Source organism: Bidens hawaiensis, unplaced genomic scaffold, assembly GCF_021521415.1.
Source record: "Bidens hawaiensis isolate Kalapana, Puna unplaced genomic scaffold, B.hawaiensis_p1.1 tig00035085_1, whole genome shotgun sequence".
Taxonomy (NCBI): Eukaryota; Viridiplantae; Streptophyta; class Magnoliopsida; order Asterales; family Asteraceae; genus Bidens; species Bidens hawaiensis.
Genome location: NW_027505348.1, coordinates 35,670 through 107,758, shown reverse-complemented (window position 1 = coordinate 107,758; position 72,089 = coordinate 35,670). Strand labels below are relative to the sequence as shown.

At 35.2% G+C, this 72,089-nt stretch overlaps 3 protein-coding genes and 1 pseudogene across 4 annotated transcripts; 2 read left to right on the top strand and 2 right to left on the bottom strand.

Annotated features, from left to right (window-relative positions):
* Positions 1-2,492: 2,492 nt before the first annotated feature.
* Positions 2,493-7,667, top strand: LOC143612623 (uncharacterized). Its single transcript, XM_077086563.1, has 5 exons — positions 2,493-2,606; positions 4,033-4,284; positions 4,968-5,111; positions 5,553-6,263; positions 7,193-7,667. The coding sequence occupies exons 1-5, from the start codon at positions 2,505-2,507 to the stop codon at positions 7,529-7,531; spliced, it is 1,548 nt and encodes a 515-aa protein (XP_076942678.1). The 5' UTR covers positions 2,493-2,504; the 3' UTR covers positions 7,532-7,667.
* Positions 7,668-33,089: 25,422 nt separating this feature from the next.
* Positions 33,090-36,241, bottom strand: LOC143612629 (rop guanine nucleotide exchange factor 1-like). Its single transcript, XM_077086567.1, has 5 exons — positions 35,962-36,241; positions 35,245-35,361; positions 34,612-35,150; positions 33,939-34,295; positions 33,090-33,577 (listed from the first exon to the last, which is right to left on the bottom strand). The coding sequence occupies exons 1-5, from the start codon at positions 36,239-36,241 to the stop codon at positions 33,173-33,175; spliced, it is 1,698 nt and encodes a 565-aa protein (XP_076942682.1). The 3' UTR covers positions 33,090-33,172.
* Positions 36,242-48,064: 11,823 nt separating this feature from the next.
* On the bottom strand, positions 48,065-50,890 carry LOC143612632 (GDSL esterase/lipase At5g55050-like). Its single transcript, XM_077086569.1, has 4 exons — positions 50,485-50,890; positions 49,809-50,047; positions 48,435-48,906; positions 48,065-48,285 (listed from the first exon to the last, which is right to left on the bottom strand). Exons 1-4 carry the CDS (start codon positions 50,726-50,728, stop codon positions 48,065-48,067), a joined length of 1,176 nt encoding a protein of 391 aa, XP_076942684.1. The 5' UTR covers positions 50,729-50,890.
* A 5,705-nt stretch (positions 50,891-56,595) lies between these two features.
* On the top strand, positions 56,596-58,569 carry LOC143612625 (GDSL esterase/lipase 6-like; annotated as a pseudogene). The gene is made up of 5 exons (XR_013149972.1): positions 56,596-56,845; positions 56,960-57,096; positions 57,417-57,637; positions 57,729-57,976; positions 58,236-58,569. The product of XR_013149972.1 is annotated as a GDSL esterase/lipase 6-like (transcript).
* The last annotated feature ends 13,520 nt before the right edge of the window (positions 58,570-72,089 follow it).

Genomic DNA, 72,089 nt, shown 5'->3' with positions numbered 1-72,089 from the left:
ATATTAATTTTTAGTATATTCCTATTTTATAGGATTTTCATATCAAATATTTGATGAGATTATTTTTTAATATAATGAGATGTTATAACCCGTTTAAGAGCTATCTGGGTTTGGTGAGACCTTTGCCCGTGAATTCGGGTCAAATGCGTGAGAAACATTCATTTACAAATAAAGTAATCTGATGACTTGAGAGAATGGTTGTTTTACATTTTTCGTTTTTAATATTTATTTTTTGGATTTTAATTTTTTTTATTGTAAGAAAGTTAATAATATACTTAGGGTTTGATGATGAAAGACTTTCATAAATAAATAGTATGTTATAACCTGTTTAAAAGCTATCTGGATTTGGTGACCCATGACCCGCTTATGTTTTTACTATAAAATTGTTTATTAATTATAAATAATATCTTTTTCTTTTTAAATTGGATATTAAATTTAGTATATTCCTATTTTGTAAGATTTTCATATCAAATAATTGGTAAGATTAATTTTTAATTTAATGAGATGTCATAACCCGTTTAAGAGCTATCTGGTTTTGGTAAGACCCATACCCATGAATTTGGGTTAAATCAATGAGAGGCCTTCATTTAAAAATTAAGAAATCTGGTGGCTTTCATAAAAGGGTGGAGCGACCACATCGCGACACATAAGATTTTTGGGTTTTCGTTTATATATATATATTATAGATATAGATTTATGAGGGAGCAGGCTAAAGATTTAAAGATATGTAGGGAGCAGACCAAATATGGGAAAATATTGATGGAAAAATCCAAATTATTTTAAAAACATTGATGGAAAATTTTATATTTTTTCTTAACTTTTCTTCTCAAAATACAGTCTCCCAAGACTGTTTTCTTATATTTTCTACCTGGGCCGTACATATTTTCAAATTCTAGAAAAAAAGGCTTTTTAAAATTCGTCTTAGGAGATGAGATTATTGTATTTCTTCAAAATAATCTTCTACTTCTATCCTTCATGTTACACACACACACACACTTATACATACATACGTATGTATATACGTATATGTATATATGTATGTATAAATTTCTTATATATATATATATGCATGTGTGTATGTATAAGTTTCTTATATATACATATATATGCATGTGTGTATGTATAAGTTATATGTAAGTATATGTATGTATAAGTGTGTGTGTGTAACATGAAGGACGTGAGAAGAAGATTATTTTGAAGAAATACAATAATCTCGTCTCTTAAAAACAAATTTATCTGATATGCGTCTCTTAAGATGAATTTTAAAAATCCTATTTTTCTAAAATTTGAAAATATGTATGACCCAGGTAGGAAACATAAAACAGTTTTGGTAGACTGTATTTTTTAAGAAGAAAAGTTAAGAAAAAATATGAACTTTTCCATAAATATTTTAAAATAATTTGGACTTTCCCATTAATATTTTTCCATATTTGGTATGCTCCTTACATATCTTTAAATCTTTGACCTGCTTCCTAGTCTTAAATATATATAAACAAAACCTTTAAAAGCTCTCTGGTTGCTCTCTACTTTTTCTCAAGCCAACTGATTGCTGCATTTGTAAATAAAGGTTTCTCATTCATTTGACTCGAATTCAATGGTATGGGTCTCACCAAACCCATATAGCCCTTAAACGGATTATAACATCTCATTATTAAATAAAAATTAATCTTACCAAATATTTGATATGAAAATCCTATAAAATAGAGATATACTAAAAATTAATATCTGATTTTAAAAAATGATATTATTTATAAGTAAGACTTAATTGTATAGTAAATAAATAAGCGGGTCATGGTATCACCAAGCCCATATATCTTTTAAACCGGGTTATAACATCTGATTTATTTGTGAAACTCTTTAATCATCAAACCCATAAGTATATTATTAACTTCTTTACAATAAATAAAACAAAAATCCAAAAAACTGTATAAATATTAGAAATGAATAACGTAAAATAACCCCTGTAATACGGGGGACAAAAGTTTTTCCCAGTAATATATATTTTTCCCCAATGTGTCTCTTAAGTATAAATTCTTAAAAATAATCAACAAAAAGAGCTATTTTAAGACTTCTCTTTAAAAAGGGTCTATTTTAAGAATTTTCTTTTTTAATTAATATAATAGTAATAATAATAATAATAATAATAATAAAATTGTATGAAAATAACCTTGTGGTCATATAAACAAAATATGCTATTTTAGTGAGTGACTTCCTTCCTGAATTAGAAAGTGAAATTAGAATATTATTCTTATTCTTATTATTCTGGTCCTTGACGCACAACGAAAGGCCAACCCAAATAAATTCAATAACTCCTCTCCTGCAAACAAACGAGGGTTTCATGATTCTTCCATCTACTTCTTCTAGGTACGTATTGTATTTTCTTCCATTCATTCATTCTGCAAACAGACACATTCGAATTGAATTAATCCGATTGATTCGTTAGGGTTCATGTACATTTAATTGATCCGTATTGAATAACGATTGTTTTGTTTTGTTCGAGCAGGATGACGAAAAAGAGGGACCGGACGCCGGTTGCCGATATTTGCCGCCGTGAAGTCGGCCGGATTTCAACTCGCAAGTTTGCCAACCGCCTTGCTGCTTCCGAGGTATGGATTATTATTCGTTATATACAGATACATAAATGCTTTATTCTCCTTAGGTATATATATATATATATATATAGGTGAGATTTCAAATGAGAACCCTTTTGAGTTTAAGTGTAACGATTTTTTTTTCGAAATTTTTTTTACACATGCGTAATATGTGTAGGTTACATACACGTAAAAAAATTACAGAATTTTTTACGCACCGAGTCGACTTTTTACACACATGGACGTAAAAGTTAGTGTAACTGCTTACATCTTTATTCTCTCTCCTACTTTGACTTTTTTGCCAGATTTAATCTCAACCACATATTTCAATCCAATTAATTAAATGTGTGGCCTAGAATTGAGTTTTTAAGTTCTTAAAACTCATCATGGTTCTCAAAATATCCTCCCCTATATATATATATATGTTAGGGTAATTTGAAGAATGCAATAAGATGGACTATTATCTCATTATTTGCTTAAGATGATAATATAGGCGTTCTAGTTAACCTAATAAACAATCTGTTATGTGCTTTTAATCTCACTATAGTCTTTTTCTTATTACATTTCTAATTCATTTGTATCATAACAATACTCTTGCTTCATTTTCTTTAGGAAAAAGATCTCATGATCAATCATATAAATTCAAATTGGCACTCTAATTCCTGATGCTGTTCGTTTCACTTTCGGCAATGTCACCGTGTGATACCACTTTTGTGCTTTCAATCTCAACAGGATCCACTATTTTATCATCACTGTTCTTCAGAAGTGTTCCCTTAGGATCTTTATTCTTGTATACATTGAGCTATTATTCAGCAGATCAATAGTTGGGTCTGACTCAGGCATCTTATCAAACACTTGGTGGGCATACTCAATTAGGAGAACAGGGTGATTTAAGACTCTATTATCTTTAGAGATAATAGAACTAATTTTGTGTTGTAAAGCAAATGTGCTCACCTTAGAACCTAATGGCCATCTTTTGATTTGCTGAACTTAAACCATTCAACATTTGCTCCTGTTGTATGTATCATTGTTCATTGATTCAAATTTTGTTAGGGCTTTTTTTGTGTAACTGATGCAGCTTTAAAACATTTTCTTAAGAGTCACCAGTATCTCATCATCTTGTAGTGTATCTTCAATTTCTTGATCAGTGGTAGTGGATGGAATTAGTTGTGGTGTACAATTGTTAGGTTATTGAACTACTTTTTTAGGAAACAGTTTATTTTTAAAGCTATTGACAGGAAATTATGGGTTTTTTCTTACATTGTTCTTATGTGTTACTTTAATTGTTTTTGGAATAAGAATTGGGAATTTTACATTGTTACAAACAAAAGATTGAGACAGGACAGATAGTGGAAAACTGTTATTTGACTTATTTCCTTGCATTACAATGTCTGCTTTTATTATTGACAATTCCTGAAATGTTTTGTTTTTGTGTTAGTAGGATCTAGTGCTGAGATTTGAACTTTTGAAGAAGCTAAATAAACACAAAGGATGTGTGAACACTATCAGCTTCAATCCAGCCGGAGACATTTTAGTGTCGGGTTCAGATGACAGAAAAGTTATACTTTGGGATTGGGAAACTGGAAATATTAAACTCTCCTTTCATTCAGGCCACAGTAACAATATCTTTCAAGCAAAGATCATGCCTGACACTGATGATAGAAGCATTGTTACTTGTGCTGCTGATGGACAGGTATTGCTTTGGTTTCTTGGTTAAAAGTTAATACTAAATAAAAATTTATACCAGATGCAAACTATAAGTCAGCTTAAATGCTTACATAATGAATTTAAGACCAATCTGGGTTTAATTAGAGGCGGGAAGCAATCTGGAAAACGCCTCATCACATGTGGGTCAAAATTGGTCAAAATTAGGGTTTGTAGAAGACTGATATGCAGAAACAACTAAAGGGCTAGAGAAGTTATTAATGCTTTACTTGGTTTTAGAAAGTGATGCGATTCAATGCGTTTTTTTATCCCAAAAGCCAATGTGCAATGCATGAAGAGACTAAAATAAATAAATTTGAGAAAAGGTATGCTTCAACTTGTTAGCTTTTAACCACCAAAGAAGTTTTATGTATAACCAAAAGTATATATTTAAGTATGTGTGCACAAGTAACATATGCAGTAACTCACTTTAACTCAGAAAATGGTCGCATCAGACCGCATCACGCATCATTCTTGCATCATGGAATTGCAGCGCATCACTCCACTTGATGGGATCTGATCAGCTCATCATGCATTATGCATTATGTGCTCCTGATGCACACATTTTAAAACCAAGACTGTAATGTACAAAAGATGAGGGACATGTAGCTTCAGTTTGTACATAAAGCTTATTTGGCTGTACATATGTTTTAAAGTTATTTTTCATTTTAGGTAAGACATGCTATAATCTCAGAATGTGGACAAGTGGAGACAAAACTACTTGCAAAACATCAAGGAAGAGCTCATAAACTAGCAAGTCAACCTGGCAGTCAACACATCTTTTTTACCTGTGGTGAAGATGGTTTAGTCCAGCATGTAAGTTATCATCCATTTTTGTACATAGTTACATGGTATGGGTTAGGATCACATACAAATTTCATAATTACTTTGAAATGAGTCATTACGCTACAACAAAATACAAGTAGAGTAATAATAATTACGCTACACTTTACAAGTAGCGCAATTATTATTAGTTTAGTTCATTTTGATGTAGAGTAATTATTATTACTCCACAACAAAATAGTTACTCTACAACAACATGAACTAGGGTAATAATAATTACGCACTTGCAAACAATTATTATTACTCTACTTGAATTTTGTTGTAGTGTAATTACTCTAATTAGAGTGGTTATGAAATCGCCACCGCCTGGCTTTACCTTCACTTTTTGCATGTTAAAAGTGATTTGTTTTTTTTAATCCTAACACCACATGATATATTGTGTTTAATGCCCTATCTTTCATAAATCTTTCACAGTTTGATCTAAGGACCGGAACGGCTACAGAACTATTTAGTTGCCAACCCCTTCCCGATAGAACTTTTGTAGGAGTCGTTAACCTAAACTCCATAGCTATCGATCCAAACAACCCTAATTTGTTTGTAATTGCTGGCTCAGACGAGTTCACTAGACTATACGACATTCGTCAATATAAACCGAACAGTTCATCTTCATTTGGTAAACCAGCCGATTATTATTGTCCCAAGCATCTAATAGCTGACGATAATTTAGGGATAACCGGATTGGCATTCTCAGATCAAAGCGAACTTGCAGTATCTTATTGTGAAGAATCCATTTATCTCTTCTCAAAAGGCACGGGTTTGGGGAGTGATGTGAATGCAATATTGGATAATCCTTTAACGAGGTCGGATACCGAGATGGAAGTTGATAATGAAGGTGGGGTTAAAGTGTATAAGGGACATAGAAACTGTATGACAGTGAAGGGGGTTAATTTTTTCGGACCAAAGTGTGAGTATGTTCTGAGCGGGTCCGATTGTGGGCGGATGTTTATTTGGAGGAAAAGTGCTTCCGAGCTTATTCGTGTAATGGAAGCGGATAAGAAAGTGGTTAATTGTATTGAATCGCACCCTCATATGACTACGCTTGCGAGTAGTGGGATTGAAAACGATATAAAGATTTGGACGCCCACTGCGGTGCAGAAAGCAACTCTGCCTGTAAAGATTGATAAGGTATGGCTCCTAATTTTCTATATTATTTAAAGCCATAGTGTATAGGAAGTATAAATCTAATTTGTTTTTTTTTTTTGGTAAATGTGAATTGATTTATAAAAATTAATTTAGGGGGTTGGTTTGTTTAAATGCTTTGGCTGGCTTGCCCCGTTTCACTTTTAGCCAAGTTTTTGAATTTGACTTCTTTGACCTGTTGGTGGGGGTGTAAATGAGTCGAGCCGTTCGTGTGCTACTCAAAATTGGCTCGCTAAAAGTTTTAATCGAGTCAAGCTTAAACGAAACAGAGCTTGAGCATATGCCTGAGTTTTAGTCCATGCCTGAGCTTCATGTATGAAACTTGGCTATGCTCACAAACTAAACGAGCCCATTATATCTATAAATATGATATTTTTTATGTATTTAATTTATATTACATTATTATTACACAATGAAAATGTTATATATAACTTTGATAAAATTACCAAAAAGTATATAGGGTTAAGTTCGCATTTCGTCCTTTTGCTTTGGCCGTTTTAGCGTACAAATTATATTTGAAAACCTCAATACTGAGGCAATGATCTTCCTTTTTAATCTTCATCGTCACCGTTGTTTCCATTCTTGTGATTTCAGTTCAAATGGCTAACACCATCTGCTTTTTCTGTTAACTTATTTATGAATTGAACAAAATACCCCTGTATATGAAAAATAAAATTATAATTATGAATATATATAAAAGTAATTTAATATGTATATAATAAAAATAGTGAAATGAACCAAGATCAAGCTTAAAATTTTTTCACGAGCTTTGAATGTAAGGTTCGAAACGAACCGAGGTTGAGCTTAAGATATGCTAAGATAAAATATTAATTCAAATCAATTATTTCCTAATAAACCACCAGTGTTGAATCATCATTTTGTTTAATCTTTTGCTATTATTTTTTCTGTGCAAGGTTTTCGAGCCTCGTCGTTTTCGTTTCTTTCCTTACTTTGATTCCGACTCCGATGATGAGTATTACTCCAACGAGTACAATAATGATACTTCCAGCAACCAAAGTGACGACAGCATGGATGATGAATTTGATGAAGATGAGTATGATGATGATGAGGATGATGATGACGACGACGATGATGATGATGAGGAATTGGATGAAGATGATAATTCTGATTTTATCAACGAGGATGAAGTTATTGAAGATCCGCCACGTGAGGATAATTCTGATCTTTTTGACAGTGCCAGCAACGAGGAATATGGTGATTCACTTGATGATTTTCGTGATGATGAGCAATGACAAAGGTGGTTCGGTTTGAGATCATTGTGAAAATATGTTGGGTGATGGTGTTTTTGCAATTTGTGTTTCTTTGACATCGTGCCACAGCTTCTTGCTACTCGAATGAGTTGCGACTCACTGTTACAAAGATGGTGCGATGATGAAGAAGAAGAAAAGCTTTTGAAGGAATGCGTAATAACAATGCATGCCTCAGATGTATATAGCAAGTGAAGAGACTTATAGAGCTTAAATAACAGTGATTGTGTTTCTCGTAATTTTTAGGGTTTTGCTTCGGTTTGATACACTTTTAGTTATGTTATTTTGCATCTCATTTTTATTTTTTGGGTGGTTAAAACTGGTGGTGATGGGTGATAGAATTTGGATGGGTGCTATAGGTACTGCCGTAGCGAGGATGATGAAATAAATATTAAAACTGAGATTTATTTTAAAATTATACTTGTTAGGTGACCTATTATTTGAAAAACAATACATTCATGCTTTCTATATCATATTTATTTTCTGAATAACTAACTATAAATTCCAAATTTGAAAAAAAAAGCTCAAAATATATATATCTGGTCTTTGACCAAGCACTTTGTACATAAGAAACCAATCTAGAAAACCCTAAAACTAATCATTAGGGACCTGGTTTTGTTTATTGGAGGTGAAGAGACAGTGGAGACAATTGGCGAGAGTAGAATATACTTGGGGATTTTGGGGTTGTTTGTTTCATCTATGGCTGGGGCTAGGTTTAATCGGTGCGGCTGGAGCAGGGCAAATGAGGATGAAGAAAGTTTAAGAGATAGTTCAAGATATTCATTTCGGCTGACGACTGCACGCTGAAGTGGGTTCGGTTGGTTGGTCGTCGCTAATTGTCTAGCGTTTGAGAAAAAGCTACGAGCTTTTACAATTGAATTTACAATTTTGATACCTGAACTTTCATCAACTTTTGTTAATTTATATAATAGTTACATATTTTACCCTTATTCAAAACTAACTACCCCCGTGACTCTTTAAAAGTCCACAACTTTTTCACACGTCAATATTTTTTTAAACACATTACATCATAAAAAAGAGCATTTTATTCTCTTTAATTTGAGTATGATATTGATATACTTCTTTACCGGTTTTGATTGGCAACAAGTCGAGTCAGACGAGCTCGGGTCATGTGTAAGACCAAATTAGGGTCGGAACGAGTCGATAAAAAATGGTTAATTTAGTTCGGTACGGTTTTGGGTTGAAAGGGGCCAGGTCATAACATGTTTCAGATTAAAACGCTGTCGGGTCGGAAAGGGTTTCAAATCAAAAGATGTTTGTTTAAAAAACTATCTATTTGAAATTAATGTATATTTTAGCTTTGTTTCTTGATTTTCGCCACGATTACATGCTTGCTGCCTTTGCACGAAATACACGTCTGCATTCGGGTTATGCGTGCACTAATATCAAGTGAATCACGTACCGGCACTGATTATGCGGTCGATCTCAGGTTGTGCGCGCACTCCGCCGCACCATGCTGGCACCCAATTAGTTTTATTAAAAGCTCCAGCTACTCTGCCAAATATCTAAAAAGATACAGCTAACAGCTACCACTACAGCTACCAGCTTCCAACTTCTAGCTACCAGTAGAGATGGTCAAAAAAACCGGTCCGGGAACCGGTTTGCCGGTTTAAACCAGAAACCGGTTTTTTACGAAAACCGGTTTTTTAAAAACCGGTTTGACCGGTTTACAAACCGCCGGTTCGTATTTCGGTTACAAGTTTTAGAGCCAAAACCGGTTAACAAACCGGTTAATGGAAAAAACCGGTTTAAAAAACCGGTTATTATGAAAAAAACCGGTTATTAACCGGTTATTTAAAAAAAAAACCGGTTAACCCGGTTATTAACCGGTTCTAACCGGTTTCTAAACCAGTCCTAACCGGTTAGACCGGTTAGGGTTTTGACATACAAAAACCGGTTATTAACCGAACCGGTTTTTTTTCGGGCCAAAAAAACCGGTCCGGTTAATAACCGAACCGGTTTTTTTAAAAAAAACCGATTTGTGCACCTCTAGCTACCAGCTTCCAGCTTTCAGCTAGTTTTGCCAAACATACCCTAAATATGGCCATAAGGAACTAGCTAGAGTGATAGGGCTAATAGCTCAAAAACATCGTGCCTTTCCACTTTGTATGAAAAAAATCACTCAAACCTAATTTTGGAATGTTTAAAGAAAACTTTGTTTAAAATACATAATTTTCTAAATGTAATTTAAAAATCAATTTAAAAAATAGGTAACGTAATCAGTTTCTTGATGTGGGTCATGCACCCTTTAAACGACATTGAACACCACTTATGATTCTTAACCACTTTAGACAATCATGTCATATAATCAAAAGCATATTCATATCGACTTTTTCTTTTAATACTTTGAAACATTCACTTCACTAAAGTATATAATTAATTTTTAAATTTTCACAAGAATAGGTATTTTAAACAAGTTAAGGGACTTCTATGAGTTTAACATACATATCAACGCTTTTTGTGTTTAGTGGCAGACTTACGAAAATTTCTCACAGGAATCGAAAAATTTTTGGTTGGTACAATAAATATCGCTGTATAACATCTATCTGATTCCGGTTCGGCAACTTGGGTCAAGTAATCAGTATATAATTAATTACCTTTGGTCTGTTTGGGCCGTTCCAGTCAGGTCGAATCAGGTCGGATCATATAGAAAAAAGGATAATAAAACAAAATAGTATATAACAAAAAAAAGTACGTGAAACTTCGTTAAAAATGTATAATTAAAATACCATATATCTAAAGTTCTCTAGCGGTTTTCGTTTTCTGAAATCTAACCAAAACATTATTTAGTCTGGCATTCATAGACAAGTCTTTCTCACTGAAATAAGTATAAATATCATTTAAATTATCATCACCCATATGATTACGTAAATCGGACTTTACGTACTTCATTGCCGAAAAGCAGTTTCAACACTTGCGGCTGCGACGAGTAATGCGAGAGCTAAGTACAACAAAGGATACACCAATGCAAATAAATTTGGTGAGCAAAACAATGTACGTATAAAGTCAAAACATTTTCTTTTAAGATTAAAGTTCTTAATCTGTTGAACTCGCTCGCCTTATTACTTGCGTTATCATAACCTTTTTTTAATAGTTAAATGTGATGTTCGGTTTATTTGTGCATATTTAATTTTTTTACGTGTTTAGTTTAGGAACTTTGGTACTTCATACGTGTTTGTTGTGTTTCAGGTCACAAGTACTTAACGCGTTTAATTTGGACCTGTACGAGCATGGAATGAAGACCCGGGATGTCCAGCACGCTTACCGAGGCAATCATGTGAAGTTGCTAAGAAAGGAGACCCATCGTGTAGCGCGATGGGTGTTGAAGGTGGGGCATCGTGCTACGCGATGCCCTGTAAATGACTGCGTTGACTTTCGATGGACCAGGAGAGGAGGCCATCGCGCTACGTGATGGTCCCCATAATCGTGAAAGTTACGGTTTTGTTTTATATTACGTTTTGACGACCCGAGACGCCATTCTTCACCTTCCAGGCGATTTCTAGAGCAGAAGAACAAGTCCCGATCATCCCCAATCATCTCTAAGTGTCCTACATGGCCTACCAGATCATAACCAAGTCCCGAGAGATGCCGATGCGCGGCTAGTTTCTTCGAGTCATACCCGGGATGTAGAGTATTGTATCTTTCAGTTTCTCTCATGTATTTAGAACGAATTGATTGTAATGATCTTTGATTAATCTATGAGTATTGATGTCTAGTATTATTGTGCACTCAGTCAGTTTAGGTTTATTTCGATCAGAACGATATTGTGCTAGTTGCTATGATAATTGCTTATAGGATTGTTTTAACTAGTTGAATGTGATGAAGCATACGCTTTCCCTTAGTTGAGTCACACTGGCAGGGACTGTTTGATAACCAGTGCCGTGTGTTAGTAAGTGTTGATGCCTAAGGTTTATCTAGTTAGTCAATCGGTATTGATCAGTGATTGTTAATCTGTTAAGTTGCATGAGTTTACTGTTAGGTTAATTACTTGGATTCCCGGGTGTGATTTGTCTTTGTTAATTGATTGAATACGTGATTACTTGGTTGCTTGTTATAACATATAAACCGTTTGCTAGTGTGATCAGCACTTTAATTGAATTACTTCATAAGTTTAGGAATTGATTTCACTTCACACTGACCACATACTCCTGGTGGATACGATACCTGACTTACCATAGCCGCTTAGGTTAATTAGGTTTTTGCATGACTCAAACGACTGCCATCAAAATGTAGATTGAGTTGATAATTAGGGCTTGGGCTTAAAAACTATGTATAGATTGATTGGGCATCTAGGCTTCAATTTGTATTAAATTCTTTCCTATTAAACTCAAATTTAGTTGAATAAATTATTTAAATACATTTATATAATTATAATTGTAAATATGTAAATTTATTATGGCCAATTTCGAAATTTCGGGGGGGGGGGGGGGGGGGGGCTTTTAGAAATTTCACAGGGTCGTTTTGTCGTTCTCAAAATTCCACAGGGACAGCGTCAAAATTTCACGGGGTCGGTCGAAATTTTAACGCATATACCTATAAATTTTTTTTTTCATAGGGGTCGGCCGACCCCCTACTCAAAGAGCAGGTCTGGCATTGTTTGTGTTGTGTCGTCGAACACGTATCACAATATTTCTGACATCGGATAACTCAAGCCGTTGGTGGACCGCTTGTGGCGTTGCCATTAGTCCCCTGCGGTGCCTCGTCATCAACACGTGTTACTCATTATCTATTTTTCAACTCCCTACGTCATATTCTGGTTGCTTGCTTCGGGGCTAAGCTACGGAGTGTTGACATGTAGCTAGCGTACGATGCCCTTACTATTCCCTAGCAGACCGTTGGGGAAATCGAAGGCACTCCGCCAAGACAAGTTTATCAAAATTTACTTTTTAGTCCCCAGACTTTTAATATTGACATATATGGTATGAAATTTCTAAGATGTCACATTTTGAGTCTTAGGGTCTAATACCAAATATAGGACGTGCGAGATCCTGTTTCAACCCATCCAATCTAGAAAAAAATAAAGAACAATAAGTAAGAGATGTAACCGTAAAAAATCTAAATTCAAATATTGATTTTATCATCTTGTTTACTGACTCGATGACTTCCATATTTACAATCGGTGTGACTTGAAACATCACAAAGCTTCACCATGTTAACCAGTTTCTAACTTCGGTTTCTAAGATACACACCCCCATAGATTTTACATATTCATAATACACTCTAAACTAGACCTATGAATAATTACAAATCTGGCTCATAACTCTGTGTCAAACTTTGATCACGCAATTAAGGCCAACACCCTATTTAATTGAAAGATATTCACAATAAAATTTTAATCAATAATATTGACTTTTATATTTTTGTAACTTATTAATGTAATTATGATATTAATTATTCTAATTATTGTTAGAATTAAAAACTTATTAAATTTACTAGTTTTAAATTGTTCATCGTTTCTTTTTTAAAAGGCACATGCTTCGTTCAAAAATCATAACGCTCTCCATCGTTTGTAATCAAATTCTTCGCCTCATCTATAACCGGTTCTTTATGATTTGTCGGTTTCATAATCCAAACAACATCAAATATGTTCATCGTTTGCAATTATCATGTATGATTTATATTTTAGTGTTTAATCGATTTTTGTAAAGAACAACATCTAATCTAATCTAACAAATATATTAAAGCAACACAATTTTGTCCACATGTCATTCACCTAAGTTGTCCACATAGGCTTCCATGTCATCAACCTTCCATAAATCTATTTTCCACGTATTCAGAATAAAATTTTAATCAATGGTATTGACTTTTATATTTTTGTAACTTATTAATGTGATTATGATATTAATTATTCTAATTATTATTAGAATTATAAAACTTATTAAATTTACTAGGTTTAAAATGTTCATCGTTTCTTCTATAAAAGGCACATGCTTCGTTCAAAAATCATAACGCTCCCCATCGTTCGTAACCAGATTCTTCGCCTCATCTATAACCGGTTCTTCATGATTTGTCGGTTTCATAATCCAAACAACATCAAATATGTTCATTGTTTGCAATTATCATGTATGATTTATATTTTAGTGTTTAATCAATTTTTGTGAAGAACAACATCAACTTGATTCACTGTTATTGGATTTAGGGTTTAACTGCATGATTTTTTATATTAACGATTAATAGATTTGATATTTCATCTATTCCTATTAATCGATTTATGTTTTAATCTATTTAGGGTTTAAAGGTATCATTTTTTTTAAATTATCGGTTAATCGATATGATTTTTAATATGTTTGTTACTTAAAATTATGTTTATATATTGTGATTTTTTGTTCCTAATACGCCTTTTTCCAAGCTTCACTAATATTAATTTATTTTTATGACCTATCAATTTAAATTTGAAAATCTTATTATATATGAATAGGAACTTAACTGTTATAATAATTAAAATATTAGTTTATTATATTTAACACATTCCTTTATTTGGTATAATATTAGTCAAACAATATTAATTGATTTAACGAGCATCTAATCTAACTAATATATTAAAGCAACATAATTTTGTTCACATGTCCTTCACCTAGGTTGTCTACATAGGCTTCAATGTCATCAGCGTTCCATAAATCTAATTTCCACATATTCACAATAAAATTTTAGTCAATAATATTGACTTTTATATTTTTGTAACTTATTAATGTAATTATGATATTAATTATTCTAATTATTGTTAGAGTTAAAAACTTATTAAATTTACTAGGTTTAAATTGTTCATCGTTTCTTTTTTAAAAGGCACATGCTTCGTTCAAAAATCATAATCAAATTTTTCGCCTTATCTATAACCGGTTCTTCACGATTTGTCGGTTTCATAATCCAAACAACATCAAATATGTTCATCGTTTGCAATTATCAGGTATGATTTATATTTTAGTGTTTAATCTATTTTTGTGAAGAACAACATCTAATCCAATCTAACTAATATATTAAAGCAACACAATTTTGTCCACATGTCCTTCACCTAAGTTGTCCACATAGGCTTCCATGTCATCAATCTTCCATAAATCTATTTTTCACGTATTCAGAATAAAATTTTAATTAATGGTATTGACTTTTATATTTTTGTAACAAAATACCCATCAGCTAGAGCATATTAACCTTTTAAACACCTGAACTTTGTTAGTGGTTTCTTGGAACACCTCTTCGTCAACTTTTTTTGACCAAACAAAAGCATTATCAATTCAAGTTTTAAGTGTATTGGGTTGGTAGTTTAATAATTAATTTGAAACATCCCATATGTTTATCAACTTATAGAAAGGTGAAGAGGTAAGTCCCAGCAGAGACCAGTTGGTCCCGCAAGACTCACCTTGAACAGGGACGTCTGCGCAAAGGCCATCTGCTCCCGCAGGACCCACCATGCTCATAGAATCTTACGCGCAGTACGCAAGCTGTACACGCAGGGAAAGCCTCCCAATGGTGAAGTACCCCGCCTGTTCCCCCAGTTGCGGATACAAGCCATCAGGGAAGGCTACCCGCAGACAGCAGGGCTACACGCACAAGGCAATAGCTACTTCAGTAGTCACATGAAGGAATGAGCAAGGCGGGAACAATCCCGCCCAAATGAGCCAGTCCGTATGATTCTGAAAGATCTTTTGTACTATACCTACCAAGGTATGGGTAGGACAGACGATCTGACCAGAACAACCCATGAGCCAATCACAGGGTGACAGCTCACCGACAACAGTACGAGGAGGAGCACCCTCTAGTACTGTTTGTCACTATTAGCCGCTGCCTACTCACCAACTCTTACTGAGGAGCGTGCGTAGCCTACAGTTGGTAGAATAGTGTTATTGTTGGCCGTAACCTACTCACCAACCAGCATGGCCTGCGTATAATCCACAGTAGGTGGGACGTGCATAATCTACAGTTGGTGGAATAGTGCAGCCGACTTTGTTACTGTTGGCCGTAACCTACCCACCAACTAGTATGGCTTGTGCATAATCCACTGTTGGTAGAACAGGAATACTATTCAGCTGGCTGTACCTTCTAGGAAACCTACCTTCGGCTATAAATACTCCAACATCTTGGAATGGTAAGATGATCTGCTATCCTGTTATCTAGCAATCTCTTAATATATACTTATATTCAGAGCAATCTAGTCTGATTCTCACGCCGGAGGGTGGTCACAAGGAGGAACCCCCCCTTCTCAGTGACGAGCTTACGGTGTTTGTTTTGCAGGTCTCCTGAAGAACAGCCTTCTCAGCTAGATCTCATCCGTGGGAAACATTACTTAACCCCCAGATTATCTATAATCTGTCCAGGGTTCACTTAGTGTTTCTTCACTGGCATTCTCCAGAATTTGGTGAGCGATAACGGCACCAACTTTGCTGACAAGAAGCTACAACAGTGGCTAAAAGAACTTCAAATCACCCACACCTTTACCTCAGTGGCACACCCGCAAGGTAATGGTGAGGTGGAAAGAGCAAATAAGAGCATTGTCGAAGGCATCAAGAAGAGACTATCGGAACACAGATCCGGCTGGGTGGACGAGCTTCCGCACGTCCTTTGGGCAAACAGAACGCTGAAGAAGGCCAGTACGGGAGAAACCCCGTTCAGCCTCACTTATGGCACTGAAGCCATGGTCCCGGTTGAAATTGGTCTACCCTCACCAAGGGTCTTGAGTCAGCCAGAAGACAATGATGCGGAAAGACGGTTGGATCTTATGCTAACCGAGGAACGCAGAGACTTAGCCGCAGTGCGTGAAGAGAACTACAAACGACAAATGCAAAAGTACTACAACACGCGGGTAAAACTCTGCAACTTCAATATAGGAGACTACATACTGCGTAACAACGAGGCTTCAAACCAAGAGCGCCCGGGAAAGCTGGCCCCGGTCTGGGAAGGGCCATACATTATCAAAGAAATCCTGGGAAAGGGCGCATACCGGCTCGAAAGGCTCGATGGCACTCCCATCCCAAGAACATGGAATGGAGCTCAATTACGCAAATGTTATATGTAGATCAATTCCAAAACTTGTAAAGAAAAGGCCTAGAGCCACTTCTAATGGAAATGATTCTCCTTTCATAATGTGTTTACCTTTATACTTATGAACTTCCCACTGATACCGGTATTCACCGCGTAAACGGGAAGAAGTAAGTCGTTACGTGTGGAAGGCGGAAAAAACCCGCATAAACACAACGTTAAGGGAAACCTACACGCAGGTATGATGTAAGTAAAGTTTAGCCATCCTTGTAAGTGCAAGTGACGGTCTTACCCGCACAATCACGAACAAGGAAGCAAAACTTCAACCTATCATCTACCACGTTCAAAGGTTATCCTAAAAAAAAAAAAAAAAAAAAAAACCTACACGCAGGTTAGATATGGGTAAAGTTTAGTCATCCTACTAAGTGCAAGTGACGGTCATACCCGCACAATCACGAAAGAGGAAGCAAAACTTCACACCTATTATCTACCACGTTCAAAGGTTAACTTATCCTCAAATAAGGTAAACCTACACGCAGGTCAGATGGTAAAGTTTAGCCATCCTACTACGTGCAAGTGACGGTCCTACCCGCACAATCACGGAAGAGGAAGCAAAACTTCACACCTATCTACCACGTTCAAAGGTTAACTTATTCTAAACACTTGGAAAATTGCTAATTTAAACTTAAGTATGTAAGTCATATAACGTTTATAAAGAAAGGAATCCAATGAATCAAGCGATCTTAGCCGCACAAAGATTTACATTTCATAAATATTCGTTACAAGAATGGCCGGGTAACTACCCGCCTACAAGAAAGTAAATCTATACAAACTAAATCTATCCTAGTAGTGGGAAGGGATCTTCAGGATCAGGCTTCAGGGCCACTTCCACTTGGACCAGCGCCGTCAGTAGAGCGTGGCTGTTCAAGGTAAGCCTTAAGGATAGGTAGCCCATCATCAGCAGCAGCAATTTCATTCACCTTCTCCACCACCGGATGCGGGAAGGCGGCGTATTGATTTACTGCTTGGTCATATATGGCTTCGGTATCTACATTGTACAAAGGGAAGTTGGATGGCGGGACGCCTTTCTCAACAAACCCTAGACCAAGCAGGAAGCCGACCCGTTCCCCATCCTCGTGAGAAGCGTTGAGGGCTGCGCTCATTGCATCGTCGTAGGATGTCTCTGAGAAGACCCGATGCACAACCTACATAAGAAAATATACAAGTGTCAGCACCCTATCTACAAAGAAAAGCGTGAAGACATGAAGATAGACTTACCTGAGACAACGCTTCTCGAAGAAGCCATTCCTTGGCAACCAGAGCTTCTTTAAGGGCGGCTTGAGCTTGGGTGCAGGCGCGTTCGGCTTCGCTTTTGTTAAGGTTGGCAAGTAGCACTTCCTTTGCGGCAGCCTCTTCGACGCCCTTAAGCTTCCTCTCGGTATGGTAAAGCACGCCCCTCTGGTCCAAGATCTCCTGGAGCTTCTTGGCATCTTCCATCGCCAAGGCATCATGAGCGCGTTGGAGAGCCTCTAATTTGGCCTTGAGCTCCTCGTTCTCCACGCGTAAAGGCTCAGCAACGGCTTCAGCCTTGGTGGCCCTCTCGGTCGCGTTCCTCGCAGTCTCCTTAGCTAGCCGAAGCTGTTCGTTAACAGCTTGGGCAGCCTTGGAGCGGGCCTCGAGTCGCGCTTGAACCTCAACCTCGAGGGCCTTGAAGGCCTTCTCCTTCTCCGCAGCAGCTGCGGACAGCTTTTGGTTCTCCTCCCGAAGAGCCCGCGCTTGGGATACTTCCTTGGCGCGAGCTGCTTTCAACTTGTCATTTTCACGACAAAGCAGCTCAACGCGCGGCTGCATCCGGGCTTGGAGAACTCGAAGCTCGTTGGTTAGCCTACCCTCCTGGTAGCTAGCCATGGCTTCCCCCAACGCACCATGGGGAGCAGCGTGGCGAGCCCATTCCACGCACTCCACAGGGGTACGAAGGGTTGTTCCTCGGCGTATGTTCCATCGCGGAACATACACTTCATTGGAATCCGAAACTGCAGAAAACAAAAAGCAGTTAGGAAAAGATGATAAAATATATAAGTGAAAAAGGGCCAAAGGAACCCTACGCACCTGTAGGATCAATTACAGGCCGATAGCCGCCGAACCCATCACCTGAACCCAATGGAAATCCATCCAAGAGGTCAGGCAGATGGGAAGGTGGCGGAAAGATACGAGAAGCCCCACGCGTACCTGAGGGACCAGCCGTCGTTGCCGGGGGCATGGTAGCAGTCGCCGTGGTCGCCGCCGCGGTCGCTGCCGCGGAATCCGCGGCAAAAGTAACCGCCGGCTCTGTGAAGGATGCTGTAAAAATCGCACTCACAGCCGGCGGTGACGTCATCTCGGATGGAACAGTCGGCTCAGTATGAGCAACTGAACCAGCGGAAGCAGGAGCAGGCGCCTGGGTCGACGCCTCAGGTAGGCTGACCAAGCCTACCGTCATTGGCGGAGAGGTTGTACTCGGCCCCTCACCCTGGAATGCGCCAACATCCACACCTGCGTAAAGAAGAAAAGTGTTAAAAAGACTTGAAGATTAAACTACGAAGATAAAAGCTAAGAGAGTTGTACTTACAAGTTTTCTTCAGCTTGAACGTACGAACGGGCGGGGACGAACCCGATGGAGCCGGTCTCTTGATGCCGGTCACCGTCGTCGTCAATGGTTCTCCAGAGGTAACAGTCGTAGCCTCCGGAACAGTGGTCTTCTCACCACCGGGCTTCCCCGCCGCCTCTTCACTATCAGACTCAGTGTCAGATAGGAGCACTGGATCGGCTGTGGAGGCCGCCTTCTCCTTCCCTTTCCCGCCGGCAGCCCGCTTCTTCCGCACTAACGGAGGACCATCCGGATTCCTCAGAAGAAGACAGGGTGTAAGGAATTCCAGCAGCGGGTACAGCACTGAGGGGTGGAGGAGAGAATAACGCCTTACCTGGCCGCCGGTGGCTCAGGATCTCGTGGCCCAGCGGATAGACCTCCACAAACCGATCCGCTGTTTGCTCCAGGATGGGCAACTCGTTCTCGTCAAGAGCACGAGTACCCATCCGCACAGGATCGTCAGCTTCCCGCGGGTACAGGAGCGACTCCAAATTGTTCCCCTCTGAAAGAAAAGAAACAGTTAGAAGACAAACTCATATCAGCAAGAAAGACAAGACATACCATAAGGAGTAGAGTTCAAACCGTATTCGAGAAGGATGGGAACCTGAGACGCCTCCTTCCATACCCGGCTCATCCCCAGCATCACCATCCCGGACTCCGCAAAACGGTAAACCGGAGATTGGACCCGGTATATCTTGGCAAACCATTCCGCCTCCTGGTAGTTGGTGGCGTGGTGGCTCGGAATTGCTTGGCCATTTTTAAACTTCATGGCAATGGGGATGGCGCGGGCAGAAATGTAGAAGAACTCCCGCTTCCACGATCGGAGACTGCGCTCGGTCGCGCAAATCTTCAAACCCTTGATCCGGGTTGTCAGGGTGTACCACCCCTGGATGCACCTCCAAGTATAGAAGGTCATCAGGCGGTCCACATAGGGCTCAATGCCCAGAATCCGGCACACCCACTCGAAATGGCGAATCTTGGCGATCGCCATGGGGTGCAACTCGGTCAGATGAACACCGTGCCTCTCAAGGACACGGTAAACAAACTTTGTCAATGGGAACCTAAGATTCCCATAGACAAAGAATGCTGCATAAACCCCGATCTTGCCTCTGGGGGCATCGTACACGGTCTGATGGGGTTCAGGAAACTCAGGCTCGAAAGGATCGAGCATGAACTTCCTAACAACATACCGGTACTGATCGCCGGGCAGAGCACACTGGCACTCACCAGCAGTACTCCTGTCATCGGTGGTAGACTCGAGATCATGTGAAGACATCTTGCAGAAAGCGATTTCGGGAAAATGCTTGCCTGAAAAGGGGAGTATTTGCCGGAAATCGCTAAGAAGAAGAAGAGAAGGGTGAAGGTGTGAATTAAAAAGGACACTCTCCCCCTTTATATACTAATCGCAATTAATGCGTATAATTTAATGCGGAGGAGAGAGAAATCGAGGGTGCAATGAAACTATGACGCGTGGCAAAAAGCAAGCTGGCAACAGCTGTAAAAAGTACGCGTGCCAGAAATTTCGCGGCCACGCGCCCGAAAAATCCCGCCCACGCGCCTGAAAAAGCGTCTGGAATGACCATGTACTGTCACGTCACCATAACTTCCTGCACGTCCTGACACAGTCAGAAGAAACTGTCGCACGACGTTTCAGATGTTTGGACTGTTCTTATCCTCACCAACCTTTCGAATTTCAAAATTCAAAATTCAAAAAGATTCAAAAGTAAGCCGGAAAATACCCCTTACCTTGGCAACCAAGTAACCATAAGACGGATGCGGGTACAGTGTTAAGGCAAAACCCTTCACATACCTAGCACCCGCAGGGAATTGAAGCCAAGAATACCCCGGCAACAAAGTAACTATAAGACGGGTGCGGGTACAGTGTCAAGGCAAAACCCTTCACATACCTAACACCCGCAGGTAATTGACGCCAGGGGTACCTTGAAAGTAAAGTAACCGTAAGACGAGCGCGGGTACAGTGTTAAGGCAAAACCCTTCACATACTTAGCGCTCCGCAGGGAATTGAAACCAAGAAGGATCTTCTGGGCAATGCTTGCGGAAACGGAAATAACATCCCCGCATAGCGGGAACGTCGAGAACTACATTGTTTGAGGCTCCAGGATGGAATTGGTGGTTTAAACATAATTGATCACTATGTTCAAAACCACTAAAACCTCAAGGAGAATCCACACAAGTGAGACTCAACGCTCCTGACTTGCGAGAAGGTTACATACCTACCCGCATCATACCCAAAGATCAAGCAAAAAATTCGGGAATTTTTGCAAGTGACATTAGGAAACCCGCGGGAAGAATCCCCACGGAGAACCTTAAAACTAAAAACCCTTTTCAAAACCCCTTGCTTAAAGTCCAAAAGTTCACCTCACTTCATTAAACATTCATGAGAAGAACATTGGACTGGGGGGGACTTGAAGAGGTAGGTCCCAGCAGAGACCAGTTGGTCCCGCAAGACTCACCTTGAACAGGGACGTCTGCGCAAAGGCCATCTGCTCCCGCAGGACCCACCATGCTCATAGAATCTTACGCGCAGTACGCAAGCTGTACACGCAGGGAAAGCCTCCCAATGGTGAAGTACCCCGCCTGTTCCCGCAGTTGCGGATACAAGCCATCAGGGAAGGCTACCCGCAGACAGCAGGGCTACACGCACAAGGCAATAGCTACTTCAGTAGTCACATGAAGGAATGAGCAAGGCGGGAACAATCCCGCCAAAATGAGCCAGTCCGTATGATTCTGAAAGATCTTTTGTACTATACCTACCAAGGTATGGGTAGGACAGACGATCTGACCAGAACAACCCATGAGCCAATCACAGGGTGACAGCTCACCGACAACAGTACGAGGAGGAGCACCCTCTAGTACTGTTTGTCACTATTAGCCGCTGCCTACTCACCAACTCTTACTGAGGAGCGTGCGTAGCCTACAGTTGGTAGAATAGTGTTACTGTTGGCCGTAACCTACTCACCAACCAGCATGGCCTGCGTATAATCCACAGTAGGTGGGACGTGCATAATCTACAGTTGGTGGAATAGTGCAGCCGACTTTGTTACTGTTGGCCGTAACCTACCCACCAACTAGTATGGCTTGTGCATAATCCACTGTTGGTAGAACAGGAATACTATTCAGCTGGCTGTACCTTCTAGGAAACCTACCTTCGGCTATAAATACTCCAACATCTTGGAATGGTAAGATGATCTGCTATCCTGTTATCTAGCAATCTCTTAATATATACTTATATTCAGAGCAATCTAGTCTGATTCTCACGCCGGAGGGTGGTCACAAGGAGGAACCCCCCCTTCTCAGTGACGAGCTTACGGTGTTTGTTTTGCAGGTCTCCTGAAGAACAGCCTTCTCAGCTAGATCTCATCCGTGGGAAACATTACTTAACCCCCAGATTATCTATAATCTGTCCAGGGTTCACTTAGTTTTTCTTCAAAAGGAAAAAAATAATATATTTTAAAATAATATAAAAACATATGCTCTTATTATCTGTTCTTATTTGAAATCAATTAAATCGGTCTCGGTTTGATTTTATGATTAGTTTTTTCATTTTTCGGTGTGCTTATTTTTAAAATTTTATTACACACAAATAAATTTTTATTACATATCGTATATTACACAATTTTTTTTTATACATTTGCTTTGCTGGCCTCGAAAGCTATGAATTTTCTAACCAGATGTAATTATGATATTAATTATTCTAATTATTGTTAGAATTATAAAACTTATTAAATTTACTAGGTTTAAAATGTTCATCGTTTCTTCTATAAAAGGCACATGCTTCGTTCAAAAATCATAACGCTCCCCATCGTTTGTAACCAGATTCTTCGTCTCATCTATAACCGGTTCTTCATGATTTGTCGGTTTTATAATCCAAACAACATCAAATATGGTAATTGTTTGCAATTATCATGTATGATTTATATTTTAGTGTTTAATCAATTTTTGTGAAGAACAACATCAACTTGATTCATTGTTATTGGATTTAGGGTTTAACTGCATGAATTTTTTATACTACCGATTAATAGATTTGATATTTCATCTTTTCCTATTAATCGATTTATGTTTTAATCTATTTAGGGTTTAAAGGTATGACTTTTTTTAAATTATCAGTTAATCGATATGATTTTTAATATGTTTGTTACTTAAAATTATGTTTATATATTGTGATTTTTTGTTCCTAATACGTCTTTTTCCAAGTTTCATTAATTTTAATTTATTTTTATGACCTATCAATTTAAAATTTGGAAATCTTATTATATATGAATATGAACCTAACTGTTATAATAATTAAAATATTAGTTTATTATATTTAACACATACCTTTATTTGGTATATTATTAGTCAAACAATAGTAATTGATTTAACTAGCATCTAATCTAACTAATATATTAAAGGAACATAATTTTATACACATGTCCTTCCTTAGGTTGTTTACATAGGCTTCAATGTCATCAACGTTCCATAAATCTAATTTCCATATATTCACAATAAAATTTTAATAAATGATATTGACTTTTATATTTTTGTAACTTATTAATGTAATTATGATATTAATTATTCTAATTATTGTTAGAGTTAAAAACTTAATAAATTTACTAGGTTTAAATTGTTTATCGTTTCTTCTTTAAAAGGCACATGCTTCGTTCAAAAATCATAACGCCCCCATCGTTTGTAACAAGATTTTTCTCCTCATCTATAACCGACATATTTTGTTTCCAAAGATTTTTGAACGAAACTCTACACGGGTGAAAATATAAGTTTAAACCTTGTAAGCTTAGTTTTCAAAAAATATTACAAAATCTGTTACTAATGTGCTTTTTTATTTTTTTCAGGCATAATGGTTCATTTATGTTATATTATTCCTTATTTACTGAATTATTTATTTATAAAGTATTTCCTTTTTATGTTATAGACATAGTTTAACATCTTTTGTAATATCTGTTGATAAAAAACTTATGTCAAATATTTGTGTTGATTGAATATGTTTTTTACATTTTATATTGTTTCTTGATATGTTTTCCATCCGTGTGTAACACGGGTTATTATCCTAGTTCTCAATAATTCAGCTTAAACATAATGAAACGTTTTGCATCAAACAAAATACAAATATATTCACATCTTGTGAAAAAAAAATCAGCAATAAGCTAAGATAGATGTGAGGTACCACCTAGAAAAAGAGGTCAGATGCTTCCCAACAACTTATTCAACCATCACTAACTTCCGAATTGCTACAACGTAACTCATTGCAATGCATAAACAAATTCCACCTTACTTCATAAAGATGGTGTTTCCCCGATTAATTTTACAAGATTCAAGATAACTTTGCTTACCAAAGATGGGAAAATATGTTGAACGGATCAAGTCTACGAGTAGGGGGAGCTTTATAGTAACAATAACTGAAATTGGCAAGCAAGCAAGTGCGCATATTGGTGCCAGCATCCATGGTCTTTGATCACAAAATACAAGGAGCAAGATAGCACAAAAGGCTACAATCATGGCAGTTGTAGAGAGGAATAACATCAAAAGACCAAAAACCAACCTTCTTGGTAAACTGACCAGAAAATCTCTTTCAGAAAAGCGTGTAGTGAGGATTGATAAAAACAACAATAAGGCGGTGGTTGCTGTAAATAATGAGAATGCATTGAAAGCGGCAAAGACAGTGAAAGCAATTTCTTTTTTTAACACAGGGATGCCATGATCTTGATTGCGTCCACCTGGTACAGTGATTGCTGCTGCAAATACGATTGTGACAATTAATGCAGCAGTAATACTACATGATTCAGCAGTTGTTTTCATCCAGGTCTCTCCTTGCTTCAACAACTCTTGATGTTCCCTAGTGAACAACATTTCTGGTGTCTCTTTGTAGATATTTTCGTTCATAAGGTCTTGAGGTAGCATGAGCTTCTTCACTTCCTGTATATATAATTCAACTGAGTTATAACTTACGCAACTAGAGAGCAAAGTGAATAGCATGAGGACTATATACTTTAATTGTGGCATACCTTATGCCATATAAGCTCTCGTTGTAGTTGCAGTGCTGCACCAGTAGTACGACCATGTACAGATGTAGGTGCTAATCTTCCGGTTAAGTGTACAAGATTATTCCCAGAATAATCCTTAATTCCTCTATAGGACTCAATTATGTGGTAGATAAGGTTGTATACTTTTTCTGAACGGTTTGTTACTGCTAACTGGACAATGTTATACCCTTCTTCATCCTTGCAGTTGATGGTAGAAGGTGACATGAAGAGAATTTCATCAACAACCTCGTAAGTATCTTGGCGTACAGCTTCAATAATTGATCTACCGTAACGCTCATTTGATCTGCCCATCTGAGTACATATCAAGCTCAGAAGCTTCTTAGCTTCTTTATACTCTTTTTTCTTCTTCTCTATATTCTTAATTGGAGGCACTGCAATATAATTAAGGTAAACACGATGATTGATTCAATTTCCTTCTTTAGACTAATGTGTAATCGCTTACCGACAAGTACAAAAACCTTCCACCAAAGGAAATACAACATAGAGAAGGGTAAGCGGAGCATCATAATAAGGAGACAAATCAACTCATATGTTAGATAAAGCGTGGCTAACGGGACTGCACAAAAAACAACCAAATTGGTTGGATACAAAATTAATTAGCATCAAGTGTATAGCTAATAGTTGTAGTTGATTACTCACCAAGTAATATCGCGGAATTTCTCCCTAACCAGCCACAACACGTGCCCTTACAAATTCTCATTATATGTGAAATGTCATCGGCACATTTATAGAAAAATTTTAAGTGATATAAGACCGAACTTCTCATAACTATTTTCTTAAGGACATTGTGGATGGCTGCAAGATAGACGTGGTAGTATTGGTGGAATGAATGAGTTCAAATTAATTAGTGTATCCATTGGGTTAGTAGAGTTTTTTTTTTAAGTTAAGAAATATACATGGATAGATAAGAGACTCCATGAAGCCAAGATCTATTGGGAAGCTGATAGTTAGTGCTTTCAATATGTCACCATCATTCATAGCAAATTCGAGGAATTTATTGAGCATTTTTCCTGCTAAATCTGCAACAATTAATATGAGAATATTTTAAAGTGTTCCAGCTTCTAATCACATAAATAACTAGGAGTGGTGTTTCTGTATATAACACAAACCCGGCATTAAACTAATCAGATTTTCATTTAACCCATTAATTGCAACCGGCCAGTTTATTACTTGATTGCAACCTGTTTAACCCATTAAACAAACTGTTTAGAGCCCATCAATCCCGTGGCTCGTGTGTGCATGCTAGGATTGATGTCTTCGACATAACTAAATACATTATGGGTCATGTTCAGGTTTATCAATTCAATCACTCATCCCGACACAATCGACACCCCTAGTATCACCTACTCACCATATTGTTTATTGTATATAGTAGGATAGATAGCATATTGTTGATAGTCCTCTGGATAACCGCTTAAATCAGAAGATAGTAGAGATTTATGCAAATATGTAGATACATTGATCTTCGAATTGACAAAAGCACAACCCGCAGGTGACCATCCGTAATGGTCTAGAATCACCAACAGTACGTTGTTTCCTCTTGTTAACCAAAAGTTGGGCTGCGTATTCATTACCAACCATTCCAGCAATGTGTAGGGCTGTTGGACCGGTACTATTTTTCTTTTCAATATCTTCTCCGTCTTTTAAAAGTTCCAGCAACTTTTCAACAAAGTAGTTGTGGCCCATTTGAACTGCTAAGTGAAGGATTGTGTTGCCATTTGCGGTAATAGCTTCTGTGGCTGCACTTTTATGGACTTTCAAGATGGATTTTGCTTTCAACCAACACCCTTCTACAGCAGCTTCATACAACTCTTTCTTAAAGTCTGATGTTGTCTGTGCTTTCCATTTCTGGGACGTCACTAACAGATTCTATCCCAAATGTAAATCCTACTGAATCTGTTGAAGCATTTCATTTGAGACACGAAGTCAAAAAAAATAAAAAATAAAAAAAATGGCGTACTAGCATTTCCACTATGGGAAATCAAATACGTGGCATACATACATACATACATACACACATACATACATACATACATACATACCTTCTGTTGATGATCCTGTATTGGTTTTTGGTGAATTAAAATTTGATTCTAGTTGACTCCATAAACGTTGAACCGAAATGTAATATGTGAAGGTCTCGAGCAGTTGGTCGTTCATAGTACCTAAAATCCAACCTAAGACAAGTTTGTCATATTTTTTAGTCATATGCCCACCTTTCCATGGAACACGAGGTGTAACCTCTAGGATGTGAGCCAGCTCCTGACTGTCTAAGAGGCACGTCATCTGAGTCTTCCAGATACCATAGTTGTTGCGGCCGGAAAGCTTGACTGAAACAAAGTTGGACACGTTAACATTTGATACCTGAATATATTTCAGGTCTTCTCTTAGTGCAGAAACAGGAACTGAATCACCTGCACTTCATTTCAGTATTTCAGAAAAGATATAAATTCAAAAGCTGAGTTACTGTTCACTCACATATCTACTACGGGAAATCAAATCAAATCAAATAAAATGCGGGTTAGTTGATGTAGAGCATACCTTCTCTATAGCTTATTTTTCGATTAAAGATGGATTCTAGTTTCCTCCATATAGATTGTGCCGAAGGGTATTCTACGAAATGCTTGACCAGTTTTTCGTCCATTGTAGTGCAAATCCAACCTTTGACAAGTATGTCATACTGTGAAATCATGTGGACTCCCTTATCCTCCGGAAAAGGATACTCGGCATTAATGATGTGAAGCAACTCCTCACTCTCTATGAGGCTAAGCATCCAAGCCTTCCAGATAGTATAGTTGCTGTGGCCAGAAAGCTTCAATGAAACAAACTTGGAGACGATAACACTTAATGCCGATATATATCCGCTGAAAATATTCGATGAATCACCTGCATTTCATTTCAATATTTAGAAAAGGAAATTAATTCAAAAGTCGACCCTGCCTGCCAAAGTTAGTATTGGTACCTTCTTCTGTATGGCTTATTGGCCGATTAAAGGTTGATTCTATTTTCATCCATACCTCTTGGGTCGTACCCAAGTCTCGGACATCCTTGAGCACGGATTCCTCAAGAGTATACGAAATCCAACCTTTGACAAGTTCGTCATATTTAGAAATCATGTGGACGCCCTTATCCTCTGGAAAAGGATTTTCAGCATCAATGATGTGAAGCAACTCCTGACTCTTTATAAGGCAAAGCATCTGTGCCTTCCAGATTTTATAGTTTCTGTGTCCAGCAAGCTTCACTGAAACAAAGTTGGAGACGTTAACCGCTAACGGCTAATCCCACCATATACTTAAACTCTGTGATTTTCACAGAAACCTCCGATGAATCAGCCATCTCCATTGGATTGTTTAACCTATGCAAACGAATGCAATGAATAACTTCAACTCTAATTCAAGCTGATAAACAAACGACTATGACGAAAAGATTACAGTAAATCTCACACAAGAAGATTAAGGAATTAGCACTTCACTGCATATAGATGGATAGAAAACTAAAGAGGTAATGTGTTATATATTCGTAAGAAAGTTGCTGCTCTGTCCTCCACTCGTAAGCACTCCAAGTATTTTGTTTTGTTAGCTCACTTCAAGTCCTTGCACTCAGTTAAAGTAGAATATGATACTTTGGTTGTATGGTTGAAATTAAAAGACAAAAGTAGCCAACTTTAATCAGTTTTCTTCATCAAGAGTTACATCAAATGGTACTGATATTGATAAAAATTAAAGGAAAAAAAATAATTTGGTATTTTATTTCTTGTTAAGTGTATATTATTTTTACTGTATAAGTTATTTAATTAATCCAGTTTAAAAAGATAGGTGTCCATTTTAGTTGATTATTTAAAACTTTAACATGCACATATATATGCCATTACTAAAAATCGTATTTGTTGTCACCAAAATCATATTTGTAATTGTGACCATTCTATTACTTTATTCGATAAGTTATACACAACATATTAGGCTAACAAGTTGAACCCAGGAACATATGCTCTCTCTCATCAACTATCTGTCTATCTATGGCAGCAGGCAGAAGGTAACTAGGATGATCCTTGATCTAACACACAAACACGAGAACAGAGTCGTTCAACTTTTTTATTATCAATCAACGAAAGCACACAAATAAAGTAAGCCTAACCATCTATTTATATTAAGTTCATTCTAAACCTACCCCAACTCAAACTCTATTTTAATAAATAAATAAATAAATAAACAAACTCCTAGAGAAACCTTATTAGTTCAAACTAATAATTATCCCTAGTGTATATATTAAAGACTCAATTAATAATTCACCAATAATTATTTATAGCCCTTTTGATCTTTATCTTCTAATTCAAAATTATCGTCTTCATTTCATGTTATTCTATAAAGTAAACCCGAAATTTTTAATCTTCATAAATATACTTATTTTGTTTCTTACAGAACCGGTTACAACTGAAATAAAGTAAAAGAAAAACGCAATAACAAATGAAACTGAATGCTGGTGGCTAAATTTCTTGTTTAACACGGGTTTTTAAAAATAGATTGCGAGTCTCCTATGGTTTGGGCCGGGTAAGGTTGGTCACATAAATATACGATGGTCTTAACAAATTAAAAAAAAAACTAGGATGATCATAGATACATGGACCTCTAAGTAGATAGGCTCGTCTAATTTTCATTTTTTTTACTAGGGTATGAAATTGTTTTCTTTAGGAAGGATAAAGTATAAAAGTCAAAGAAATTAGAAGTTCTAAGTTCACCTGCTAAGAAATGAAGAAATCCGAGTAGGTGCACGGAGCAGCAGGCAGCAGACGGTAGTGGGCGACGGACCTAGACATTAGAAGTTATGATCTCGTTCTATTTTACGTACTGCTATCATCTTGGTTGTAAGAAACGATTCATTAACGTTGGTACGTGATTGTTGTATTAGTGTCTAGTAGTTAGAAATTAGACTCTTAATCATACCTTACTGGCCATGTTTACTTGGTAAATACTTCCTCACAAAGTGTATCCACTATTAATTCATACGTACGCATCGGACTAGAGGTCTCAAAACTTTCTTGATCCATTTTAAATAAAGTTTATGCAGTTTCTTAAACTAACAAGAACAAAATACAATTAAAGAAAGAAGTCAAACTGGATTTTAATAATTGCACATTTTTACCGTTGACATTAATAATTTCATCTAAAAAATTATTCCCACTTGTCCCACCTTGCGCCCTTTTTTTACATTGAACTTCCGTTAAAAAAAAACTTAACTCCGTTAAATTTTTCCCAAATTTCAAACAGATTTTTTAGAATTTTTGATCGAATATGGAATGCAAGTTGAGTGATGTAAAACTTATCTTTGAACATTTTTATCAATTTAAGTTTCAACCCTGGTAACATTCAAAATCGGGGTTAACCATTATAAACATATTTGAATTGAATCCCAACAATAATTCTAAATTCTTTCGTTGTCTTAATGCACTATCAAACATTTTTCATATTGACTTCCACCTAGTAGGCATGTTGCAGCCCGGGCCTGAAAGGATGGAATTTGTATCATGTCACAATTTAATATATTGTATATCTTTGTTTACTACTTCTAAAAACATCGCTTAGCATATTTTTAAAGCAGTCATTTAATTTCTTTGTGTTCAACTTTGAGACCGTCTTGCACAACCAAGTTAGTGATATATGCAAAACATTGAGTATGAAAAAACACTCTCACATATCGGTTGATATTATTATTTTAATTTTTGAACCGAGGCGATGTTATTTTTGAACCGAGGTGGTGTTATTTGACGCTCTTTCAAAAGATATGGGAAAAAAGTTTGTATTGTAAGTTATAAGTTTGTATAACACTATCTAAAATATAAATTACTTTTCCATGGTATGAGGAAATCCAAATAATTCAAACCTAATCGCACGCTTCAACATTTTCCACGTGTTATGATTAACGTGGTTACACAAAGATATGATTTCGGTAAACCATCTGGTGTCGACCAAACATCGGTAGTTAAGTTAATATTGGTTTTTAAATTTTCATAACCTAAAATACATAAATATTTTTTAGCCTTTTTCCAAATTTTTAAACAACCGTCTTTTAAAGTAGTGGGACTTACGTGATGACAGCATGGTTGGAGCATTTCTTGATTCAACTTTGTCAAGCGCGGGTTGCCAAAGTGATCAAATGGCAAGCCTACTTGAATGGCAGATTGTTTCATCCTCTTCGAACCATCTCTGCGTCAAAATTCCAAATGCCTTCCCCGGCTTTAATTTGGCTCGATCACAAGCCGGATTGGTTTTCACCACCTTGCAATGCTTTTGCAAGTGACTTTTCAAAGTGAAGTTCGCTTCGGGTTTGAAAAAAAATTCTACAATTCTTGCAGTGAGTCTTATACACCCTGTTCGACATTTCGCACTTATTAAAAAAAACCCAAACTTTATGACTTCGGTTTGTTTGATGAATCTTTACCACAATTGGTTCACTTGAGGAAGCACCAACACCAACGTTACTTTAAGCACTTGAGGATGCCGTTTTTGCGTTTTTGAGAGCAGAGAAGTTGTGAGCTGATTTTACATTTTTGTTTTGCATTTTGAAATAGCTCGGGGAGTGGTGTAATCAACCCAACACACCCAATATTTATTTATGCTAGTAGAGGGGGGTAAAATGGGCTAAAAGAAATTGAGTTAACGGCTCAAGAACAATCTTATAACCGTTTTCTGACAAACAAAAATTATTTTAATTTTAAAAAATTTAAACGTTCAAAACCAAAGCTAGTAATCGGAATAAATAACCGGTTAGTGCCTCAGAATCAAAACCGATTAGGAACTGACAGTTTGAGTTAGGTTGGGATCGGTTTTTTTGGTATCAGTTAGTAAATTAACCCGTTTTCAGTTAAAAACTGATTTAGGTTCGAGAGCACGATTTTTCTGTGCATATCAAACAGTTGGATATTAGTTAAGTTGTAAAAAAATTGAATTGACTGGTTGTTAGAAATAAGTTAAACAAGTAGAGCATATAGGCTAATTAGCTAACCCAAACATAATTCTTTTGATAAATGAGTTAAATATGATAACCCAAAACCTAATTAACTATGTCTTTTTTTCATTACTCGTTTTGTGTTATATAATATCATAAATTGATATTTTATTGAAATCTTTTGGCATTTAATGATGAGCAAATGGCACTGGGTATTGGTAATGAGCAAATGGCGCTGTGTCAGTATTTACCAACTTTTTCCCTATAGTACCGGTAGAGCTGGCATATCGTGTATAACCCGTACACGTTAAGACACGAACACGATAAGACACAAACACGAAATGTGTATATCTGTACACGACAAGAAAACTTATCATGTACCTATTTCCCAAACACGAACCTGAACCTGCTAATACCTGGTATACACAATAATACACGATAAGAGCTGAAATCGATCCTACGACAGTCAAATTATTCGTATTAACCTAATTGGGAATGTCGTGAAATGTGACGGCTGAAACAAAGTGAGAATGTTTTAGAAATTTAGGGTTTAGGATAACTTATAATTATATATATTTAATTATAAAAATCTAATCAGGTGCTTAACATGTACTTAACAAATAGACAGGTATTTACCTGTTTAAACACGAAAATTAACAAGTAGATTCGTGTCTACCTGTTAAGGCTTTACCTGTTAAAGTCGTGTAGGTACGTGTCGTGTATTCGTGTATTGGGTATAAATTGCCAGCCTTAGGTACCGGTACCGGTACCGAACCGAGGCTTTTCGGTAACGATACCGATAACCATATTATTGCGAAATTCAGGATCGGTACCGGTTTGGTACCAAACTCATCTCTACAGACATTCATAAAATGATGTTGACAAATCATAACCTCACCCAAAATAAAACTTGAAGTGCTCATATGATCATGTGACCCCAACTACTTACCATAACAAGGAACCCAAACAGGGTCACCAACAAACTACCTACATATACAACCACCACTCAAACTAATCTCTCTCTATCACATTACCACTTCCAGCAAACTTCCATAGCTTGTCCAGGTCAGCAGGCTTGGGGACATCTAACACCTTATCATTAAAACAACTTTCACCAACAATATCAACAGGCGTGGGAGGCACTCTAGCGGGGCTTCGGATCAAAATAGGGGATGTAGAAAATGTTGGGGTGGCAAATGGTGACGAATAAGGCGTGTGTTGGATTGAGAATGGACTCGGGGCCATTCGTTTTTGTATTGGTCGGCCTCCTAAACCGCCTTGGTTAAAAGTAGATAATGACTCGGAACATTTTGTAGCATCGTCTACAAATATGACATCATCGATTCTTGCGGTTATGTTAAACGCCAAGCTTTCTAGTACCCTTGAATAACTTTCTAGTATCGACTGCCCGACATCCTGTAATGAAAAATAAAACAAAAGATTTGCTTAAAAGAAACCAAAAGTTAAATTTAACACAAAATTAAAAGTGGTCTTTTTTTTTTTCTTCCAGAAATAGAGATAAACATTAAAACATAACTTTTGTATTCCTATTTAAGAATGTAATTATCTTTAAGAAAACTCTAAATGTGTAAAGTTAAAAAAAACATTAAACAAAAAAAAAAAGAAACAGGAAAGCTCAAGCTTCGACGAGCTCTCAGCTCGTCTACACTCCTAATTTGAGGTCATTTTAGCACCTCCAAGTGTTAGAAAACATTTAAATAAAAAGATATCTCCTATAAAAATGAAATTTTTCAGCACGAAAATTTGATACGCATACCTTATTATACTGAATTTTGGTCATATCCAATGAGGTTTGTGGAAGACCAGGAAACCGAATTCTTAAACTATGCAACAAGGTTTCAGCCCTTTGTGCTAAATAACTGTTTCTGTCACCATCAAGAACCAAACCCTTAACTTTCCCACTCCATGATGAAGGTTTGATTTTGGAATGATTATTTGTATGTTTTTTAGAATCTTTCAATTTCCATGCATAAATTGCTCCCTCAACCCGATTTACCACTTCCAAAATGTGGTGTTCTGATGACAAATCTAAACAATCAAGCAGATGATCAGCAGACAACTTTTCTGCAGTAATGTAGCGGTAGATGATGTCACCTAAACATGCTTTTCCATTCTGTTATGTTATACAATAACCAATGAGTTAATGAATACAATAAGCAAACACTTATAAGTTATAACTGTAAAAAACTTATCCATTGCTGAAAAAACTGAACTCGAACAAAAAGCTGGCGGTTTGGCTTTATATTTTTGGTAAAACAAATGTTTTGGCTCAGTTTTGGTTTTGCATGTGATTAAAACCGAAAAAATCAAACCTTAACAAAAACTGACGATTTAGTTTTATGTTTTAGGTAAAGCTGAACCTTTGGTTCGGTTTTGGTAAAACAATTTTTTTCAGCCTACAAATTTCAAACCACAAACCAAAAGCATACCTTAGGTAAAGATTCCAAGTATGCACTAGGAATCTCCATTTCAGCAAGAACATTACTGTTAATAGCTAAAGCCGCTTTAAGAATCTGGCTTGTGCAGTCTCTGCACTGCTGTAACCTCTTTCGTGCATCTTCAGATAACCCATTTGACGGCAATTTAGGATAAGGCAACCACCATTTTTCTTCTTGTCTAATTGAAGGCTGTCCATTACAAGCACGGGTTTGAAATGCTTCACAGCCGTCACCTTCTGCTAGAACAATTCCACGATCAACATACCAAAACTCTGTATTACAAAACCCGTCTAGCATAGCGATCAACATTTGATCAAGCTTCTTTAAAGCTGGAAGATTTAAAGACAAATCTGCCCTTGATTGTGTTGCCATTATTTCATAACTGCCACCATCTGGAGATTGTTGTAATGAAGGTACAAAGTCCACAATGGAGTCACTCACAGATAGCAGCCAGTCCATCTCTCTCTGCCACATTGTTTTCTTTCCGGATGCTAACGGTTCTAACCTCCATAGCTCTCCAAATACAGACGCTGCAATTGCTCAGTCATAAACAAGTTCATAAAGACATGAAAGATAAATGTAATTGTGAAAATGTTTGTATAGTGATTTAATATTTTAGCTAACCAGAGAGATTTGTTATGGCATTTGAAATTGCTAAAGCGGTGCAGACACCTTTGCCCCCTCCAGACATGTCTTCTCCAAGCAGAAGCTTTGCAAACTTCTCCTTAATCATGCCAATTTCTGCAGATTTAAACAAATTGTTAAAGTAAATCAGAAAAATAATTAAAAAAAAAAACTTTGCAACTCTGTGTAACAAAATTTGAATAAGCAGAAATTTGTCGTCAAAATGAAGTGACTAGTTCGCGACGAATCTATAGTCAGTGAGCTGCTGATTAAATTTTTGATAACTGGTGACTCTAATCGGTGGTCGGTCAAAGTCCATCAAATATGTCAAAAACTGATCAAATCGGTCAAAAATATGCACAAATCAGTCAAAAATTGAACCTTTTTATTTTTTCAAAAGGCAATCAGGCCTTGGTTTTGTCATCAATATTATGTTCACAATTATTAGTTTATGTTTGAACTATTTATATGAACATTTATTTGTAATTTTTCAAATTATATAAAAAAACCAAAAATATTTTTTATATAAAAACTTCCAATCCTACTAATTCCGGGCGACTAACGAATTCTACAACACAGATCAATAGTTAAACAAATGCATACATAATATACATATATACAGGTTTAAACTAAATGAAGCCCTAATTTTACATCTAACAATTCAAACCAAATTCAACTAACAAATTAAGATTAATACAATTAACTAAAAACACTAACCCGATAAATCGGAATCGGGCAACTTCTTCTTCGTCTTCTTCTCATTCTCATCATCCCAACCCTCATTCCCGCCTATAATCGGAAACGTAAACGCCGGCACCGGAAACCTCAACTCATTACCGAAAACAGCAGGCGACGCGCCGCCGGAGAAACACCCGCTCGAACTCTCCGACTCGCTGACGTCAGTACTGATACTGTAACTCTCATCCTCACAACACCGTCCACTGCTGCCGGAAACAATGCGGCTGTATTCCTCCGATGAACACACGCTTCCCGCCATCTGAATTGATTTCAACTTGAATAACTCCTAACCCAGAAACCCTAGGTCAAAACCCATATAACAGTATGCCTGAAATGTGAAATAGTGGTTACTACGGTGACGGTGTACGGCCGCCGGTGACGGTGGTGAGAAAAAGGTGAAAGAAAGAAAGAAAGCTGTGAAAGTGAGAACACAAACAACAGAGGTTTCCTTTTCCACTATTAATATATAATAATAATTAATAATATAATAATAATATTAGGGGATTTTTTTTTTATTATTTTAAACCTTTTGAGTTATTGGTAACTTTGATAATGGTCCCTATGGTTTTCTAGTTGTTACAATTTACTACTACCTTTCTTTTATTACCTTGAAACAAAATTTAGTTGGAAGTGAAAGATCATGCACCTACTTTTATTTGTACACATTTAAGTAAATTAAATTGTTACTTGATAAAAAGGTGTAACATGTAATCTTTAAAGATTTCTTTTGATTTTACTTATTTTCCAACTATAAATGTTTGAAAAAGATATTGGTTGATTTAGATTTAAACAGTTTATATTTTGTTTAGACTGAATTAATTTTTTTTACAATTTGAATCTTATCGGGTTTATAATTTTTATAGTTGATTGATTGTATGTGTATTCATATCTGAATCAGATCAATGATTAAAATGAGTAGAAAACATTGACTTGCGAGATCCATGAAGGCTAAGTGGATATATCTCACCCTTGGACTTATTATAAAAGAAAAACAAAAAAAATTGCATTTATAATAACAACAAATAAGAAATTTAACACAAGAGTGGAATTTGGTTTAAATGGAGGGATCTACTTATGAAATGGTATTGAAGTTCATGTGGTGGGTCATGTGCTTGTAAGGGAAGGTAGACAAGCTGACAAGGGATTAATTATGTATATTTACGTTTTCAACCATTTATTTGTTGTGCTTATTAATTCTCAAGCTAACCTTCACGGCTTCGTCCATGAAAAGTAAACCAAAAGATGTAGTATATCATTTGTTGAAAAATAAATTCGTTGAGAAGTCTATACTCACATTATAATAATATTATTAAAATATTTTTGAAGATTACTTGGTTTTATTTATATTGATTAGGAAACACTTATTAAAATTTATTATTATTATTATTATTATCTGAGCGGCATTAAAATTTATTAATTGATAAGATATCCCAGGTTCAAAGATTTTCTAGTAATTGAAGTTGTAAAAAAAAATAAAAATTATCTCTTGATCTAATAACATCTCCCTTTGTTAGGACATAAAATAAATAAATAATCAGTTATAAGGATTTGTGTACTCCAAGATTTTTTTAATTTATTTTTTATTTTTTATATCGAAATAGAAGGCAAGTGGACAACAAGTTGCGCTGCTATAAGGATCTCTTTGATTGTTTTGCTTTACGGGATAATGTTGGAACACATGTGCAAACACTCCAAACAAACATCAAATACTTGTATTGTTACAAATTAGGGTCAAACTACCCCTTTTAGATTTCACTTCATTGATGTTTTTATTTTTATTTTTCCTTTTGAATGGCTGGTAAATTGTTGTAACATTAGTTTGTTAATCTTGTCTAGCCGTGAACTACTACTATACTAAACAAACATCAAATACTTGTATTGTTACAAATTAAGTTCATGATACCCCTTTTAGATTAGGTTAATTGATGTAACTTTAATTTTATTGTCGTGCCGTGAACTATACTAAATTATACGTAGTTTTATTATGATTTCTTGCTAATATAGTTTGCATTTTTGATAAAATAATAATAATAATAATAATAATAATAATAATAATAATAATAAAATAATAAATTATTTTATCATTTTTAGTTATTGTTTATGATTTATTTTACCATTTATAGATTATAAAACTATAAGTTGTCCTATTTAGTTATATACTATAAAATGTAATGTGGCCTGAATATTAAATTCTGTGCTCCTAAAACCTCCTTTTTTCAAATGGTATGCCTTTCCAAACACACACATAAATAAAAGTAATCAATTTCTTTAAGAAGTTTGAACAGCATTGACTCTTAAACCTGAAAATGGGTTCAACAATTTAAATAAAAAAAACCTGTTGATTATACATATATTTTTATATAAGAATGCAAAAATTTATTTAAAACGTATATGAGACAACATACGAGAAATAGTTTTCTTTAAGAATTAAATTACTATTGTTTGATTTAAGATGTTTGTAACAAAATATATATTTTGAACAATATAGCAATAAATAGAAAAATAAAAGCTTACCTATTGTCATTCTAACAAAATTATTGCTTCAATTAGAAAAGAGCAATTGTTTTGGTCAAAGACTTGCATACTTTGAATTCAATTTCCAATAATACGAATGATAATAATTTTTTAGTATTTAATGCATATTCAACACAAATATTTACAAGATTTTATTTACTAATTTTACATGTGTTAAGTGGGAAAATAGCCAAATACTTGTTTTACCACCCGTATAGAAAAGTTGTGCCTTGTACATTAGTGATGGTACCGGTATAAAGCTTTGAGCTTTCATGATGGCGTTATATGCCAAATTGCACATTCAAAATGGTCATTGGTCAAAGCAAGTTGTTTCACAATTTGTAATTATTTTAAGTCAATTATTGGGTTACAACTTATAAGTTTATCCACTTAATTTTTGTTAGTTTCATTACTTGAAGAGGGTGGCAATAAGTTAAAAGATAATATTTTACCATAGATTGTTAGGGTTACATCATGTCCTAATTTCTAAATTTTAAAGAAAAGTTGAGTTAATTTATCTTATAGTAAAATTAAAAATGATTAAAAATTTTTAAAACTTAGTAACTTAACTGGGGCTTTACCATTCACAACTAACGTTTGTCGTCATTTTCACTGCTTACATATTATCACCAAAACCATTGATCCACTGCTGCCACCACCAATACTATAGTCATCACCTTTTCTACCACCACCCCAGCCCAACCACCGCCTCCACCGCTGACATTGCAACCAATTAAGTACCCCAGTCAATTATCTCGTGACAAAATGTCTATGATATCTAACAAGAATTGAGATTATATGAGCACGTATCAAGAGCCTAATGCTCTGTTACCATGTCACAATTTTGAATTTAAACTCTAATTCCCATATAAAAAATTGTTTATCACTCAAGAACAATACAGGATACAAAAATACGAACTCGAACAAACGAACACCAAAAACAAAACAAAATACAAATAGCACGTATATAGCTAGTAAGTCTAATCAAAGCTAATAACGCAATCGCCAAGAGTCCCCGGCAACGGCGTCAAAAACTTAATGTGCTAAAAGTAGTTATATAAAAACACGCTAATCTAGACACTAAGTAATAAATTCTAGACTCTTAACTTAACTAAAACTACTAACCGGCAAGTGAACCGGTCGACTCTAGTACAACTAAGTAAGTCCGGATATCGAACACACAGGACTCTTTAAATTACGTTAACTAGCTAAATTTAGACTTAACTACAGACACGACTATTTATTATTAATATTGGGGGGTTTTACTAAAAACTAACATTAAATTAATCACTAAGACTTAAAGATAACCTAGACTTAATTTAAATGATGACAAGCAACCACCTAGGCTAGAATCCATAATGTATCAATTGTCAAATAGTTGGAAAATGCATGTTATGGAATTGGGATCGTAAAATAGACGCTTAAAACAAAACCCAAACAGGACCCCTGACCCTTCTCAAGAAGACACATATGGATTTCTATTAAGTTCTTAAAAACATCAGTTTAATTAGTCGCTTACGGTCGCTAATTTATTTTATGACAAGTACCTCTATAAGAAATCCTACCTTACAGCGCGGAAATTAAAGGTAGTTAAAGTGTTCACTCGACTAGATAAACAAAGCTGAAAAATCAAACCTAGACGGACTCCTTACGAAGAACTAAATCTAGCAATCTTAATCAACCAAGACTTATCAATAATCTATCACCTTACAGCTATTTAGATTAGCAGCACACTTAGGTCTATTTGATTTATTAATATTGTTCCTATGGTTTTATTGCAAATCAATCATAAACTAGTCAAAAACACACAGTAGATGACCTAACGGAATCCTATTATATGGCATACAATCACCAAGGAAGCTGTGAAACAATAAAATTCACCAAACAATAATAAGCACACATGTGCATCGAATGAAAAAAACAAGAAACCTCTTACTTAATCATAAACCATAACAAAAGCAAAGTCCAAACTAAAATCTAATATCAACAAAAGTTCATCATAAACTTAGGTGGTATAGGGGTTTAGCCAACAACCATAGTTAAGAATAAAAGAAAATATATATGTTCAAACAATAAATTCATAAAGAAAATAATAAATTCAAACCGAATAATAATGTTGTTTGGATGAGTAGGTGTTGAACCCGGACACTCTCTACTTGAACCAACACGGGCTTTCTTCTCCTCTCCTTCTCTCCTTGTTCTGTCCGTAGGGTTCCTCCCCCTTGTTCGTAACCTTCTAATCTCTTCTTATAATTCCCAGCCGACCCATCTTCACAGTATTCATGTATTATATAATAATGAATTCAATATTGCACACACTTTGATTTCAAACAGATATCAACAAATGAAAAAAAAACCCAACATCAGTTATTTAATTTAACATTATATCATTTATTTAACTTTCAAATAAATAAAACTAGGAAATAATTTACATGAAACAACCAAAATCTGCTTTATGATCTAGTAATATATAAAATACATTTAATCCATTTACTCGTTGGTCTCAAATTTAGCAAAAGTACTTTGTTCTAGCTTGTTGTTTCTCGAAACTTTTAAAATCCAGCTATGAGCCAAATAGAAATATATTCAATAAAAACCTAGCTCAAACTACTTAAAAGTATATGAAATATTTATATAAATGTATAATTTAGACCACATCAAGTACCCCAGTCAATTATCTCGTGACAAAATGTCTATGATATCTAACAAGAATTAAGATTATATGAGCACGTATCAAGAGCCTAATGCTTTGTTATCATGTCACAATTTTGAATTTAAACTCTAATTCCCATACAAAAATTGTTTATCACTCCAGAACAATACAGGATACAAAAATACGAACTCGAACAAACGAACACCAAAATTTAGATCACCACTATTGATGTCACAAACAAATAAGTACCCCCCCCCCCCCCCAACCAATTCTCTCATGATAAAATGCCTATGATATGGGTATGGCATGATGATGCTGAAGTCCTCATTCTCAAATACTAGCCCATTGACCTTAAATATCGTTCTCTTAGAATTTTTGTGCATATCCCTTATAAGGTCATTATACTAGTTATGCATGCTTTGCCATCATGTTTTGTAATCTCGCCCGGAGCTCATAGATCCATACACACTTAGCATTAATGGCAAAATTTCATAAACACTCATCAGCATTAAGTATGTACTTACACAAAAAGTAGTTGTACATGGATAGATGTTATATGTATAATATGTCTTTAAAAAATGGCTTAATGATTGAGGACTAAGATCCTAAATATGGTCGTGTGTCACACCCCATTATAGGGTCTTAACCAATTAATTATTTATAAGGTTAAATTATCTAAGGAACGTTTACACTTATATACCACCCCAAAGTTCTACCTTCCTACTCTGTAGGACAACTTATATCCTTTTATGTTAAAACTTATTGGATCAAACTTAATGATAGATGGGTTATGGAATGGTGTTTATTGAGTTTAATCGTCAATTACTATTGAGTTTTTTATTTGGCTAATTTCTTGGGATTGTTAGACTATGAGTTCTTGGTGTTGTTGCATGTAAAAAACATAATCAGGAAGCAATTATGAAGAAAGAAGGTTGAAAGGTCAAACGAAGAAGAAAAACAACCTTGAAAAAACTGCTAGAGCCGTAACTTATGGCTAGTCACCATAGCTTACGGTGTACCTAAAAACAATCATAATATTCACTGTTAGACAGAAACTTCGAGCCATAAATGTTTCTTGGGATCATACCTTACAGTTTGCACACAGGAAACTTAGGTTAAATCGAGTTTTTGGGGTATTTAAAGGTTGTATTTCTTCCAAGTTCGAAAGTAACACCCTCCGGATAATTCTGGAACAGCCTATTGGCTATTTAGGAGTATTTCAACTCATTCATTCAATATTCCATCATCTAACATGCAATCCACATCAATGACTGAAGGTTTCATCAAGATCATGAACAACTAATTCATTCGTGGTTTCCTCCGAGTGGAAAGTTCTTGTAAGTAGATGATATGAACTAGTTTTCTTTTGTATATGGGATACGCAATCTAAGCATTCCATGTTTTTTGCTATTTGTTTGATTTAATGATTGTAACAATTGATTTTTGTTTGAAGTCTTATTCTTTATCTTTCAATTCCCGAGAGTTATAGTAATCGAGATATACTGGATTTGGGGTTTGGTTTGGTAACTTTCAATTGATAAGCAGGTGATGAACTCTATGTTGTTTTGCAATCTGAATACATTCTCCTTGTTTGTCACAATCGTTTGATATACATAATCATGTCCATGGGGTTTTCCTAAACTAATCTAGCTTTGAACTTGAACCATGAAGCAATCATCATTTTAGTAATTGTTCACAACTTCATATATTTATTAAATTGGTTAAAACCAATTCTCAAACAATCTGATTTGACCTTTTCTATACAATTTATTTAATTGTTAATGATAATCCGTTTACTAGCACTTTCCACAATACTCTTCATGTCACACCCCAACTTGCGACGGAAATGCCGGGGCAGCTCAAAGGTACTATCATAAAAATAAAAATGACAATATCTATTAAGTTAACAATTTCATATAAAAGTGCACACATTTTCTAAACATGACAAATAATCCAAAACAAGCAAAAATAATCCCAAACAAAATTTAAATAAAATAGTCTTCATTAATTCCCTAAGGTCTTTTCTAGATGTCATTCACGTCAAGCTTTAAGTCAAACGATAACATGCGTATGAGTAAAAAATAAATAGAGATTGTCAACACTAGGTTGAGTGAGATTATCTTCAGTTTTGCATGATATAATAATAATAATATAAATAAATAAGCAAAACGTAATAAATGCGGTAATAAACAACCAAACCATGAGCAATTAATGTGTGTCAGTTGACCATTGTCTATCGAATTGGATACTATGACAGTCGTATGATCATACTATAAATGAGAATATGATGGACCTCCCCAAATGCGATAAAGTAAACAGATAAGCAAGTAACAAGTATATTTGATCAATCACGCACAATTACACGTTTGCTAGTTTGATATATATATACACGAAATAATGATTAGTACACATATGCCCCGAAAACTTATGAAAATCAGTAAAATAAAGAGAAATGATAAAACTCACCTTATTGCATAGACAAGTGAATAAAAATAAGAATAATCTAACTAATATATTAAAGCAATACATAGTTTCCACATGGTATTTAACCAAGCTATACATATAGGATTCCATCTCAACAATTTCCAAAATTATAATTTACACATAATAAGCTATTTAATTTTAATACTATTACCATTTATACATTTACTAACAAATTACAAATACAGTATAAACTCTATAAAATAATACATTTGGGACCATCAAAATTTATTAATTAAAAGAGTTATTAATTAATCGATAAATTAATAATTATTAATTTATATATTAATTAATATTTTATTAATTTATAGTAGAATGTTCTGACTCACCCAGAAGAAAATGTAGTTGCACAATTGTTGACTGATGAAGAAATTATTGAAAGCGTTATTGAAATTAATAAAGATGATATCGATGAAGAAGATGATGAAAGTTCTACAATGGAGCTCCCTTCGCGAAACGAAGCTATTAAAGCGGCAATCACATTGAACAATTTCTTGTTGAGCTATGAGAAAACAACACCAGAAGTTCTTACCATGCTAAGGAAAATTAGAGACGAGATTCAAGGGGAAATTGATTTCAACAAAAAACAAAAGACAATTGAGTCATTTTTCAAGAAATCTTCATAAATCATTCATGTAATATGCTATATATAAGGAATTATTAATTTATATTTTATATGGGGTCTAAAGAAATTATCAAAAATGTATTATCTTATAATTTTAGCGAATTATTAATTTAGCACCCTATCCCCAAGTCGGGACTGGCAAAAAATATTATCTTAGAGAGTTTATTAAATAATCGAGTATTAATTTATCAAGTTTCTACTGTATAACTTTAAAGGTTGCATGTATTAAAAGAGTTTTTTTTATATATTTATGAATTGTAAAATTTTATTTATCATTATTTATATCTTATGAATCCATAAGGTATACTATTATGTCTATTATTAAATTTAATTTTTTAATGTACTTTTTTAACCACCCGTGTATTACACGGGCTATATCCTAGTTGGTTAATAAATAAACAAATCGTCTTCTAACGCGTTGAACAAAGTGAGTCAAATAAATCTGAAACTTTGAGATAAATAAATATGAGTAAAACCGAAATCATTGTTTAAGATTATTTTTATATAAAAAGTTTACCAAGTAGCTCATTTATTTGTTTACACCAAACAAAAAACCATTTACTTAAGACCTATATATATATATATATATATATATATATATATTTTGCTTATATTAGTTTGTTACTTGTTAGGGTTTACGGGCCTTTTTATTTCGGCTCGACCGAGACATATAAATTCTCAAAGATGACCGTGGACGTATTAATATGTTTTTTTTTAGCAAAAATGGGTTGTGCCCCTATAAGTATAACTATTGATTATTTTATATTTGATAATAAAACAGGACATTTGGAAGAAAATGTTTTACCAGTAAACATGTGCGAAGAGACATGATTAGCCTCAACTTATTGGCAGTAGTCACGCATGGGATTTTAGAACCACGGGCCACGGCTCCCTAACCGTAGGGCGGCTAGATGGGTCAGGCTGGTCCTATAACAAGAGTACAACACAAACAGCACAGGGTACAACCTACATCCTTAAATTTAGACGACAATCTTGTCCACTTCAATACGACGCCCGTACGTATATTATTTGCTTGTGTTTCTGCCCAAGCCTAAAACACAATTAATTTGTTGGTCCCTTATCATTGTCCTATCTCAAACTTTTATGTGAAATTCATATTGAATTAAAACAATAATGACGAAATAAAGGAAAGATTGTTTTAAGAACGCAATTCACATCGATATGATAATTTTTGTATACGGACCTTAACATGTATGTCAGAGTTAACTATACGTTTATAGCTATTACATTTAAGAATTTCTAAAAAGTAAAATAAATAAGAGTGGGAACTGGGAAGGGTGCTCCTTTGGCTTTAGGGGTGTGTATGATTCGATTCGATTAATGGTAATAACCAAAATCATAACCGGATGCTTCGGTTATTAAAAAACAATAAGCGTTTGTTTTCAGTTAATCGGTTATTGGTGGTTAATTCGGTTTGGTTAATGAACCGCTAAACCCAAACTTTTAACATGGATTAAATTTATATTAACCTTAGTTAAGAATTTTATAAAAATCAAAACCATTAATATAGTTATAAACAATTACGTTATGCACATTAGTTTCAAAATATACATAAATGATTACTCATGAACTTAGTTTTAATAGATGAAGAATTGACTGTCAAAGCACGATCATAAGAGGATAAATGCAATTTAAAGCTAGTGTCATTCGAAACGAATTAATATATTTTACTAGTGGCATGAAGTATTCAAGATCAATAATATATTGGCAAAAGAAAGTTGGATAAATATTATTTTGAAGTATTGGAACATAATATCAATAGAAGACATTGATTATTACGGATAAAAACTTCATATTATTATAACCTTATAATTGGTTCGGTTAATTTCAATTAACCATTTTTCGGTTAATTCGGTTATTTCAGTTTTTGCTTAGTTTCGGTTTCATTTAATTGGTTTTCGGTTTGGTTTCGGTTAATGGTTCAAATTATTACTCACTCCTACCTCTAAAGTACCCTAAAAACTACCAACCTTGCATTGCCATGTCATTTACACCCTTAACCACCTTAAAACACTTTAATCACATACATCACCCATATGAAGTATGCTAAATCTTCTTTTATTTGCTTTTAATTAAAAATGAATTAAACAACCAAACACACAAAATAACTAAACATATTACACATTTCAAATAAAATACATAAAAAAAATAGGAAAACATAAATATACAAAATAAACATAGATATAAAACTAAACTACTCCTCATCCAAATCTAGGTGTGATAGGTTTAAAGATGCAAGATGATCCACAAAATCAACTCGAAGTCGGTAATGTCATTTTCATCCATCAACTTCGGAAGGACATTATCATCAAGAATGGGCTCGAGTGGAGGATCCCTTATGCATGCCGGTGATATCGCATATCCATTGTCCTTTATGAGCATGTGTGTTGTGTAACTTTAAATATCATCGTCGTTATTGCCAGATTTAATGAACAACCCTAACTCATCGTTTGAGAAATTCATCTTGTAAGAAATAAAAATTGTAAAGAAAGGTTTGATTATGTGTAAAATGGCTATAGAGAATGTGTGTGAAAAATAAAAGTGAGATTGTTGATCAAAACTAACGGCTACAATAAGCAGATGGTATAGCGATATAACCCGAATTTGGTACCCCCAAGACCGGCACTCATGTACCCAAAGCGGGTATGATACCCGATGCCATGTACCCTATGAACACCCCTCCCACCCATAAGGCGATAACGTAAAAGTGTACATGCTATAAAAAGTTCTAAGTACAAAAAAAATTTGAAGGTAAAGGCAGGGTCCTCAATGCATATTAGAAGACAATAAAGATGTAACTTCATGTAGTTTATGGTTAAGATCATGCATAGTCAAACTTTTCATACCTAGATGTTTTGCGACACGTGACGGTTTAGTCAGTATTGAAAAATTTTGTAAAAAGTGGTGCAGTGGTAAAAAATCCGTAACTCTCATGCAATCATTACTCCTCTCTCACAAAACACCACTCTTCAAAGTTATGTACGTTACGTACATAACTTTGAAACCCATAACTTTAAAGGGGGCGGTGTAAGGCAGAGTTATCAGTTATGTGCCATAACTTTACTCATAACTCTCCCACTACACATGGTCTTAAGGTAAACAAAAGTTTATAGATAATACATATCACACTAATAAACTTTTGTGGTTTTTTTATATTATTAATTTGTACATAACGTGATAATGTGTTCAATTGATGACATGCAAGCTTAGGGATCGTGATAACGTGTTCAATTGATGACATGCATGTTTAGGGATCGTGATAACGTGTTCAATTGATGACATGCATGTTTAGGGATCGGGTTTACTCGAAGATACGTTTAACGAGTAAATTCTTGATCGGTCATGCTTGTCTTTTGAGAGTGACTTATCAATTAAAGAATGTTGCGTGTTGAGAATAAATTTGCATTTCGACACTCTGATGGTTATGAGTTAAAAAATTTTTTAGAGTCCATCACTGGATTATGTGTAAACAAGCTCCTTTAATCCTAGATATATATGGTCACTTCGATCCAAATTTTAGTTCATATGTATGACGCAACATGACTCGATAAAATTCCTCTTACATCCAAAGACACAAAATGGTCACTTATAAAAGTCGTTTCTGGATAAGTAGGTACCGGAAGTTATAACTGATGCAAATATAAAATATTAAAAAAACAAGACAATTATTATAGAAGATAAAACATCTTCAACCATGTCCACGTTTATTAACATTGCATTGTCATGAATATTTGTTGTTCTAATAGTATAAGTTCATCAAATAAGTTAAAAAACCAGTAACAAGTACATCATAGGCTCACGAGTCTAGCCCAGTTGATCGGTCTCGCGTCTCGCAGACCACCAAATGCCATCGCTTCAGACATAACCTGCACAGCGTATTGTGACGGGTGAGACACATCCCAAAAAAGATATTCATCCCGATTCTTACACAACGTCGCCAGAGGATGACAATTTGTAAACGCATTAAACCGTCCTAATCCACAACACGCATCCCTCACATTCGTTAGATCTGAGGGAAAAAAAACGAACAATTATTAACGTTAGAAACCTTGGCACGAAGTGATGGATCATTAGCGGTATCGCTCAGTTTCACGTGACATATGATCATTTTTATATGAATTGTGCTAATATACCCTATAGAGGATTATTGACACTTACTAAATTGTTCTGGGGTCTCGTACAAGTCATATAGTGTGTCGTACGTATTTCCAAACGAATAGATCATCCCCTTTAAACTAGCCATCATATCCTGCAACATATGCTCGATTCCTTCATTCAACTGTCGCGCCAAAGCGTTTGCTACATCGGAACAATTCCCGCTCAAAATAGTTACTCTCATCAACGGACTACAACCAATATATGGCACACCAATAATCCCAAACTTCCTTACTCCGAGGTTATATAGAGTATGCAGTGTGTAATTGTAAGTTTGGATGAGCGAATCAACATACTCGTCCTGATTCAATTTGGCTCGAAACAAAGCGAAAAAGTGTACATCATTGTTACCCACTCCTAGAAAGAAAGGTGATTTTGCAAATAACACTTGTGTCTTCCAAGAGCCGATTGTTCCCGACAGGTTCCCATGGATATACATTACTTGTGCGACCTGCTCGGATAGTGGCAATGCTTGCTGACAAAAAAATATATATACGGTTAGCATAACATAACTTACGATTTACGAATAGATGACATATGAGAAACATGATCATATACATTTTATTCTTAACATAAAAATAGTGAAAACCAATTTGTTGTTATTATTAGGTTTATTTTTATAGGTGTTTGCGGTTATTTTTTACTCGTATTAGCTAATTTTCGATTATGAGACATTATAAGTATTTGCTGATTTATATTTTGTTGTTATTATTAGATTTTTTCTTTTGCTGTTAATCCTGTTATAAGTGTTTGCTGTTAATGTTATTGTTTTGTTCTTGATTTTGATTCTTTTGTTGTAATTTTTAGGTTTTTTTTCTTTATTTTTATAAATCATTGTTTATGTAGATTGGTATTGTAGTTGATATTGTTTCTTATGTTTTTATTTATTTTTTTTATAAATTGGTATTATTTCCTACGTCTCATGTTAAGATTAAAATGTATCAAGTAAGGTTCAAAATAGATCAATCATGACTCAAACTAGTCATTTTGAGTATGCTGGTGTCAAGCACATTTCTATTTTAAATCTATTGATCAGTGTCATATGGCATTTGATCATACGTTTTCAACTATATTTCTTTTATTTGACATATTTAACGTTTTATAAAACTTACATTTTAACCATCAGAACCATTTACTGTAAACTCACAGGTTACCCGTCAAGGGCCCCTATTAATGCTTTGCTAGGGAATGAAATGGGGTAAAACTCAACATGTACCGGACATATGGCTTCCAAGAGAACAAAGACAAAAACGCCAATATATAGACTTGAGATTTAAATCTGAGACTTCTAATAAAGGGACTCAAAGCACTTACCAATACGCCTGACGCTCACTTATTAATAAATGTTTAGGTTAAATAAAGTATTCGAAATCTTACATCTACCGCACTGTTGATGTCAAGGATAGCCGTTCCTGACGAAGCAAAGTTTACTCCTACGGCCGGATTCTCCCGTCCTACCAACGAGACGGGTTGAAGGCGATTAATAGGGCGTCTCCAACGTCTCCTCGGACTAAAGTCTATGGCATTGGCTAGCCTCTTCTCCGAATATACTCCGCCATAAAAAAGCGATAGGTATGCCGGTGGGCTAGTCACAGAATTCCCGAATACTACTCTAGCTGACCATTCAATAAACAAAAAAACAAATAAACATCTTGAAACATTATATACAAGTGTCTATTGATGATTATATACAAGTGTCTATTAATGGGTGACAATCATGTAAATTTGGCGGGTTGACAAGTTGAATTCTTCAACCCAAACATGTTTCATATATTTATCCGTGTAATAAATTAACATTAACCTGATCTGACGCACTTAAATTGTGAAACACGAGCACGACTTGTTTAATCCATTTTTCTAAACATGCTAATCGGGTTGGTGGGCTATAATAAATAGGCTAAAATAAGTTTAGTTAGAAAAGGTTAGTGGATCAATATGTTCAAGTAAACCTACACACAACATAATGGATTAGATATGACAAACCCAAGCATGATTCTTTTTGTATCGTGTCAGAAATTGTTATCTTGATTTATTTAAATTATGCACCACTTACCGATAAAATCAGCCATGTTTAATCCATTGCTAAACCTTCCACTAGGTGTCGAGTTGAAAAAGTCGATGCCATAATGAGGGTATTTTGCTTTTCCTATGGCCTTTAATATGAAATTATTCGTTCCAACGTCTAGCAATGAGTCCCCGACTATGAAAACAGCTGGAGATCCTGCATTCGACAAGCTCAATGAACAAATAACGGTGATAACAACTACAGTAATAGTGAGCATGGGACTTTTAGTCATGGCAAAATGTATAACCAAAACTTAAAGATATTCGGTTTGTAAATGAAATAAAAATGGATGTTAAACATATATATGGATGTATCTCGACAATTTAGGATGAATTTGTTGAAGCGTTTATTTTGTGATTCTTTTAGTTCTTTAACTGCGAATTTGTAGTTTAGTTTCCAAAGTGTGACTTTGTTCGGAAGGCACTTCTTTAACAAGTGGAGTGGGTGAAAATTTAATGGCTTAAAGTATGCATGTATTTTATATTTAGTTTATAAAATATTAATAATAGGATGAAGTTAACATACAAATTAAAAAATCATACTAAATTTTGCAAATCAAATATTTGGCGGTGGCAATTATGTAAATAGCTTGAAATCTCTTTTTTCCACATAAACTCCAAGTTCATTGATACCAAAATTCTTCCGAACCATCAAAACCCAAACAATTCTCTCAAAACCATATATAATCATTGATCAATTTCACTTTTCAGGCGCTAAAATCAACTTCACTTCCATCCAACTCGATGTCATCAATAAATCATCAATCTCAACAAATTAACATATTTGGAATATCAATTATGAATAAAGTTAGCTTAAAACGAACTGATGTTGTTGATGTGAACGAACTGAAGCATTAACAATCAAATTAACAATGAATCTCTGACTAATCATGACTCAATCATCAATTTGAAGAAAGTGATTTAAGCAATTATTAATTTATACGATGTAAAAATCCCAATTTTAGATATAGTAGTAGACGTGGAAGTTGGTTGCATTTGTTCTTGTTAAACAAGATGGAGTTAGAATGTATGGTTTCAATAATTACTCTAGTCGTATATAGAATTACTCTACTTGTAAAATAAAATTATACTAGTTGAAATTGAAAATTACATTAGTTAGAATTGAAAATTATTCTACTTGAAATTTAAATATACTCTACTTGTAATTTTAAAACACACTACTTGTAATATAAAATTACACAACTTGAAATTGAAAATTACTCTACGTTAAATTTAACTTACTCTATGTCACACCCCGACTTAGGGCCTAGGTGTGATACCCGTAGTTGGTACCTGTTTTCGAAAATATATAAGAGTTGCGGGTTATTAGCGGAAGTCTTTGATTATAATAAAATATTAATTTACTTTGAAAATCTCTTGGATAATAAATATCCAAGTATTTTTGTTTACAAACCTTGTTTATTATTCCTTGCAATATTTTATTAATTAAAATTGAGCCATTTCCCTTTTTCGAGCATCTAACTTCATAAATGACTCTTATGCCTTGCTATCTGTACTATGCCTGCTTTCCTGTAATGAGGGGGGGACTACGTCAGCGATATGCTGGTGAGTCGTTGACTCTGAAAACATTTGACTGATAAGATAGTTTTGGAACAAACTCAGCAGAAACGTCTCTTATTTCTGGGAACTTGTGCCACTGCCATACACACACAATTATGATTCTCCAAGAACTAACGCCCATTGGAGAACTTTTGTTAAGTCTGCGGCCACATAGCCTTGATTGAAAGACTAGACAGTTATGTTTGGATCTAGACACATGTGTACTCGGTCTGAGTTGTTTTTATTCTCTACCTTGTGATTTAGGGATCACGTAATCCCTTTAAAAATTAGAGATCACGTAATCTCATATTTGATCGACTATTTAAGATAAACAACCCGTTTATCTGACCGTAAAAGGTTTAACGTATTCACCTGTGATTATGATTGTCTTTTTCCGAATGATGTGGTGATCTCGTTTGATAACTTTTTTGAATGAATGATGATTGATCTATAATAAAATAGGTTTGTATAAATACCCGGATCGTCTCTTGATCCAGCTACAGACCTTTAGTCTGGTTTTGATAGCTATAAACCTTGACTGATCATTCGTTTGAATAAAATATTTAGACCCGTAATCTTTTCATTTGTTTACAATCATGTATTGAGTTTCTTTTTCATGAAGAAACATCTATTGATAGGTTTCTTCCTTAAAAAGAAACATTGAATAACTATAATCCTGGTATGTAAAATCTTATGTTTCTTAATTGTAAAGAAAACTATATCTCTTGCATATAATATTTCTTAATTGTGAAGAAACTACTATATCTCTTTGTATGTAAAAGCTTATGTTTCTTAATCATGAAGAAACATTATTTTAACTATAACCTTTGTATGTATAAAGCTTTTGAAAACATAATTATGGCCAAGGTTTGGGCTATACCCCTGACTGTAGTCTAAGCCATACAATTTAATAATAATAAAATAATACTTAGGCAGAACCCCTACCTTACGCAGGTATTTGGAGTTTTTATGCCTAACTTGTACGGGCAGAACTTCTACTTCCTATCACGTATCGAGGCTTAAACTGTCAGAACCTTCAGGCTTGGCATGCACTACGAGAACCGGCACGCAAAACGAGGCTATATGAGAGAGAAGTGATTGATTTGATGTGTGATGGGATGTGTCGTGACCCATTTTATTTATACTTGATTTTGGACATCTTCGCGCCGCGCGAAGACGCAAGGTATGGTGGTTCGCGCCGTGCGAAGAATTCAGATCCTGTTACTTCGCGTCGCGCGAAGATGCTCAAAGTCGGTTTAACTATTTTGTTTTTCGCGTAGCGCGAAGATTCTGAAGCCTAATTCTTCGCGTCGCGCGAAGATGCAAAATTTCAGATTTTCATTTTCAGTCCTTGTGTCATCCAAAAATATTAAAGCGGCCCTTATGCGGCTCGCGGCGATGCGAGTGTACGAAATGCGCCATCAAAACGCCACATTACGCCCGTGCTCGAATCCGTACGCGTGCGCGTTGGGTGCTTCGCACCCTCCGCTAGGACTATGGAGAATAGTTAGTCACATTAAAACATTTTTATGGAAACTTACTTCTTTATAAAGAGCTTCCATTTCTTTTCACCCTTCCATGTGGGATGAAAGTTCCTTTTCTTATTTATACTCATGTGGAATGCTTTTATTTTCTTCCATATTTCCATGTGGGATGATTTTTCTCATTTCTTTAACATGAGATATCTTTATTTTTCTTATCCCATTTTTCCCATTACTTGTCTTGTGAATATTTTTAATCATTCAACTTTTAAAGTTGACATATTTGGTCCAAAATAATTATGGGATTTTCTAGGATGTTACACTTCACTTGAAACTTACTCTATTTGTAAAATAAAATTGCACTAGTTGTAATTGAAAATTACTCCACGTGAAATTTAAAAATACTCTACTTGTAATTTAAGATTACACTACTTGTAATATTACACAACATGAGATTAAAAATTACTCTACGTGAAATTAATTTTTTAATATAAATTTACACTATTTGTTTCAACTAGAATAATTATTATGTAAGTAGTATATAATTATCGAATCTACTTCTTCTTCTTCCTTAAATAGTCTGCTTCAAAATCATGATGGTTCAAAAATCACCCTGTAGCTACAAAATTGATTGGCAAATCGCACAACACTCTGTAACACACAGTCCGAGCACTGACGTCTACTTCATTAATCGTAACAACAGTCCAAAGAAATTGAGCTTTACAATTGAACAATCATTAGTTGTTTTACACATTCAATTGAAACAGAGATGTGACAGATTAATGATTTGGGCTCGTTAAGCATAACCGACGCAATTAATTGCAATGTTTTAAAAACCAGTTTTTTACTTATACTGGATTGGGCTAAAAAATGGTACAACTGGTTGAACCGGGTTGTACCAGAAGGTTCAACCGGGTTATGTAGCTTACCTTATAATTTGATATAATTGCAACTTGCGCTAAAAAATAACGCAAAAACATATGATTCCATAATAAAATATAATCAAAAAGTTAATCAATAATTAAAAAATAATACAACACTAATTGTTTCTTAAGAAATAATCCAAAAATATACTCGTTTCAATGTTAATCGCTAGGTTAAAAGTAATTTTTAAAAATATAGGCCACAAAATATCAAAAATCTGTTGGGCTTTAAACGGTTTGTCGGTTTAAATCGGTATTTTAGAAAAAACCGTCAGTTCGATGTTCTCACAAACCGTCCAAAAATACTGGGCTCAAAATACGGGCATGATATGCGAAACCCGGTATTACCGGTTCAACCGGCCGGTATGAACCAATATTTAAAATACTGATTAATTGCATCAATGCTTCAATTGATAGGTTTTCCTTTTGAATTGATCGAGTCCACGTTTCAATTGATATGTTTGCTTTTTGAAGTGATCGTGTCTCTATACAATTGATAGGTTAGTATTTTGAAGAAGAAAGGGTAATTACAGAAATGCCACCACTTTTTTTTTCCTAATTTCCTTCGGTTCGTATGTTTAGTACGAATTTTTTGTTTGTATTTGATTCATCTCCTCCTTAATAATGCATATAATAAATTATCTAATACAATATGAGCGAGGTAATGGATGATCCAACTTCGACTCAAACTCAATCATTTACAAACCAAGTCGATTTCAAGCAAGTTAATTTGAATGACGAGTTATTTCATCCTTATACATGATTGGAGATGGAACAATCATGATAACATCACTCTCTCTTTCTTTATGTGTCTTTGATGGGCTCAAAATGACTCAGAACTAACAACTTAAATGTTGATGTTCAGTTGAGTGTCGCTGAGAGCTATTGTTTCCAAAAGAGTTCTTGACGCTAACAAGTTCATTAATTTCCAGAACCTGAAACCTGGGCTGATGACTTTTGTTGGACACATCATGTTGGACGTAATTTCCAACTTAATAAACCCGTCATCTGTAGGTGATCTAGTTGGCCCTACTGGGCTCGTGGGATTCATTAATATGTAATGGGTTTATGGGGTTACAGTTCGGGTTTTATTATTTCTAGTAATGTCTTTATTAGCAAGTTAGGTTAGTCTATATAAACCGAGTAATGGTTAGACATTAGAGAATGAGAGATGTAATCGAGTTAGGGTGCATCTAGAGAAACACGAGTTATGTGTAATAGGGGTTTTCGAGTTATATTTCCTCTATATAACATTGAGAGTTATTCGATATTAATTATTGTGTGTTTACGCTTTGGTGAGTTATATCAATTCGTCCCTGACATCATGACTTTTGTTGGATTAATTACACATCACTGAGTATTTCATAATTGAAAGAGATTGACAATAAGTTCTTTAAAATTGACTATTTGTCCCTCTATAGGTGGTTTAATCTACCCATCCTGGGTGAGGAAGAGTTACAAGCGCCTAAAAAAATGCGTTGATGGGGGGAGGAACATAATATGTGTAATGCTTCACTCATTTATGATAAATAATAAAAAAAAATGTCATTCTATTTCGACAAAAGGCCAACACCCAAGTTCCATAGGTTTTGTCCACTATCCCGATCATGATTTTCCTATCCTCAGAGGGAAAGGCCCTTCCCTTTTTGGGTTTGTTGTGGGTGAGGAGAAATTCGAACCCTGGACACCATGGTTCATGGCCGTCATGTGCTCTACTCCTCTGAACTACCGGCTTTACTACGTCCCCACTGGATTCGTTTCTGAAAGTAAAAAAAAAAAAAAAAAGGAACATTTGCTAAGTTGTAATTTTGAAAAAGTCACTAAAAACGTCCTGGTCAAATTGCCAAAAGTGATCATTCATAAACGATAAAACATATTTGTCCAAATCAAATTTATTTGGTTACTTCACTGTTGTTTGTTTTCGTTATTTGAGCCGGCAATTTTCTTTTAAAAACGAATATCTAAGGGTGCCCATTTATCTATTAAAACTATTTGTCTTTTTAACATACCTTTTCCTATTTTCATCGATTAATTCGATGTAAGAAGCCATCAACGCTTTTATTATAGCAACGATCAATATCTATAAATAACATAAGTTTTCCTTAAAGTTACTCAAATCATTACTCAAATCTTATTATGGAGAAAACCAACGTCCTTTCTTATCTTGTTTTCATTGCAACCTTTTTGAACATTTTACAAATCTCTAATTCCACCAAGCCCACGCCTCCCGTTTTCATATTCGGTGACTCGACGGCCGATGTTGGAACCAATTCGTTCTTGCCCGCAACCAAAATACGAGCTGATTTCCCTCCCAATGGGATCGATTTTTTCCATTCGAAACCCACAGGACGCTTCAGCAACGGCTTTAACAGTGCTGATTTTCTATGTTAGTATGAACAACTTGTTCGGTATCTTGGATGATTATAAACGTCAAAATGTTATTTGTTTTGTTCAAAATGTTATTTGTTTTGTTCTAACGCGATGATATGCTTGAATGCAGCTAAGCTTTTGGGACATAACAGGAGCCCACAACCATACGTGTTTTTTTTAAAAAGAGGATTCAACACTAAAATGTTAAGAGGTGTCAACTTCGCTTCTGCGGCATCTGGTCTTCTAGATGTAACTGGAAAGGATCTGGTAACTTTTCTTTTATTATGTTTGCCAAAGAGGGACCGTTAATTTACTTGAGGGTTGTATCCTAGAACACGTTCAAATTGGTTAAAATAATCCAAATTCTATACCTACATATCAATAATAAAATTCATACTGATGATCTGACCGGTTACAGTCTTACGCTACTAACTTTTAGTTAGATAGAATCGATCAGATAAACGAAAGCCGAAATTAAAAGTGTCATTATCAGCTAACGAGTCATAATTTTGGATTATTATAATTCAATTTCAGAAAAAGTATATGAAATTCATTTTGTCCCACTAATACGTTGAAATTTTGAACAGAATATTGTACCTATGTCCGAGCAAATCAAGCAATTCGAGAGCGTGTGCAGCCTTCTGACGTACTTAAAGGGTCGAGATGTGGCAATGCACATACTCGCAAAATCGGTGATCGCAATCAGTACCGGGAGCAACGATATTTTGCCTATTTTGAAAACAAAAGCAAGGTTGATCCTGATGCTTTCATTAATTCATTAATTACAGCTTATGAGGGTCACATAAATGTAAGTACATTAAAAGCTTTCTAATCAAATCTGTATTCCATGCGACTTTGAAAATGTTTGAATAAAACTAAGTAGTTCTGAACATGTAAAGGCATTGTACAACCTCGGAGCAAGGAAATTCGGGATAATAAGCATACCACCGATTGGATGTTGCCCATCACAAAGAATTAACAATGGGACAGGTGGATGCTTGGAGATTGAAAACGCTTTTGCCCAAGCTTTTCATGTCACTTGATGCTCTCTTGAAGAAACTGTCTTTTAAGTTGCCAGATATGAAGTATGCACTCGGAAATTCATATGAAATGACCATCAACGTCATCGATCATCCGCAACTCTTTAGTAAGTAAAATAATAAAACACTTAAATTGCCCACATTGTATGTTTATTTTTTTTTTGTATCATAGAACCCGTTATGATCAGAAAACTCATAGGATCCGGCGGTACCCTATTAAGCAACGAATTCAGGTAATAGTAGTTTGCGCTGGAGATGTTGCCTTTCGGAGAATATAGCGAAAACCAGTGGAAGCAGGATTCAAGCATCATGCCATGCTCTATATATGTTTTCTCAACTTAACAAGCTAAATTTGGTTCTTTGCAGATTTTACATCCATTGACACGGCATGTTGTGGCGAAGGGTGGTTGAATGCAGAAAGGAGTTGTACCCCAGATGCAAATCTGTGTTCAAATCGTGATGAGTATCTCTTCTGGGACTTGAACCATCCGACACAGTATGCTTCTGAGCTTGCAGCCACGACTTTATACAGTGGTGGCAAGCAATTTGTGACTCCAATTAACTTTGCTCAATTGGCAGCTTATTGATAAACTATTAGCGAAGAGCTTGGAATTCACTAAAACATTGTATGATTAGAGTTTGTTAACGAGTCGAATCAATTTGATTTGATAAAATGTCAGTCTCAATAATTATTTTTAAGCAGTACAATTTATGTTGGCAATGAAGCAACTGTTTTTTCAATTGAAAAGAAAAAACAATTATAGATGATAAAAACATATGAAGCAGGAGCTGCAGGACAAAACCTTCATCAATGGAGTTGTAATACCTCACACTACACGACTCGATCATGGACTGTTATAAATATTATGATCAAATTAACATTTCAAAGATATCCAAGACAATTCAAAAGACTTCAATAATTTTTGAACTACCAAGTATAAATGATTCATCCTATACGGTGCAAAGAGAAACAAAGCACGGCAAAGGCAAAGGCAAATGCTTAGTTAACTGGATAAACCAAATAACAACATGAAAAGGAAGATAATTGAACATTAATGTAATAAATGATAGATGCACCGTAATTAATTAGGAACGACGGGGTGGTAGTAATAGTGATAAATAAATTAGTTTCATATATGAAATTTGTCGATACTAGCATGAATTTGGTTGTTTCACATATGGAAGTGCCAGTAGCCTGATACACAAACATGAATAAATAAGAGGAGATACACATGCAACAAATCCTATATATGTACCAATTAATCACTGAGATGGTGTTTACTAGCAAGACTTATATAATTATATAATTTGTATTATGATTCTACAATATTATCTTGCCCTTATGTAGTACTTGTATCCGATTGTTATTCCTCTCTGATAAGGCAATTAGATGTGAATATATACATCAATTCAGTCAATATCATCACCTCTGAAATGATATCAGAGTTTTCTAGGTGCCAACCTTTATCTTCATCTCTAAAAACCCCGTAATCCTAATCTAGCCGCCAACCTTCGTCTTCGTAACCCCCCCCCCCCAAAAAAAAACGATTTTGTTCTCTTCAAAATCACCATATAGTCGGTGACAAAAAACAAGCCATCTAGATCAAAGTTAAGACTTTGCATACCGCCTATATTTAAAACAAGATCAGAATCCTAGACGGAACTACGGTCACATACTCTTCGTGGACCAAGCTATCCAAACGTCATGATAAAGCCTACAAGGTTTAGATCACCTAGATGGAACCACACCACCAGTCGTCGAGACTGATGACGGTTACGACCAATGGATGGAGATTGACGCCCTGGTATTACCGTGGATCTACAATACCTTGTTAGATGAGTTAATTGTTCAAGTTCTTCAACTGACACCATTGCTTATGCAACATGGAATAACATACAAACGAATTCCTCAACAGTAGCGGTTCACGGGCGGCTACCCTCACTCTTGGGGCCTGCTCATCAATGGATGCTTACGGTCAAAAACTCAAAGAACTCATGCATTAACTTGGAGACGTGGATCACTCGGTGTAATCGTACAAAAACGATAACACGAAAGAAAATATGAAAAGAAGAAGAGAGAGAAATTTATTGCTCCAGAATCAAAATTGCATTCAAATGAAAAGAAACAAAGTATATATATACATCAACATATGCGGCGCATATGTTGTGGCGCATAAGATATGCGGCGCATATGTTGATGAATACAACATATGTGCTCACACACCCCTCAAGTTGAAGGTTGAAAAAACCCCAACTTGTGCAGAAGCTCATGAAAATGCGGTGATGGTAAGCTTTTGGTAACAGATCATGCACTTGACTTGTAAATTAATTAATGATAATATTGTCGCTTAATAGTGTCACATGTGTTTTGAGCAATCTGCACGTCACACTCGGGCGTTTCCGCTTAAGCCGGGGTGTTACATTGGTTGTTTCTAACTGGAAAGGACCTACTCGATTATCTGAGTACGTTGGTTGATACCAAATGGAAAGGACCTTATTTGCACATGTCTCATGAAATTGTATGGTTTTTATATTATATATATATATATATATATATATATATCAAAACTTGTGTGAATTCACCAACTATTCGTTTAGTTGACCTTTATTTTATATATATGCTACAAGGACAAACATTAAAGGATGATGCATGGAGAATACACTAGAACTTAGGATATAATAATAAATGGATAAGTTGTTTAATTGTTCACATAATTTTCTTGTATTTCTTGTTACAACTTGTGTACTTGACGTTGAAATTAATTAATGATAATATTGTCACTTAATAGTATCACATGAGTTTTGAGCAATCTGTATGTCACACTCAGGCGTTTCCGCATAAGCCGGGGTGTTACATGAGGGGCTTTAAAGTCCCCTCCATAGTGAACAGCCATAGGAGGTAACAAGTACTTTCTTTTTTACACTGATGACCTTAGTCGGATTACTTAGGTTTATTTCTTGCATAACAAAAAGTCTTTGCCAAGTTTAAGGTGTTTAGGGCAAAGGTTGAAACATAAACAAGTTTGAAAATTAAAGCACGAAAATCAGATCGTGAGATGAGTTTATTTTTAAGTAGTTTATGAAGTATTGTGAGGTTGCAGGCATAAGAAGGGATCTAAGTGCCCCTTATACTCCACAACAAAACGGAGTATCAGAAAGAAAGAAAAAAACTCTTGTTGACATGGCCACACGCATGTTGCAAGAAAAGAACCTTGGCAAAGTATTCTGGAGAGAAGCAGCAACAACAACAGTTTACGTCAGATATATGCCACCAACACGTGCAGTAGATGACAAAACTCCAGATGAGGTATGGTATGGCCATAAGGCACCTGCTCATCATCTCAGAATATTTGGTTGTGTATCCTATGTACTAAAAAAGAAACAAATGAGAAAGAAGTTTGATTCAAAGACACGAAAGTGCATTTTTATTGGCTACTCACCCAATTCAAAGGCTTATAGACTATTTGATCATGTTACTAGAAGTGTTGTGATTAACAGAGATGTCACTTTTGATGAATTGGCCAAATGGAGTTCCAAAGGTGAAGGCAAGCATGAGTTGACTAATGATCTTATAATTAGTATTGGTGGAACAAGTAATAGTTCAAAAGTTGATGAGACTCCTTCAACTCTTGACACAGAAGATGATGAACCGACCAGTGGTCAACTCAGTCCCAAGTCACCTATTCCAAGTCGTGTGATTGAAGATTCAAGTGCTACCCCTGAAAGCAAAACTCCAAGGTACGGTCACTAAATGAATTCTATGATTGTACAAATTCAATGTTAGATTATCAAGCCTGTCAATTTGCCCCTTCTTCTATGGAACCAAGTTCTTTTGAAGAAGTTGCTGGTAACAAATATTGGGTACAAGCTATGTAAGTCGAGCTACAAGCCTTGAAAAATTACAACACTTGGTCCTTAACCGAGTTACTTGAAGGGAAGAAAGAAAATGGACTGAAATGGGTGTACAAGGTAAAATTAACGGCTGATGGTGAAGTACAAAAGTATAAAGCACGTCTTGTTGTAAAGGGGTATGCACAAGAGTATGGAATAGACTATGAAGAAACGTTCTCACCTGCGACCAGGTTTGAAACAATTTGTGTGATAGTGTCTCTAGCTGCTCAACAGGGCTAGGAACTAAATAAATTTGATGTAAAGTCAGCCTTTTTGAATGGGTCCTTGCATGAAGAAGTCTATGTCATACAGCCTTCAGGTTTTGAAATAATTGGGAAGAGAAGTATATAGGCTACATAAGGCTTTGTATGGGCAAAAGCAGGCCCCTAGGGCTTGGCATGAAAGAACTGACAATTGTCTTCAACAACAAGCATATGTCAGAATTCACAGTGAGCCAACAACGTACATAAAGAAGGTTAGTAATGTTGATCTTATCATTGTGTGTTTGTATGTTGATGCCATTATTTACACAAGTTCTTCTATGAGTCTAATGAATGAATTTAAAGAAAATATGAGTGTTGAATTTGAAATGATTGATTTGGGTATGCTTGCTTACTTTTTTGGCTTGGAGATTACTCAAAGAAAGGATGGAGTGTTTATATCACAGAAAAATATGCAAATGATTTGTTGAGAAATTTTGATATGGGAAAGTGTAAAGCAGCTCTTACTCCTATGAATAGTGGGGAGAAGTTGCAAGTAATGATGACGAGGTTCAAAATGTCAATGAAAGAATGTTTAGAAGTCTAGTTGGTGGGCTGTTGTACTTAACTCACACAACACCTGAGTTAGCCTATTCTGTTGGTTATTTCAAGGAACATGCAAACTCCATCAACATGTCATCTTGGAGCTGCTAGGCGGGTTTTAAGGTATGTTGTAAGGACCTTAGATTATGACATCTGGTATGAAAGGGGTAAGAAGATACAACTAGAAGGATATATAAACAGTGATTGGGCAACCTATATTGAAGACAGGAAAAGTATATATGGTAATGTGTTCTCTATGGAATTAGGTTCTATATCTTGGAGTTCAAAGAAACAAACAATTGTTGCATTATCATCTACCAAAGCAGAATATATAGCGGCTACTGCGCCTGCTTGTCAAGCGGTGTGGCTTAGACAATTGGTAAACGAGCTGGTATTCAAACAAGAAGATGCAACAAGTATTTATTGTGATAATGTGTCTACCATTTTCTTATCAAGAAATGCAGCTATGCATAGTAGAAGTAAGCATATTGATATCAAGTATCATTACATTAAAAGTCTGGTGGCTAAGAATCAAGTTGTGCTAAAGTCGTCCTATACCCGAGAGCAAACTACTGATATGTTAGCAAATGCTCTAGGAGTGGATTAGTTTTGCTATCAGCGTGAACGTTTGGGAGTTAGAAGGCTTGAATCAAGGAAGGATATTGGAGCTAAATCAAGAATTGAGTGATAATTAGAAGAATGAATGTTGGAGTTGTTAGCTGTTGAATAAATGCCGAGTCTTGTGGTTATTTTATTTCTAAGTTTTGCACGTTTATGTTTACTGTTTCATAGGCTATTTTGTTATTTGACTAAGTCTTTGTTTCCGTTATGTACTTTGTCTATTTAAGGCCCTTTGCTTATTCGGTAAGATCATTTAATCTTTGATAAACATGGTGCCTTCTCTATTGTTATCACCTTTGTTTCAACATGAACCACCTACCTTAAATACCGTACCCACAAGTTTTTTGTAGAACTGATGCTAATGAAGAAACCTTTTTTTACAACTAAGGCTGGGTGGTCAGGAAATGTAAGGGACTGTAAGATTCAAGTTATTGGGGATGTACAAGTCATCGTTAGTAATGGCGACTTCTGCCATGTTTTGGCCAAGTTGCCGTTAGTAATGGAAATTTATGCCAAGTTGCCATTAGCAATGAAAATTTTTGCCATGTTGTCGTTAGCAATGTAAATTTCAGCCAAGTTGCCGTTAGTAATGGAAATTTTTGAAAAAAGAAATTATTATATCAACTCTTTCTCTTTGATTCACGGGTGGGTGCTGAATGAATGAGTTAAAAATATGTTAAGAGAAATATAAGTGAGCAGGTGCGTGTAATAATTTGGTGGTTAAAGTTAGCAATGCATACATCTTTTTAATTATATTAGAAGCATCTAATATATGTAGGTTGAAGAGGGGGGGGGGGGGGGGTTAATTATTCTTTAAACAAGCAGGAAAAATGAGTATTGTAATTGTTACAATTAAAACCTAACAGTTGATTAATAAAAAAATACATCATTCATAACAAACCATAAAATATACATTAAATCTCTAAATTCTTAGACCCAAGTATTTACTAACGTTATCTTTTCTTTATGGGTCCATCTTCGTAACCCTACCCTAATTACAAGTTAGGGATTTGGTTGCTCCATATAAAATGATAGTTTGTAGAGAAATTGATAAAAAGGTTGTGGAGTTGTTAAGTTTTGAGAAATGGTTATATTTAAATAAGGATATGGTTTGAAATAATAAATTAATTACTTATATATCAGTTGACAAAGGCTTTTATTGAAAGCCGTGACAAATCACCCGTTGTATATACAATGGGCATGTGTAAACAAAGACGAAAATGAGGTGGTGGCGGTGTTGACCTCGTTGTGGGCTCCCCACCTCACCCCACACGAGGTTCCGCTACGGGGGATCATCTAAGGCTGAGGGTAATGGGGGGTGAACCAAGGGGCTTGATCTAGGTGGCAGCGGGGCTTAATTGCGCACACCACTACCACCCGCACGCGAGGAGGGGCGCGAATGGTTGGGGCGAGCCGGACCATGGGGCTCTTTTGAGCCGTTGGGTGTGCATATAGCCGTTGGTTTGGTTGATTGAGGTTTAAAAAAAAGTTTTTTTTTTGTTTAACCTATAAATACCAATCCACACACTCCATTTTAATTAAAACTCACCCAATTCTCTCTTATTCTCTTAAAAAACCATACTTTCCCTCTACCAAAACTATATTTCTCTCCATTTTTATAAATGGCATCGTCTTCGTCGTCTTCGTTTTCCAATTCTTCCGAAGAAGACGAACTCATTTTTCAAGTGGTTCAAACGACGATAAATTTTTTGATCGATCAAAGACACCCTCGAGTCCCATTATTCCGGCAACCACGTCTTCGTGATCGAAAGACTGCTAATGAAACTTTGATACGTCACTATTTTAGCCCCGATCCCGCATATGGTGAGGAAAGTTTTAAAACCCGTTTTCGAATGACTAGACGATTATTCATGCGTCTAGCAAATGACTTGCCGGAGCACTTTGAGTATTTTCAACAAAGGGATGACGCTAGAGGTCATCCTGGGTTCACACCTACTCAAAAATTACCGCCGCTCTTCGGCAACTAGCGTATGGTGTTGGCTCAGACATGTTGGACGAGTATCTACAAATGGCTAAAAAAACCGAACGTGATTTGCTTAACCACTTTTGTAAAGGTATATAGTTTTATTTAAAATTTTATTATTTATATTTATTTATATAATTTTAAATAATTATATTTAGGGGTCATATCGCTATACAAGCGGAGATACTTACGTAAACCAACAATGTATGATATCCAACGCATATACGAGGTGCACGGTGAAAGGCATGGTTTCCCTGGGATGCTCGGTAGCCTCGATTGTATGCATGTTGGTTGGGCTATGTGTCCTACTGCTTGGCGAGGTCAATTCCACCGAGGTGATCACCCCGAGCCCTACTATTGTACTTGAGGCGGTGGCGTCACAGGATCTTTGGTTTTGGCATGCGTTCTTTGGGGTTGCCGGGTCAAATAATAACCTCAATGTTATCGATCAATCACCGATATTCGATGACCTTATCGACGGGGTTGAACCCCCTCAGGCTTTTTTTGCAAATGGAGAACACTTCAAGTATGGGTACTACCTCGTTGATGGTATTTACAGCGAATGGGGGACACTAGTTCAAGCTTATGCGTCTCCACTTTCTGACAAACGAAAGTACTTCACGAAGAGACAAGAATCGGCCAGAAAAGATATTGAAAGGGCGTTTTGAGTCCTAAAGAAAAAATGGGCAATATTGACGAATCCAATAAAATTTTGGACAAGGGAGAAGATAACGGAAGTCGTCTACCCGTGTGTAATCCTACATAACATGATACTAGAAGACGAGGGTCACGCTATTTATCAAAACTACCAAGGTGATATTCCAAGACAAGAATCGACGATCACCAATGAACAACGACTCGACAACTTAAATATCATCAAGAGCCGTGAGATACACGAGGGTCACGCTATTTGTCAAAACTACCAAGGTGATATTCCAAGACAAGAATCGACGATCACCAATGAACAACGACTCGACAACTTAAATATCATCAAAAGCCGTGAGATACACGACAACCTTCAGCATGAGTTGGTCGAGCATTTGTGGGATAGAAGACCCGATAATCTTATATTAGACTAGTAATATTTTAAATTATTATTAATGTAATGTTTTATATTATTATTAATGTAATGTTTTAAATTATTATTAATGGTAATATAATGAATTTTTATTAGAAAAATAGTATTTAAAAAATAAAAAAAAATTCAATCAAGCCCCGGATCACCTGGACCATTACACTCTCTAGGGCTTGATCCTGTGCCACGTCAACGCCTAGGTGTCGTAAATATATTGGATCAAGCCCCACTACCCTTAGCCTAAGTGTTAATTTATTTACCTAGAGCAATTAATCAAGTCATTGCTCCATATATATATATATATATATATATATATATATATATATATATATATATATATATATATATATATATATATATATATAGGCTACGTATAAAATGAAAACCCACTTGAGTTGTGAAAAATTTAGAAACTCATTCTCAACCACATATTTTTAATTAATGTTTAAATTTTGTGGTCCACAATTAAAGTGAATAAAAAAATGTAAATATAAATATAATTTTTTCTTTCTCCTGAAAACATATATAAAAATTAGTAAAAAAATGTTAAAAAATAGCAAAACATTTTTTTTATGTTTCGATATTTTGTATTAAATGTTACAACTTATATTACATGTAACAAAAAAAAACGATGTTATATAGGGCTTTCGCGGGTTTTCACAACTCAAATGGGTTTTCATTTAAACCTTACCCTATATATATATATATATATATATATATATATATATATAGCCATGGACTCTCTTATATATATAGGGGATGGATCAAATACAAATAAAAAATCCGTACTAAACATACAAACTAAACAAAACCACCACATCACATCTCCATCTTCCCCATTCAACCACCAGACCCCATCTCCATCTTCTTCCTCATCCACCACAAAATCACCGGACTCCAATCACTCCACCGCCAACCTCCGCCACCTTTCCTTCAACCCAGACTCCGTTGCCTCGCCGCCGACACTAACCACATCTCTCGTATTTACAACTGCGACAAATCCGGCGAGACTCTGACTCTGGTGGCGGCATCGCCGTCGTTTTTTGCTGTGACATATTCGCTCTAATTGGCGGCGGCTGGCCACTAAAGCCGATGTATCATTCCGATCAGAAGTTAAATCCCTACGTCTCCGGCAAGACCGGATTATTGTGATGATGTTAGAGAAGAATCAGAAGATATATGTTTACAATTTCGCTGATTTGAAGCTTTTTATGGCATATTGAAACAAAAAAGTGTGTGATTTGCCAATCGATTTGTAGTTACAGGTTTTTGAAGCAGACAATTTAAGAAAGAAGAAGAAGCAGATTCAATAATCACCCTACTAATAAAATAATTACTCTAGTTGAAACAAGTAGAGTAATAAAATTACTCTATATAGTTTACAAATAGAGTAACAAAATTACTCTATTTGTAAACTATAATTACTCTATTTGTAAACCGTATACAGTAATTAAATTACACTACAAATATAATTTCCACTTATTTACAAAAATGCCACAGCCTCCAATTTGTTCTAGTTCGTACGCTTCGCGCACTTTTTCTATTTGTATGTTATATATATATATATATAGGGGCGGTTAATGTACACTAATACATTATCGTACATTACGTACGCGAATATCCTGAACATCTGATTATACGCGATTAAATTTTTTAAATACAACTATAACCCGCTATATGCCAGTTATTAGAAGGGTATTTTCGTCCAAAGATTTTCCGTCCAACTATACTCCCCAATTCTATTCTTCAATTTCGCCAAATCCCTGTTCTTCAAAATTCCCCGAAATCCGTTAACCGCATTCCAAACAGCAATCAAACCAACAATTGCTTACAAATGAAGGTCAATCAACAGTCCGGCTCCTGCATGCTCCACCCCCTCGGTTCCAACCACAATTTCACCGACAACAATTCCGATTACGAAGACACCGCCGACGAAGAAGACCATCCAGAAGCTATAAACGTATTACTTGAACGTATTAGTTGAAAGTATTAGTTGAATGTATTACTTGAAAGTATTAGTTGAAATTCTTCAACACTCCAAATTTTGATTTCTTCTAATACGTTCCACTTATACGTTCCTATTATACGTTCCTCTTATACGTTCAGTTTAAAAATGTCAAACTTGAAAGTATTAGTTGAATGCATTAGTTCAACACTCCAAATTTTGATTTCTTCTAATACGTTCCTATTATACGTTCCTCTTATACGTTCAGTTTAAAAATGTCAAAATTCATCAACACTCTAATTTTTTATTTCTTCTGATACGTTTTGCTAAAACGTTCTCTGATATTTTATTAAGAAAATGTTTAAAAGACAATTATACCCTTATGTTAATACGCTTTGCTAATACGTTCTTTTATCAGACAACTTTAAAACCCGTCACCCAGAACTCAAAATTGATTGATTGAAGCTTCAAATTGATGATTGATTGAATCGATTTCAAAGATTAACCGATCAATTGGTTTCAATTTCAATTTGCTGAAGGCGCCGGCAAGTGAAATGGCACCGGCGTCGGCGATTAAAGGGCGGCTTTCGGGGTCGTTTTTGGAGATGAGGCGGATCTCGCATAAGGATTGGGTGCGGGTTTGTTCGGAAACGGAGCTGAGTTTACCAACGAGAGGGTTAGTGTAATTGTGATTTTGGGTTTCTGAAAATTAACGGTTAGAAGTGTCGCGTACGTAATGTACGATAAAGGATTATTGTATTTTATCCTTTATCTATATATATGTGTGTGTGTGTGTGTGTGTGTGTGTGTGTGTAACATTTTGGATTTTTGAAACCGTATTTGTTTACTCATAACCCGACTCGGGAATATTTTAGATTATTATTAATCAAGAACCAAATATTTAAGTTTCTAATGCTCACATTTTGCCCCTCAAACTTTAGATAATGTTTATTTCTTATTTTAAACAAAAATAGTTCAATAATTAACCTTTTTTCCAAACTAAAAGGGCTAAACATGTAAAAATGAAAAATCCCATCCTTGGTCACCCGGGGTGCCGCGCGACGGGCACCCTAGCACTTGGCCGCGCAGCGCTATGGAGGAGCTGATCAGAATCTCAAGCCGATTTCTTTTACTAACTTGTTTATGGTATAAAATCGATTATTTTTTGGCATGTTTGAGTAAATTAAGGGCCAAGTAAACATATTTTAACCAAGATACAAGTTCTAATTCGTTTTCCTCTTCCCAAGATCAAATCTTTATGAATATTTTGATGATTCTTTCCTTTAAATCAAATATACTTGCTTAAACAAGTAAAAAGCCCATAAATAGTTCGTTTTTGTAATCTCTATATAAACAACCCTTAATCTCATGCCATAACACTTTGCACAAACCCTAGAGGAGCCTCCTTAGCCGTCTTACCTCTGATCATTATCAAATCCTTCGGTTTTCGCTTATTCGTTGAAGACACAATGCTTGTTCGTTTGACTTTGCATGCGTATGGATCTTTGACTTCCGTTTCTCATCGATCTTTTCACTTTCCGGGTAAGTTGTAAACATAGGAATCATTCATACATATTTCCTAGTCAATAAACTTCAATCAATTTAGGTGGTTGAAGGGTGTTGACTGGTCAATTCGTCTAAAACTTGTTAAAGGGCAAATCAGTCAACAAGTTTGACTTAACGTTTTCTTATACTTCTGGTCGGATTCAATGTTCGGTCCAGAAGACTTTTATTCTCGTAACGAAATTTTAAGGCTACTGACCAAACCCGACTTCCGACTCGCTGTTCGGATTCTGGTCAGTACCAGCTCGCTTAAATCTTAAAACAAATATAACTTGAAATCTAAACGTCCGTTTGGATTGATTCCAGCGGAAAACAAATTCGTTTTTATTTATATTATCAAATCCTAAAGTCTTAGATTTTGATTTGTTCATATCGTTTGATATGTAGTGGATGCCTCTCTTATTCATTAACTCGCTTATTCGTATTTACATTCGTTTGTCGTTAATCTAAGGTGAGTTTATCATTAACCTATTTTACAAATTTTCTAAACGTTTTGGGGACATATGCGTACTTATATGTATTTCATACTATATATATATTCAAACAAATGCATACGTGTAGTTGTGAGTGACTTAATCAAACATACGTGCTACTTGCTTACTTGTGTTACTATTCATTCATTCGTATATTGGGATTACAATTCATTCATTCGTATAGTGGGTGTTCCTGCTAGTGACCAACGCCCGATTCGCTTGGCAACGGTCTACATACTTGTTTATGGTTTAATTATATTTACCGCACTTATCACGTTATGCTTATTTATATTGTTATGTCAAAACTGGTGATATTCCCACTCAACTTTATGTTGACAAAACTCCATTTTCTACGCATATGCGGGTTGCTTGTACTGAAGATTGAAGTTTGGACACGTAGATAAAACTTTAGGATATAATCAAGTTAATCGTTATTCAAGTTTATATTCGAGTATTTTAAATCTTTGTTGTATTTGTGTAATGTGTGTATACCTTGAATAAAATAATTAATTAGATATTGTCACTTATGTTCAATGATAGTATCTTCGAGCTGTGAGTAATCGGATCACGCCCCAACATTTCCATCTTAGGTTGAGGTGTGACAATATATATATATATATATATATATATATATATATATATATATATATATATATATATATATATATATATATATATATATATATATGGGCGAGTTCAAGTGAAAGCTCATTTTCAAGAGAAAACTTAAAAATTCCTAAAAAACTATTTTTAACTATTTTTTAAAGTTTTTTTTTTTGAAAAGTTTCTTTTTTTTCCATTATTCTTATATGCTGTTACTGGTTCTAAAAAAATAATAATAAAACCCTTAAAACTTGTCGGTAACCTCATCGGTGTAATGCACATGTGTAATGGTGTGCATTGCATATATGCAAAAGCGTTGTATTGCATAGAATACAACACTATTGCACATATCTAATACACACTATTGTATATATGCAATATAAGAATAATACGCACATCGATTACACATTAGTACGTATGTGTAATACAACATTAACGTATATGTGCACTACATCGTCGTTTATTTTATTATTATTTTTTTCTATATAATACAACACTACTATACATATACAATACTCAAATATTGAATATATGGAATTAAACACTATTGAACATAAAAATACATAGTAATACACATGTGTAATACAATGGTTTCACACAGTAATACGTATGTGCATTACCGCGGGTTTTTTTTTTCGATTGAAGGGTAAGTAAATATAAGAATAATGGCCAAAAACAAAATTTGAAAATATTTTTTTATTTTTAATTAAAAATAATTATTTAAGAGTTTTTAAGTTTTCTTTTTAAAGATGAGTTTTCTCTTAATTCTCTCCTTATATATATATATAATTATTACAGAAACACATCACGTATATTTGCCGAATAAATAAAAGTGATCTTTTCAAAGAAGTATAGGAAGTAATAACGGAATAGTGTTCAAATTTTCTTTTGTTTAAATTAGTTGTACTTATCTTTTTATATCAAACAATTTTTTACTATATTATTTAAAAATAAAACTATGCCGATAATATTAAAAATGATTTTTCGAAAGCATGATGTATAGTTAATTTGTTATAATGATGCGCATATACACATATAACGTGTAACTAATATAATATGTTACCCAATGATATGTGTCTTGCTTCATTATTCGTATGGTGTGTGATTATAGATTGTAATTATATACAAATGATGCTTAGTTATATAAATATAATGTGATGTGTGGTTAATTATACGGATTTATAATATCAGCTAAAATACACGCATGAGCAACCTTCTTTCTCTTTTTGTTCAGTAGTGTAAATTTACCAATTTTCATCCCC

Bases quoted from the DNA above. Each gene is read 5' to 3' on its own strand.
- LOC143612629 (XM_077086567.1), bottom strand. From the start codon at position 36,241: ATGGCGGGAAGCGTGTGTTCATCGGAGGAATACAGCCGCATTGTTTCC. The intron at 35,151-35,244 runs GTTAGCTAAAAT...GAGCAATTGCAG, and splicing joins TGCCATAACAAATCTCTCTG to CGTCTGTATTTGGAGAGCTA. The intron at 33,578-33,938 runs GTATGCGTATCA...TTTTCATTACAG, and splicing joins CCAAAATTCAGTATAATAAG to GATGTCGGGCAGTCGATACT.
- LOC143612632 (XM_077086569.1), bottom strand. From the start codon at position 50,728: ATGACTAAAAGTCCCATGCTCACTATTACTGTAGTTGTTATCACCGTT. The intron at 50,048-50,484 runs GTAAGTGGTGCA...TTGAATGGTCAG, and splicing joins AAACATGGCTGATTTTATCG to CTAGAGTAGTATTCGGGAAT. The intron at 48,907-49,808 runs GTAAGATTTCGA...TTTTTTTGTCAG, and splicing joins ACATCAACAGTGCGGTAGAT to CAAGCATTGCCACTATCCGA.
- LOC143612623 (XM_077086563.1), top strand. From the start codon at position 2,505: ATGACGAAAAAGAGGGACCGGACGCCGGTTGCCGATATTTGCCGCCGT. The intron at 2,607-4,032 runs GTATGGATTATT...TTGTGTTAGTAG, and splicing joins ACCGCCTTGCTGCTTCCGAG to GATCTAGTGCTGAGATTTGA. The intron at 5,112-5,552 runs GTAAGTTATCAT...AATCTTTCACAG, and splicing joins AAGATGGTTTAGTCCAGCAT to TTTGATCTAAGGACCGGAAC.